Genomic DNA, 72,089 nt, shown 5'->3' with positions numbered 1-72,089 from the left:
TTTGTCACTTTCAGGCAAGTGTCCATTCCGGCGTTTGTCACATTCAGGCAAGTGTCCATTCCGGCGTTTGTCACATTCAGGCAAGTGTCCATTCCGGCGTTTGTCACATTCAGGCAAGTGTCCATTCCGGCGTTTGTCACATTCAGGCAAGTGTCCATTCCGGCGTTTGTCACATTCAGGCAAGTGTCCATTCCGGCGTTTGTCACATTCAGGCAAGTGTCCATTCCGGCGTTTGTCACATTCAGGCAAGTGTCCATTCCGGCGTTTGTCACATTCAGGCAAGTGTCCACTCCGGCGTTTGTCACATTCAGGCAAGTGTCCAATCCGGCGTTTGTCACATTCAGGCAAGTGTCCATTCCGGCGTTTGTCACATTCAGGCAAGTGTCCATTCCGGCGTTTGTCACATTCAGGCAAGTGTCCATTCCGGCGTTTGTCACATTCAGGCAAGTGTCCATTCCGGCGTTTGTCACATTCAGGCAAGTGTCCAATCCGGCGTTTGTCACATTCAGGCAAGTGTCCATTCCGGCGTTTGTCACATTCAGGCAAGTGTCCATTCCGGCGTTTGTCACATTCAGGCAAGTGTCCATTCCGGCGTTTGTCACATTCAGGCAACTGTCCATTCGGGAAAACGTAACGAACTTTGGGCAAACGGCATTCGGACAAGTGTCTTCGTGAATTAGTTGTAGACCCCTTTTTCTGAGTGCTAAAAGCTTCCTATTAAGCCATCTATTCTGCTACAATTGTCTGGCCTTACTCTATCTCTAAGCATAACCTACACCATCAGGGCCCCATCGACATAGAAAATAACTGCGACACTGTATTGCTCCTCTAATCACAAAAGAGTCTATATAATAGGGCTTGTAAGTCTACGGTCTCGAAATCTACTAGCTGGCAAGTACGTGAACGAGAAGTTGTGACCTACTTACAAGCCCTATCACCTATCCACACATAAAAACAACCCCGCTTCATTCTTTCAGCCTACATCACCCCAGCAAGCTCAGGAGAAGACAACACGAAATGGATTATCCTCGGGTGTGTTCTGGGCGGGGCCTTGCTCATCGCCGTCGTCATCATCATCGTCTGCTGTTGTTGCTGCGGCAACAGGTGCTGTAGGAAAGACGAGGACGAGAAAACGGCCAAGTTCCAAGATGCCAGGCTGGTCAAGGTCACGAAGCGGGTGAGTTCTTTAATTAATTAATTATCCTAAAAATCAATCGATACATTTACATGTATGCCTATTTTTTTTCTACAATTATATATGTAAAATTAATATGCTACTGCAAGAGTCCTTTATGGCATATCCCTTCTTATCTGGTGAAAGGGGGGGGGGGGGAGAGGAGGGAGTGGGGGAGGGGGGGGGGCACCACTATTGCCTCCTTTCACAACATCCATCCAAGTTATCTTCTGCCTACAATGAGTCTGTGGAGGGCAATCCGTCTTAAAATTTGTTATATAAAATAGAGATCTACGAGAATAGGTGTACAAATGCGCACCACTTAACTGCGCACCACGAATTAAAACGATTGGGGGAAAAAAACTCATCAAAATAACGAAAGGTTAAGATGGTTGTCTCTGTGTGATAGAAAGCCATCCTATCATCTTATACATTTTCAGTTCGTATACATTTAAAAGAAAAATCTAGTAATATTTCAGTGAATACATGTTTTCATGTGCCGTTGTTCATTATTTAATCGACGTCAGTTATGTAAGTGTGCATTGTGTTAAATATTCGTCTGCTGCAGTAGAAAATATAACCACGAACCGATGGAATAGTGATGGTCTGATCTGATAGACTTGTACTTCATAGAGCATTAGAATAGATCTAGTCCAGATATCTAACATTAAAAGCGGTGGACGAAAACAAAGCTTTTCTTACAATTTTCTTTCAAAATAAACCAAAGTAGATACGCGTTGACACAGTTTTAAAATTAAGCATCGAAGAAAAATTGGGATTTTAAACATCGAAACCATTATATTTATTGTTTTTGAAAATCCAATTTGTAGTAACGCAGTTACTTCCCATTTTTAAGAATAAAACAAAATAACCAAGGGAAATAACCTACAATTGTATTCCAAACTCATTATAAACAGAGATAAATTTTGTAGTGATGATATAAAACAACAAATCACTGCTCATTAGTTAAAAAAACATTGTTATTAAAAGTTTTGTACTGCTGGTTGTCTATTTTGTACACCTTTTAAATAATAGACAAAAGTTTAATTAGAAAACTTTTATTTATACTAAATACCCCATTTGTAGACGTATACATTTTTGATAGCTAGATAATTGTTTTTCTAAGCTGGTGTTATAGAGTTTTAATAATGAAAATTAACTTTATAAGAGTATTAAAAAAAAAAATAAATAAAAAAAAAAAAAAAAAAAGTAAGAGTATAACAAAGGCCTAGGGAACTTAAAAAGTAACAGAGCCAGAAAATGTCAGAACCAGATAACCCTTCAAGTGATGCAGTTGAAGAAGTGGAAGAGGAAGATCATGCTGAAGAAATTGGGGAAGGAGGTGATAGTCAGGCAATAGCAAATCAGTTGATGAAAAACCCTGGTGTCTTAGCAGCACTTCAAGATAAGCTGTGTTCTATTGTTGGTTCTCCGTCTGGTTATATTCAGAGTTTACCCAAGGAGGTCAAACGACGTATCAAGGCTCTTAAAAAGCTACAGAATGAGGTTATTAATGTTGAAGCTGAATTTTATAAAGAGGTCAATGCCTTGGAATTGAAATAGGCACCAAAGTACTCACAGTTGTTTGAAAAGAGAAAAGAAATCTTAACTGCTAGTAGAGAGCCCACTGATGAGGAATGTGATTGGCCCAGTGAGGAAGAAGAAGATGATGAAAAGGATGAGGAAGGAAAAATAACTCCCGCTTCTAAACAGGGAGAACTAAAAGATAAGCTTTGTATTGAGGGTGCCAAAGAAGCCGGAGGGGATAGTGAGGAGAAAAAACAAGAGGATGTTAAAGGTATTCCCAGTTTTTGGTTAACAATATTCAAGAATGTAGATATGCTTTCTGAAATGGTACAGGAACATGATGAACCAATTTTGACACATTTACAAGTCATCAAAGTTATTATACATGATAAAGACCCTGTAGGTTTCACATTAGAATTTCATTTTGAGCCCAATGAATACTTTACAGACCCAGTACTAATTAAACATTATGAAATGCGCTATGAACCAGACCCTCAAGATCCATTTTCTTATGAGGGTCCAGAAATTATTAAGTGCACTGGGTGCAATATTAACTGGATCAAAGGGAAGAATGTCACAGTGAAACAGATAAAAAAGAAACAAAAACATAAAGGAAGAGGTTTAACAAGAACTGTTACAAAACAAGTTCAAGCAGATTCTTTCTTTAATTTCTTTAACCCACCTGCAGTTCCTGAAGGTTCAGAGTCAGAGATGGATGAAGAAGTAGAGGCCTTTTTGGGTGCTGATTTTGAGATTGGCCATTTTATAAGAGAGAGTATAGTGCCTAGGGCAGTTCTTTTTTTCACTGGAGAGGCCATAGACAATGATGATTATGAGGATGATGAAAATGAGGAGGGTGAAGATTAAGAATATGATGAAGAAGCAGATGCAGATTTCAACCCTGATGCCCAAGGCAAACCTAATGAATGCAAACAGCAATAGAACTGTGAATGAATGGGGTACTAGTTTTAAAGAAAATTGTGATACTCAACCAAGACGAAACACAAACTTCACAATTACTTCAGACATAAAAGATGTCCAATGACTTGCTCCACTTTTTGTTTACTTCCAGATAAAATCTTTAAATTTACATAAAAAAAAAAAAAAAAAAAAAAAAAAAAAAAAAAAAAGAGAATAAAAAAAAAAGAAAAAAAAGAGAGAAAAAAGAAGAAAAACAAAAAAAAAGAAAATTAACTTTAGGATTCGACCACCTCCTCTTCACCCCCCCCCCCCCCCCCCCCCCCGATTATGTTCTTCGATCCAGCCGCTTCCGGCTTAAGAATTTTATTGTCTTGATCTTTGCCCCCAACTTCAACACTGCACTTGGCCTCATCAGCTACGCTGAGAGTTATCCGTGCGACCCCCTCTCTTCCAGGGGCACGCCTTTGTTGATACTCTCCCATAGTTGAATGTATGGCCTAAATAGATGCGACAGCTAGCATATACTACCTATATCCTCTATTAAACTTAAAACAAACAACTTCATAGTACCCCTTCCCGCAACCCCAATTTCTAACCTCGTCACTGAGTAATAGGGCCTTCTGATTGATCCATAACTACCCGTGATTTCGTCTGTTTCACTTATCAACCACGGCAAGTCGTAACAACCTGACCGAGCCTTTTTCCCTAATACCTGATTTAATGACCTGAATCAGCTGTTTGATTTCAATAGCTAGTTGCGCCATCTGCCGCTCGCGCAATCAATCACTCACACGGTAATGCTCGTTAGTTCTCACCTACAGTTGTAGCAATGTACATGATTGTGTTCTACAATATACGAGCGTTGTTGAGGGTTAAAACGACGAGTGCTATCTTATTCAAACTTTTATGGAAGGATTTTCTGAGATTAGCTCAAATATTGATCCGTTTTTTTTAAACTGAAAATTTATAGTTTACTTTTTAAATATTTTTTTGGACACAGTGATTCAGGATATTTTATGTGATGTTTAAGTATTTAACAACAGATTCGTTAGTGTGTGGTATAGTGTAAAATTGTTGACGTAAATATTTAGGTCTGAATAAGTTTAAATACAATGTCGTTGATCATTGTTGAGGTTATTAATTAGTTTCTACTATCGCCTAATATTTAATGTAATGTATTATTTTTGAATATTTGTTTCGTCAAATGATTGTTAAAAATTAGCGCAGCATTTAAGTTAAAACGATTAAAAATGTATTGTTTCTTAGCTCTATATTTCATTTAATGATTGTGGTTTGAAGGCTTGGGTCGGAACAGATTTATTTTAAAAACCACGTGATGTAGCCGACACTATTACTTCGGTTAAATTATGTTTAAATCATGAAAGAATGTAAATAAAACCATGTAATTTGAAATATACTCCATTGTTTAATAGAATAGGCGTCACTTTTTTAAAAAGCTAGATTGGCAGTAAAAGGTGTCGGAAATCGGCCTTAGGAGAAAGCATTATTAACACCTATTTGACTGCTCGAAAGTTATTATTAAGATGGATCAGATATCGGCCTTAAGAGAAAGCATAATCATGGCCTGTTAGAGTGCTCGTAAGTCTGTATAACGTTTTAGAAATCGGCCTTATAGAGCAGGCATTATTATTTAATATAGCCAACATGCAAGGTGTCTGCTATATGCCATCTGTAGGGGCTTTGGTTCAGTTCTCGCGTGGTAGAGAAACCGTTTAAAAAAGACGTGGTTTTAAATAATTTAAAAAAGTAATTGCCGAATCGGCGCCCAGCAATCGCACCTGTGAATCAAGGTGCGAAGCCCAATCGTCTTTTTAATCGATCACCCAAGAATCGATCAGCCAATGAACGATTTGACCGTATTGCTTTGGATTAACGGCGTTGTTGTTTCCCTTTTTATTTTCTTCACGAGAGCTGTGGTGTGTTGTTTTACGGTTGTGACTACCAAGTCGGTCAATCAGCTGTTGTTTTGGTGTGCTGTGCTGTGTCATAGTGTAGGCCTGAAGCGTTTCTCGTGTGTTCTGTGTAACACTGGTCAAACACACACAGAGTAAAGGATCTGTTACAGTGTGTACGGCGCCAGTCATAACTTGTCTACCTGCCCGTGTTTTGGATATCGATTAGCTCAAATATTGATCCGTTTTTTTTAAACTGAAAATTTATAGTTTACTTTTTAAATTTTTCGACACAGTGATTCAGGATATTTTATGTGATGTTTAAGTATTTAATAACAGATTCGTTAGTGCGTGGTATAGTGTAAAATTGTTGACGTAAATATTTAGATCTGAATACGTTGAATACAATGTCGTGTAGGGGAAATAAGAATATACAGGTAGAAACCTCGGCCGTTAAGCAGGTGAGCCGTACGGATAGTGCTAACACCGGGCAGTCTGGTGGCCCTGGGGTTGAGAACCAACAAGGCAGTTTGTCGCACGAGAGAAGGCTCTCGCAGAAATCGGCTGATGTTCTGACAGACGAAAATAAAGAAAATGTGAACTCGTCGCACACTGTGAAAACCGGAAGTCAGAAAGCGAAACCGGGAGGTCCTTGTAGCAGTGAAAAAAGTGTTTCTGTAAAAAATCAAGACCCGAAAATGGGAAATGAAAACAGCTCAAAAAATGCTAACATTGCTAATGATAAAGAGAAGCAGTCAACCGGGTTGTGCAGGGGAGGTAATAGTGTCAAAACCAAGCAGAGTATTGTCCCATCTAGCGACGGTGTAAACAATGAAGAGAATGTCGTTGTTAGCTCTGATAAAGTCGCAAGTGGGAAAGCGAAACAAGGAGGTCCTTGTAGTAGTGAAAAAAGTGTTTCAGTAAAGAATACAAATCAGATAGTGGGAAATGATCAGAGCACACAAAATGCAAAAAGCACGAATGATAACCCACCCACTGGGTTGTGTAAGGGAGATAAAAGTGTCAAAACTAAGCAGACTATTACCCCTGCTACCAACACTGAAAAGAATACAGAGAACGTAAACTCGGCGGAGACTGTTAAAACCGGAAATGAGAAATCGAAACAAGGAGGCACTTGTCGGGGAGATAAAAGTGTCGCCGTAAAAAATCCAGACCCAACGTTGGGTCCTAATGTCCCAAGCTTGAAAAGCGAGAGCACCGCTAATGGTAAAGATAAATCATCGACAGGGTTATGCAGGGGAGGTAACAGTGTTAAAACTAAACAGAGTATTGCCCCTGCTGACACAAGAGTTGACAATCACAGCAAGATTACCGAGGCCAGCACAAGTAAAGACACTAACTCTGTCAACGATAAAAACGAAACAAAATTGAAACCAGACCCGAAAATTAAAAATGGAAGAGGTGGAATCTGCTCAGGGTCAAGGTCGGTGGAGGTCAAGGACTCTGTCTCCAGCATCCCATTACAGCAACCAGAGGAAACCTTGAAAACTTCTGAAGAATCCGCACCGAAAAGCAGAAAGAAGAAAACCGTTAAAAAAGTTGATGAAGCATCCATCAGTGCTTCATTGGTCACCACTGAAACAGGTTTAATGAATTCTGATAAAATAACTGGCACCAGCAAAAGCAAACGTAAGAAGAGCTTGATAAGCTTTGAAGAAACCCAGAGTGAAAGCCTTCCAGTAATATATAATAGTGATGTTTCGGATGATGTCGATGGAAGCAAAGCTACCACAACTAAAGTTAAAAAGGCACGAAACAAAAGAAAAAAGCTGGTGAAACAAAGTGTGGAAATACAGAGAGTCAATGACATCTCAGAAAATGAGGAAAGCTACCTATCTGAAGAAGAATACTATCCAGTTTATTCTAGTCCAAAAACGTCACCACCAAAGTTAAGAAAAAAGAAACCTAAGAGAAATATTATAAAGGCAAGATATTATGATAATTTACTTCTTAAAAATTGATTTCTATTCAAGTTTTGTTATTGTAAAATGAATTTTTTTGACACCAGTTAATTAATTTTAATATTTAATTATGAAGAAATACCTAATGAGATTTGATAAAACGATAAGTTAAGGATTTAAAGAAAAAATATTTCTTATCCCCAGTATTTAAAGGTTGCAAGAAATGTGATGGCTTTAAACATCATCAAAAAAAAAAAATTTTTCCTTTTTAAAATAGGCTTTTTACAATTCTAAAATTTAAATTAAGGGAATGTTCAGAATGTTAAGTATAAGGTAGCCTTTACCTGTTATTTATTGCTTACTTAACATAAATCATTGACACATCAGCCCGATCTCCAGCCCTAATATTTCTCTAGTCCTAACCTAGTATTTGCAATTAATGTCAGACTGTGTCTTTCTTGTACTCTATACATTGTTAGATAATGTTACCCATTCTTAAAGTATGTAAGCTACATTTTTAATATTAGCCTTGCAATACATGAAAAACTAAACTTAGGTTGGGCACTCACAAATCGTTTTGGAATTTCTTCCTTTCTAAGCCTTCATTGGACCCTTGGCTGTCTGAGGATTAAAATACAGATTACCTTAATTCAGGAATGCTCTACAAAGCTATGCAAATCCCATTATTTTAATTGAAATTTAAACTAGGACTACGCGCCTAACAGCTTGACCACTTTTTCACACCATACTATGGCTTAAATTTATTTCATTTCTAACACAAAAAAAAATGATTTCCACCATTTTTTATCAAATTTCAACAGAACACTGACCATGACGAGTATGTGGACGATGACCCCAGTAAAAATGGCAAGATGAGCTTCACCTCTCGCAAGGCCAAGTACGCTGTGAGCCAGGACTCGGACATGGAGGATCCCCTGTATTCTGATGCCAGAAAGGAACCAACAAAAGTGCCGAGAAAAACTCGGTAAGGCTTAAACAAAATTGGAAGAATTGATGTACTCTTGTGATAACAGGAGCTTTCTAAGAACTTATACAAACATTTTTGGCTGTGTTAAGTGCAATATTTTTTGTGTGTCATTATCCTACATTTACTCTGACCCTAAAAGCAATGACAGCACTCACAGAAATAAGATATATTGTGTTAGAGCACTGAACCTTCTTCCTCAGCAAAATATTTCTGTTTAACATTCATTGTTAAGTTTTATTTTATATAATTAAAGCCTTTATTATTGCTTAATTATGAATAAATATGACTGTATTATAATTAGAAATGTTTGTTTGCTCCTCAAATTGTTAAAATTGTAGTATCTATCCTTAAAAAAACTTAATAGATTTATTAATGTTCATTTTGTAATAGTAGTAGTAATAATGAGATATAGGCTGGACAAAAGCTTTCCAGGCAACCCAATCCTTAGCTAGTTTCTGTAACTGCCCCCAGTGGTATCCCATCTGTATTGTGTCATCCTCTAGGGCATATTTTATAAAAGTTTGGTAACTGTTTATAAATACAGTCACATCATTCAACTTTAACCCCGCAGTCGCATGATTCAACTTTTTAAATAGTCGTACAATTCAACTTTTGCAATACAGGTCCAGTCTGCAGCCATCTGAGAGCCAGGAGATGAGGGTAGAGAATGAAAGGAAGGGGAGGGCAGATACCCCACAGAGAAGCAGAAGAAAGAAAAACAGGGATATGGAAACTGAGCATGGTTAGTGAATTTGAAAGTTAAAAGTTAATTGCTGTTGTCTTAATTTCTCAAATTATCTTTTTTTGTTTTTTAAATTTTCATTGTTTTATTTATTCATAGCCTAATAGTTTTTTTTGTTTAAATACATAACTACTAACAAAATGATTCATTTAAATTATTTCTCAAATTTTTTTTGTTAAAAATTTTGTTTCACTGTTTTAATTTCATAGATATTTCTTTGTTCAAGTAATTTACAAATAATTAATTATTTCAATTCTCAAACATTTGTTTGCATTATTTGATTACTCAGATATCAGATCCGTGTATGCCAGTCAAATGGCCAGCTTACAAACAGGGGACCCTACTATGTATTCTCAAGAGGAGTTCACTCTCAACTCTCACCCTACTGTTGAGGTAAATTGTTTCATCCCTATTTGCCTTCTTTTTAAATAACTTATATCATCTTACAGAATCTCTTAGGTCTTTAAGATGTGCTTAAATATTTAATCTGAATCAAGTTGAATATCCTATGTCTTTAAGACAACAATATATACTCAAATCAAATAGAATATTTGAGGTCTTTAAGATGTGCTTAAATACTTAATCAAGTAGAAAATCCTTTGTCTTTAAGATATCAGTACATCAAGTAGAATAGTCTTCAAGACAACAGTATATTCTTAAATCAAATAGAATATTTGAGATCTTTAAGATGCTTTTAAATACTTAAATAACCAACTGAAGCTTCATAGTCAATAATATTCCTTTTAGTATAATAGCACAGATTGATAGATTTATAAGTTGTTTGAGTACACAGCTGTATGCAATGGGTTCTATTTAAAGATAATGTGCAATATTAGTATGGTTAACAAGCAAGGGAGATAATGCTGAAAAAACTAATGTACCAACTTGATGGAAAATTTCCAGCTAAAAAATTTGTAGCATTAACCCTTTGAGCCCGGGCCTCCCTGACCTAATTTCTCCCATTTCCTGAGCTCCCAGGGCCAAACCAAATTTTCACTTATCTGCTTCTAACTTTGCCTATAACTTTTGAACCGTTTGAGATAATCAAGCCAAATTTAGTATCAAGACTCTGGATCAAACAACAATGAAGCAAGATTCTGAAATTCTTTATTTTTTTTTACTATGTTTGAACAGAACAATGTATATAAAACGAACACATAATTATTGGTTTGATAGAACATAGAAGAAACCAATTTACAATTAGTAATTGTTTAGTTATTATTGATACCTGGCCACACTAGTTCATCGCCAGAAGTCCACTTTTGTGTGATAACTTTCAAAACAGTTATCACTGCCGGACCCGATGCAAAGAAAAACTTCGCAAATTTTGCACCAGTAAACATTTTTTTCGTTTCGGCAAGTCTTTGTCCTTGACACCACGTGCATCAGAACGTACTTGAACAGTTTCATTGTCACTCTCAATTTCAATGTCACTGTGTTCAGTCTCAAATTCAACGTCACTATCATCACAATATAGACCAGAAATATTATCTTCTTCAACAGAATCAATAAGTAGTTGTATTGCCTGAGATGCAGTCATTCTACTTCTTTTGTTGATATTTCGGTCTTTTGCTTCATCTTTTGCACCAACTTTATGTGATGAAGTCAACGGCTGTGGCTCAGCTTTTCGTTTCGGCGGCATTGCTACAAAATGTAAACACATTCACTTTCACTTTTCCTAAAAATCAATTTTTAAAATCATAATCCCGCACTCAAAAGACATATGTGCAGTTTTAGTCAGTCTTCCGCTAATTATATTTAATTAGACGGTATACCGGCCGCAAGGAATATGACGCTAGATCATCGGGCCGGAAAACCGGCTTTTCGGACATATATGCCTAATGTTGAAGCCGGTTTACCGGCCTAGCGGGCTCAAAGGGTTAAGTACTACACTACAACACAATGGCAAAAATTACATTATTTATATGTTCATCTTTTCATTGAGAATTAACACTCAGAAATTGATAACTAAATTATAATTGTTTAGAAAACAAAGTTTATTTTAAATGACTAACTATAATCTATATATATATATATATATTAACAGGAGGAAGGCGATCTGCTGGAGAATGCAGAAGAGGAGAGAAGGAAGAACAAGCAAAGATTGAGAGCCAAAAAACTGAGGGAGAATGGGCTACCATCTGAGACTGATGATGCTACTCTGGCAGCTTATGAGAAGGCCCAGAAGGAACTGGACAAAGTCCTCGGACCTAGGTCAAAGGTCGATGAAGATACAGTTAAAAAGTAAGATTTATTGTTTTGTTTTTTTTGCAAGATGTCACAGCTGTCTTAATTGTCAGTAAAATTTAGCACTGTCCCAAAGTTTGACTTAGTCCCAAGAAGAAAAATTAAAAGGCATGTTATTTTGGGAAAATCGACTAATTTTGTCATTTAGGCATGTCATATACCACGTAACTAAATATAATTAAAACTGTGAAGCCGTTTCATTTTAATTTTTCACATACAGGTCAAGAAGACTAATGTTTAGATTACAACTGTACAACTTTGTAATGATTAAAAAATTAACCAATGGAAAAACTGTTAACATTAATACTTATAAGTAGGCTACTCTAAAAGTTATGTGTGAAATCATTATATTTTATTTTACATTCCAAAAGTAATAAATTACATTTGAGTTTGTGTTAAAAATGAATAAGTATGGATTACTTTATTTTCTCAGGCAAAAGGACAAGGGAAAGAAAAAGAAAGATGGGAAAAAAGGAGAGGATGTAAGTAAATTATTCTTAAATTTAAAATGTTATTACTGTTACAAATGCTAAAAATTTAATCTTAATTTAATTTAAACAAAAAAATAACTCTAAGGTAAAGTACAGGTTAAAAACAAAACAATATATATAATTATTTGTTACAAAATAATTTTTAAGATAGATTTTTATAAATGAACTATATTATTAATACCAAATAATATAGTTTTTATAACCAGTAATATTGAAATTAATATTTAACCAGAATGAAGGTTATGAAGAAAATGAGAAGCCAGAAGAAACATTAGAAGAGGCCAGACAGAGGATGCACAAGTTGCTGGATGATGCCTTCTCTTTGATTTCACATAGTAAATCCTCAATAGGGTGAGTGGTTTACATTAAAACAGATGGAAATGTAGAGGATAAAAAACAAAAATATTGATGCACAAATAATAAAATAATAGAAATCTATATTAGCAGGCAGTCAAACAAAAACATAGAGATTACAATTATTGAGGAAATAGTGTTCAAAAGTATAAAAACAAAATTACATTTTGTTTATTGTATGTCAGATTTATTTAAAATATATCTTTTTTTTACTTTTTCATATTTTTGTTGTGTAAACTTAAATGACACACTTATTTGTTGTTAAAAAATTAACAACTTCTGTTCATTTTTTATACTCACTTTTGAGGTTGTCATTTCATGCAATTTCATCATAGCAACATATTTGAAGTGCATCTCATTATTTTGTACAAATTTTAATAATTCTTTAATAATGCACAAATAACTAAATGACTCATCTAAATTTCAAAACATTTATTTGAATTAAGTGTTTTATAAAATATGTAACCTTTTTAACTTAACCATTCTTTAGCTCTTCAGTTTCATCTTTAAGGAAATATATAAGGTCATAAAAGTGATCTTTTTATTGTAAAAATTATACTTTTTGTTGTAGAAATGTGTAGCATTACTGTAAAAATGAGACATGTATTCATAACAAATTCATAAAGGACAACTAATCTTTAAAAATGAAGTATCAATTTATTTACATGTACTAACTCGCTACTGCTGTTATTTTATTTAATAGTAAATGGACACGTGTCTCATTGTAACAAAGTTGTTCACTTTCCAGTACTTTTTATTTATTGCTATGGACTTTAGCTTATTCAAGTATTAAACCATTGTTGACACAATTTACTAGTTTAATCAACCTATTGTTGTTTTGTAATATCTCAGTATCTAATTTATATAACTAGCATGTACTTACTGTCTCTTACTTAGATCTTTATCTGTAAGAACATCATATTGAAAATAATGCTATAATTAGCCATGGCAAATGATCTATATTTATTTTTTACCTCCAGTTGACAAAACTTTACTGGCAATCTACACACTAGATCACGGGTTCCCAACCTGGGGGTCGCGACCCCCAGGGGGGTCGCGAAGGGCTTTCTGGGGGGTCGCCAACTGGTATATAAACCTTAGTAATTTGAAACAAAACAAAAATATTTAGAAGAATTTTTTAAATTCGGCTTTACTAACATCACTGGAAAGGGAATAGAGAAGAAGCAAAGCGTACTGTACAACGTTTTTCTCAATCACGAGTTTATGAAATCTTCAAAACTAAAACGTCATTTGAGACGAGTCATTCGAAACACACCAAAAAAGATATGGAGTTCTTTCGTCGGTATGAAGCTAGTTGCAAACGTCAGAGACTTGATCGAACAGGAAGCTTTCACCAAGGAAACACAGCATTAGTGCAAGCATCACATGAAGTCACGACAGAAAATGCCAAGCAAAAAAAAAAACACAATAGGAGAAAATCTAATCAAACGCTGCATGTTGAAGATGGTGAAGTTAATTCTTACATGTCCGTAGATGTTAAATAACACATTTTTATTGAAATTAAGCTTTCACCGTGCTGGTCTTTGTCTATATTCATTCAGATGATAGCAAAGAAGAGTTGCTCTTTTGTGAAGATAGCATGGAGAAAATAAATACGTTTTTTTTTAATTGGATGATTAAAATGGGTTAAAACGGTTGTGAGGGTTTGTACGGATGTTGCGCCATCTATGTATAGGTCAAATCGGGCTTTCAGAAAACAGAAAACATTTAGCTCCCTAACCACTGCCCTCACCAATCGCCATCAAGACTCCATTGCTAGTATAAGTGGTAAATTATATAAAATCTAGAGCCTTCAAAGAACTGAGCAAAGACCAGAATAAAGATCACGAGGTTCTGCTCTTCTACACTACTGTGCGCTGGCTATCAAACGAATTGTTGTGAATCGTGTTTTTGAATTGAAATCTGAAATCAAATTGTTCTTGGAAATGCAAAGGAAACAAGACCTTTTGGTATACTTAAAACGACATAGAGTGGTTGGAGAGAGTAACATACCTAGCAGATGTGTTCGAACATCAATATAAGCATAACCTGAAGCTTCAGGGAAAATGAACGAATATTATCACTTTCCATGATTATCTCGGGGCATTTTTATCAAAGCTGCAAAATCGGCAAAGAAAATGAATCTTGGAAATATTGTAAATTTGAGAAACTCTGCAGTTTGGTAGATAAATCTAATTGTGAGATAATTAAAATTTTGAAAGAAGAAATTTCTGGGCATCTTTAATCAAGTGAAAACGAACTGCAGCGCTATTTCTCTGAGCTGAAAAAAAAAGAATCTGCATTGACGCATTACCCATTCTCTTCTTCCCTCGATGTTGCCAGCATTCACGATGAATTACAAGATGAATTCTTTGATTTGCAGAATGATTCCGAGTAAGATGAAAAACTGCAGATACAATTGTGGTGTAGTATTCACCATTCATACCCAAACGTAAAATTGATTGTATTTTCGAGAATAGATTTTCAACACTATTTTTCGATTAAAAACAAAATTAAGATAATTATAATGACATAGGTTGGAGTTAACAAACAAAAAATGCTTTAAAAAAATTACCCACGAATGTTTAGTGAATAGTATGCAATTTTACTCATGGTACTAAAACAGTTATCAAGAGTAGTTCATATTGAAAGTCTACTAGAAAATGTTATTTTAGTGCTTATTAATTTCCATACTAATTTCGGCTTTTTTAATTCTATGGGGGTCGCGGGTCACTTAATTTTTATAAAAGGGGGTCGCCACTCGAAAAAGGTTGGGAACCACTGCACTAGATGTTCCTGGACATTTTCATTTTCTTGAACATTTTCAATTAGTTTTTTTTTAAACAATAGATGTGTTTGAAAACTTAGATTATCCAAATCTCTTTCAAGTGTGCCATTATAACAAATGTTTTTACATCACATTTTTTCACTCTCATCTATCACTCTATAGTTAATAGCTGCTACATCATTAACTCACATCTTAGCATCTTTCACAAGAATTTATTTTATGCTTCTACAAACAATTTTTCAAGATATTTTTGTCTTTTCTTGAAATGCACACATAATTTGATACAATTCTTAAATTAATTTTAAAAGTTTATAATTTAAATCATGTAGTTTTAATTTGTAAGAGTGTTAAAAAAATGGTCTTTAATTATATATTCTATTTATTCATACAAATTAATTAAATAAATAGGCCTACACAACCAGAACAAATGCTGTGCTTAAAAGAAAACATACTTTTATATTACTTTTTTAAATTTTTTGAATACAGACAGTAGATTAGAAACTATTTATGTAACTTTTGTAGGCCCATGTTAAACACTCTTATTGCCTTAAATGTGTATAAAAACTGAGGTGGTATGAGTCATTAGAGTGCTTATGATTGTTTTATTTTATTGCAGCAATAAAGTGCAGCCTTCAAATGAAGATGAGAAAAACACATCTCAACCAATTATATCAAGGTATGTCACTATTTAATATTTTTTTCTAATTTTACTGTTGTGTGCTTTTAGAAAACAATAATTTTTTCTTCGCATATTCTGAAAATTGTTCTGTTACATTAAAATGGACCTTATATAATCTTTGTCAAAGCATTACTAAATATTGAAGGGTCAATATAAAAGATACAATCACAGTCTCATTCTGGCTCATTCCTTTTAGATGTCCTACTATAATATATAAATCATAATGGATTCTTCTTATCATGCTAGTCTTTAAAATATTTTTCTCCTTTTTAATGATTGATCATCTTTTAATGCAACATTTACAAACTGTGACGCTATGGGAGTCTGCCTAACTCTAAGAATATTTTACTTGAACATTAAAAAACTACAGTGTTTACATAATTCTCAAAACAATTAAAAAAAATGTTTGTAATGAAAATACAATTTTTCAACCTATTGAAGAGAAAATATTCAGCAAAAATATTTTATAAGAGAATCATTTTTAGGTTCATGTTATAGTTTTCTTTATTTTATCATGCAATGTTGCCTTTGAACTTTGAAATTTTACCTTTGAAATACAGCGATTGCTTAAAATATGCCACCTGTTTCCAGCATGTAAACAAATGTCCTGATATTTTAAAAGTTACCCTTTACTTCTCTGAATTTGCCTTAAGATTGATTTAAATATCAGATGTTTCTGTATAAATAAATTTATATGTTTCCACTTTCCTTACAGAGAAGATCATGGGGTGCAGGCCAGTTTTGATGCACATCCAAATGAAGGTAAATAACCAAACTTTCTTTTTGATCAAGTTTTTAATCTTCTTTACAACTAATTTAATAAACAATTTAATAAAACTCCAATAAAAAAAACTCTTTATTTTCTATTTTAAAATAAAAAAAACAACAACTGGCTAATTCACATCTTCATGTCCTTGTTAACATATTATTCAATCCAATAAATTTAGTTAAGATGTATGTAACATAAGCAAACAAAATAATAGCAAATGCTATATAGAGGAAATATTAGATGTTAAATCTATATCAAATTAAAAAAAAAAAAAAAATCAAATTTTTTTATCATCCTGTTTAAATGTATCCTTATGTGTAAAGTATATGATTATTGAAACACCCAGGCCTAAAACACATTGCTAGGTTATTTATAATTTTAAATAACAGAAATTTTATATCAATACAAATTTTTCAAAAAATTTCACCTTTCTTTTTTTTCTTCAAATTATTGCAATATATAAAGTTTTTATGGTTATTAAAAATATCCAGGCCCAAAACATACACCACTCCGTGTGATTAGGACACATGAGCCATATGATAGCAGTGGACTGGTGACATGGAGCCCATACAGAGCTTCAGATGAAATAGCTACAATATCACTACCACATACTCAGGTAAGCTATAAATACCATATGGCTAACACAAGCTCTTGTAGTTCATAGCTTCCACATCTGTTTAATGAATATTATTTTATTATTTTTGTTCAGATTCTTAACATAATATAATTACCATAATATTAATAATTTTAAACATTTTATTTTATTATTCATGTTATGATGTTTAATTTAATACAATTAATTCATAAATAAATACATGAAATATGTTTTGAAGAGAAAAACTTCCTTTTATTTTTTTTCAGACAAATCTTAACACTAGTCCACCCCAACAAGAAAAGCTACACACATCAACTTTTACTGAGTCCATGCCCAGCACAGCGCGCTCTAACTACTACGCCACTCAGCCTGGGGAGCCTATAGTCATCAGATCTAAAAACCTGGAAACCAGTCTACCCCCAAATGGAAGCCACCACAGGAAAAGCTCCAACTCCCAAAATCAAACAAAACACTCCGAAACCTTTCAAAACCCCATGTATGAAAACACCCTACCCTTGCGGTCAACAGACAGGTACTCTGATTCCTACAATGGACTTTCATCCTTGCAGGACCTCCCTGTCTCTCATTTGACTGAGCCTAATAGAAAATCTGGTGAAGCTGCGATAGACATTCGTGCTCACACAGCACCACAGAGAGGAGAAAAGAAAGACTACGACGAGATGGATGTCATCAAGGGTAGCATCCAGCCCGGGGCGTCGCCTCAGCCTCTGATTAACAGCCTGAGGGAAGAACTGCAAACTCTGTCCAACAAGAGAATGAGCACTGGCAGTAATGGAGGTCATACGAAGGGAAACACGGCAGAGTCTGTGCCTTTAAAAACAAATGGGACGACGTTAAAAGATATTGCGTCAAACAGGAAAACAAGTGGTTTATGATCCATGAAAGGTTCAGTGCATAAGTTTTTGTAAAAAAAAATTTAAAAACTGCAACAAAGTCTACTACATTTGATCTTGTTTATCAAATTGTACGATTTTGCTGACCACACTATCTTTTCATATCCCGAGGTCATAGAAGCAGGTGATCTCTACTTCGCTTGCCCCATGGACAGTCAGGTTAAAAAATGGAACTTCACAAATTAGTAAATAAATTTATCTTGTAAAATGTCAAGTTGGTGTGTTGGAGTTTAAAAAATGTTAAATACAGTTCTGTTAGAATTTTATTGCCTATGAAACATGAATCAAGTGCCTTGGTCACATGTTTAATGTCCATTTATTTGTTAATTCCATTTCTCGTTTTGGTCTTTAAAAAATGATAATGTAACCAGAACAAAGCCATGCCATTTGTGTTGTTAGTGTGATAGATAAGAAGCTGAGTGAAGTTATTCTTTAGTATAGCTATATGTTTGGGGAGGTAATCAAACCTCAACATTTTCATGGGTAATTCAGTAGCTTGATTTAGAGAGTGTATCATTTTTTTAGTGCAATCTTGTGAGTGTTTTCAATTTACAATTTTTAAATTTATTTTATCACTAGTGAAAAAATCAATTGCTTCATCAATTCTTTGTTACGGATTTATTATTATATTGCCTGTTAATACAAATTATTAAATTTTGTACTTAATTACGTCTGTTAAAATTTGTAACACATTTATGTGTATGTTTGCAATGAGTTTGTACATGAAAACTAGCAGAGCTTTAGGATTATCTGATATTTTTACTTCAGATTTTTTTTTATATTGGTCGATTGGTTTAAAAAGTGTTTGTAAAAAGTAGACTTTAAGTGATATCTTTTAAAGATTAAAGTTTGTACTATTAATTCAAAATAATTTACTTTAATACTTTGATATACAATCATTTTAAAAAAAAGTTTTCATCTTACTTCTAGTGATTACCTTGATAGAGTAGAATTCTAGAGTTATTATTATATACCACAATATTAAAACTTGAAATAGAAATTGTTAGTCCTTGAAATATAGCAATATCATGTGCATTGAAACATGTAATAATTGTTCATATGTTTCTTTTAAAATTATTGAATCATATCTGTAACCTATTGGTTTCTTACAACAGTGATTCAGAACATTCATTCTAAAGCCTTAAAAATGGTCTTTCTAATTAAAAAAAAAAAATTTTCAAAGAAATCCTTTATACTATATTTTACTTCCGTCCACAATTTCAGCTGTATTGTCATAGTATCAGCTGTATCTTGCCCATATTTTCTAATGTTTGTTGTATTCATCTTAAAACAAATGTTTTACAATTTTAATTATTTTTTAAAAAGTCTCCCGATGGCCCTGTTTTTTCTATTAGCTTTGCATTAGCTTCCCTCTCCTGCAAATAACAATGCTAACCTAAAACAAATTTTGAAAAGATTCTATGATTAAAATCTATTCACTACAGCAGAATCTAATCATTAAAATTTAATAATTTTTGTACCTTCAGGTTTGGAATGATTTCATAATAAATATTTAAACAAGTAACATTAGACACATGATTTAAACTTATTTTATTTGTGTATTAGAGAGGATTTAATTTCTTTGTAAAATATTACAAAAAAAATATTTGAAATAGTTATTTACTTCAGACACTTTTAATTATTGGTTTAAATTACAAAATTATATTTATTACTAAAAAATTGTCTGCAGGTTATTTTTAACGAGTATTAGAATGATTAAAAAATATATTTTGTTTTTCATTATATATTCTTAAAAAAATAATTTTATAAATTTTCAAATTGAATTGAGCTATATGTACATATTTTATTGTTCAGAAATTAATAACCATGTACGAATCATTGTGTTACAGCCATTGTGTGGTTAAAATTATGATCATACAATAAAACAATTATCAATACATTTGAAATAATCAGAAAATTTGTTTGTTACTCAACATTCCTATTTAAAGTGTTAGACTCTATAAAACCCAATCTAATTAAGTTCTTAATCTTGATATTATCACTTATATTGTTTTGTTCTGTGAAAAAAAGTTTCAAATTCATTTTGGTGATCTTAACCAATTCTGCATCTCATTTTAAAACTAAACATTTCATCACTTTATTACTGCTTTTTTTCTTTTATAAAAATTATTGTTAAATTCTTGTTAATATTTGCATTATTAAAATATCATTTACAGTCAAACTTTAACAAAGGGTGTTACTTTGTATTAAAATTGAAAATGTGTAAAAGTATTATATTTTACAGTGTCATCCATTAATTAAGCATCAGAATACATTATTTATAGTTTTGATTTAGGTTTTAGTGTGGATAAAAAAGTGGAAACAGAAGTTAAATCTATATTGTTATTTTTCCTGAATATTATTTGTTCAAAATATTCAAAATAAAAAATACATTGCCAGTGTAGATACAATACTTTAGACTTTATGTAAAACAGAATTCACTTTTTGTTAATTTACCAAAGTTGATCCTATCACTTATTAAAAATGCTTTTAGGGATTTTCACTGAAATGAATTTCATTCAAGAAAATGAGACTGCAAACTGATTTATAAGAATTTGATTCTATGCAATCTCAGTATTGAACATTGACATATTATATGTTGTAAATTAAATCATGTTAATATATTTAAAACTGTTGTAAAAGAATATATTTTAATGGATATACAATATTTGTACTTAATTCTTGTCACTTCTATATTAGGCAAGTGTCTTGTTATCACAGCAATAGCTTTTTAAAAAAGTATTTGATTATGACAGAATATATTTAAACACACTATTAATGGTCTGAAACAAAATTTTGTGGGTTACCAACATGTTCTACATAAATGATAATTCACTGACATTTTTTTCAAAATAATATTTGCTTTAAAAAAATCTATATTTTTAAAATTATTTATCTCTTATATAAATAAAGTGTAGAACATTACAAAATACAACATAAAAATGTTTAAATCAATGGCATTTAATTACCTCTCTTGTTTCCCATGCCTTACATGAGAGTAAACTGATTGTTGAGTTGACACTTAAATACACACTACACATTTTAGTCTCTCATTTGATGTATTGTTAATTTTATTTAAAAATATTTTATTATACAAATTAATGCAGGTTACTCTAAGGAGAATATCATAACATTCCATTTTGTATTCTATTGAATATGCCTTGTCTACATGAAAATGAGTGCATGCATATTAAAAAAAAATACCATGAAGTTCACAATAGCAAATGTGTAAGAATGTTATTCTTCAGAATTATCTATTACTGTGTACTGTATAAACAAAGTTTTATATTCATTTATTATTACTTTAATTATGTCTGGTACATTTAATTAAAACATATTATGGTTATGCTAGTCTTAACATTTTTATTTCAATAACAATTGTTACATATATTTATGTATGTATTCCTTGCCATTTATGCTGTATCTTCTTTATAAAACAAATATTACAATAGCTTAGAATTTTGTTTCATTATTACTGTATTCTTTGTCTACAAACCTTCTTTAGTTCTTATATCAATGGAATAGTGTGCTGTTGATTTGAATTAGAACTTGTGTAAGTCTACCAGAAAGTAATGAGACCTATACAGGACTAAAGGCAGTAGGTTGTAACCTCCCCCCCCACCCCATTAGGTGTAAAGCATCTGAGAGGAAGGTAAAATTTGGTGGAGTCAAACAAGTATAGCAACACACATCATGTGGTCAGCCTGGCTTCTGCTTGAGCTAGTTACCCCCCTTTGTGAGTTCTTGTGTTCAGAAGATAGTAAAAAGTTTGTGAAAAAAAATCTTGATAAGCAATTTTTACTAGCAAATTACTAAACTTAACTTAAAGCTTTTATAATTTTTATCACCCATGAAGCACTTCTTATAAGATAAGTTTCTAGGATAAATAATATTGGTTTAAATCGGCAACTATTGAGAAGTAACAGTGTTTCTTTCTTGTTAACGTTTAAGGTTTGTGTCGGAGACCTAAATGGACAGTGTGATCGAGTGATAGAGCTGCTAACCCAAAAGTCATGAGTTTGTATCTCAGTCAAAACTTGGAGTCTTCAGGGTGTCTGAGTCCATCTTTGTCTGATGAGTACCTGATTCACATTAGGAAAAGTAAAAACAGTTAAGCATAACTCTGATCACACCATTTCTTTAAGCCAAGGTCAAGAAACGTGAACTCTACTTCCCCTGCCTTTCAGAACATTAGGTCTGAAACGTAACTTTTTTTTACTGGATATAACACCTTATTTTTAGCAGTATAGGTAGTAACTTATATCAGGTATCACAAAACATGTGATGAAGTGTTTGCAATATATGCAGATAAAAAAAAGTTGTGTGGTTACCCAAAGAATGAAGGAAAAAACCCAGAAATTTTTCTATTGTTTATTTACGTTCCACTCATCTTGCACACATCTGGACAGAAGTCCAATCATGCATCTTCAGAACAGTTAAACAATAAAACAAATTTATCACATCCTTTGCTATGGTAAATTTAAGTCATTGCTACAACTACACAAAAAATAAATACCAATAGGAACTACTGTGCTACAACCAAACTTGAGCTTCACCTTACTTATTCATCTGACGATTACGTCTTGTTGTTTATTTGTTTAATCCACAAGATAAAACAACATAATCGTCTTAAGCCTAGCTTTAGTCAACCCTTTTTGATAAACTAGTAGTAAATTAAATAATAAAAAATATAAAAAACTAAACACTCATAATGAAAGAAATTGTTAAGGGGAAAAATTCTACAAATCTATCTTTAAAAAAGAAACTAAATTAAATAATTATGTATACTTCAATTAGTTTGCATTTGAGTGTTTTCATTTTTTAAATATTTATATTAAAAATTATTTTGAAATTTCTACTGAATGATATTTTTAAATCGTTAAAAGAGATTTGTTAATAAAATTTGTAGAAGGTAAGAAGTTTTTGATAGATCAGATATTAATCTGTTAAAAGAGGTTTGTTAATCAATAAAATTTGTAGAAGGTAAGAAGTTTTTTGATAAATCAGATATTAATCTGTTAAAAGAGGTTTGTTAATCAATAAAATTTGTAGAAGGTAAGAAGTTTTTTGATAGACCAGATATTAATCTGTTAAAAGAGGTTTGTTAATCAATAAAATTTGTAGAAGGTAAGAAGTTTTTTGATAGATCAGATATTAATCTGTTAAAAGAGGTTTGTTAATCAATAAAATTTGTAGAAGGTAAGAAGTTTTTTTGATAGATCAGATATTAATCTCTGGTCCCATTCATCTTTACAGATATTTAAGTGGAAATTTGTTAAAGATAAATTTAAAATTTCTTTCCTGTAAAAATTAACTCTTCCAGTTTTATTCCCAGTTTATTATCTAATTGTAAGTTTAACATGTTTTTAAATGGTTCTTTTTTGTTAAAAGAAAAGGTAGGCTAAACAAGCATGCTTTGAAAAAATCTAGTAAAAAATATGATGCACAAACAGTTTAAATAATACTTTAAGGTCCATTATATCACAACATATTATTTACAAATGAAGTAAATTCTCAGATTAACTAACTAATATTTTAAAATGATTTTATTTTAAAAATCCACAACTTTTTGGTTTTACAAAAAATTTAAAAAGAATTTAGATTGTAAAACTTTTTATTATTTTTCTTTAAAGAAAAAAGTTTATTTTCTTAACACCATTATTATTTATAATGGGCTCAAAAATGATAATGCAATAAAAAAAATTTAGAACTATTGACCTTGAATTGAAACCAAATTTTTAGACAAAAATACATTAAAATCATGAATTTTTATACAAAATAAACAATATAGGTTCAAGTATTTTAAAAGTATTATAATATAAATGTGACAGTATTTTAAAAAATTTACATTAGGGTGTGCAGTTTAGAAAAACTTCACAACACTGAATAAAAACTGATGTGTTTATTAACATTGTATTTTCTACAAAAAATATTTTTTACTTGAAATGACAAAATCTGAAGATTTTATCAGCAAAACAAAATGTAAAGCAAGACGTAGTTTTTGTGTTGGAAATTGAAGAACCATAACTGCTAACCCGGAAGTAGGGGATTGAGCCCTTCCAGCTCTAATGGGTAACCAACCCCATAGTTTAGAAAAAGAAAAGGTGGCTTTGCAAAGAACACTATCCCTTTAGATATACAGGTCATTGAAACAGAAAAACTCTACTTAGGAGTGTCATATCCAATAAGGTTTTATTATTTTTACTATTTGTTACAAAAAACTAAATAGAATACATTTATCTTCAAAGAATAGGCTTACCTTGCATTTTTTCACTAAAGCAAAATAATGATGAGCAAACCTGGCAAGCTTAAAATTGTGTTTAGTGTATCAGAAATGTGTTTACATTTTTGTTTATTTATGAAGAAAAAATAATGGCACAAATGAAATGTCTTGTACTTGTACATAATTTGTGCTTATCATAATAGAAAGAAAATAACATACATGGGATTCATTTATAGTAGTGGTTGGTAACAAAAATAATGGATGAGAAAAGGTTCGGGGATATGTGTCATATGTAATAGCATAAATGTTTGACAAAACTTTTAGTAACAAAAAATAATGGATGAGAAAAAATTCAGGGATTTCTGTTCTAAGTAGTCTTCTAGAATAAATGTTTGACAAAATTATTTTTCATATTTTAAAAAAAGAGTAAATTATATTATTTCAATTTATAGTAGTAAGGCACAACTATATAAAGCATATTACTTTATGTAATATATATGAAAGAATAACTGTATATTTACAAAACTTTACACTGTTCATACATAAAGTATTGTAAATATATAAACATTTGACTAGACACCTAAAATCAGTTTAAAAATGTAAATTTTTTAGTCTATTTTTAAAAACAATTTCTGTATCTAAATCTAAGCATTTTGTAATTGCAATGTAAAATGAAATACACAATTTTTGAGATCTTAAAAATGACATCTTAAAGGTGTTTATATTTACATACAAACTATTTAAAATAGTTTTTTTTACAAATACCATTCAGCTTAGTAGCTTTAGTAAAGTTAAAAATTGAGTTTTCATTGAGAATTTATAAAAATATTCAACTACAAACACAGCTGTTTTTAGATACAGTTTTTCATTATTTAGAAATTTGTTAACCCTCATTATTTAATAACAAAATTTTTACTACAAAGTAATCATAGGTAAAGTTCTACATTTTAAAAATAAACATAGTAAACAACAAGAATAGCTGACAAGCTATGTACAAAACTACCACATAGAAACAGTTTTACATAAAGGTGTGTCAAATCAAAGTAAAAACAACCAGAGCTATTGAGTAACTAGGAAGTGTTACTTTAACTTTACATCATTCGGATATAAAACACACACATCTTTCAAATATAAAAGGTTACACACAGCATTCTGAAAATATTCAAGTATAAAATTTGAAACAAATCATTCACATATTAAATTTTACAAACATTAAAGAAACAAAAAAACCCCATCATTTATAATGTTAAAAAATCCATCAAATCTGAAAGACTGAAAATAGACATAATTTTGAAAAATGATTTTGTTCTTTAATTGCAGCTAATGCTTCACACTTAAAAATTTTTGAATCCAAACTTTTGCAAATTTAAATGAAAATTTTATTGCTTCAATCAAGGCACAACTCAAAAAAAAATTTAAATAAAAAGCATGATGAGCATGCTAACAAAAAAAGTGAAAAACTTTTAAAATTCACCTGTTGGTATACAAAATTCATGCAAATTTCACATCAAAATTATTAAATAATATTATGGAACCCATTTCGACAAACTGGTTCAATTGGAACTTTGTGCGTACAAGTCATATTCTGACCTGACTGGATGAGTTGTACCAACAGTCTAGACAATAGTAGAGGCTTTCATGTGGGACATGTATGTTGTGTCATGTGATTATCAGTCACATGACATGGTGTCATGTGATTGTCAGTCACGTGACATGGTGTGATGTTCAGGAATATTCTTAAGAAGGCGCTTATTTGACATCCATACATCTGAAAAAGATAAGGGTTTAAGATTTCTATCATTAAAACATAGAAAAGGATAATCTATTCAATGAAAATAACAGTTGGCTGATTAGGTTTTTATTTCCAATGATAGATATGTGAATGTAAAATAAAATGTTACATGTATTGCTGTTTTAAAGCATCATGGAAACTTTAGACCTAAAACCATGGTTTGAAATGAAGTTGGGCATTGTATTAGTGTAGCAAGAAAAATATGTCCGTTTCTAATACCAGACTAGGATATAAATATAAGGAAAAACATTTTGTAACACTGAGCACACATGAACTCAAAATATTTTTTACTAGTCAAGATAAAATAACCAACTTGCTTCTTAATTCTTTTTCCTTAAACAGCTGTATTATGTATAAAACTAATTATTTTCTTACATTTGAATGGTTGGTCCATTTTGATTAAGACAGTGACACACCCATTCTCCTCAATGCCAGCATAGCATTTATTGCTTTCTGTTGAAAACAGAAGAATTATATTAATTAAGTAATGAAGTAAAAACACATATATTTTTAAACATAGCCTATACACTTACAATACAAGATTTTTTAAAAAAAGTTTGAATTTCTTTCAAAACAGGTGAAAAATAGTTAAAGCTCATAAGAACAAATCTTATTTTTTAAAACAGAAAATTGAGATCTCTAAAGTCTCCAAACAGCTGATTTTAACCAATTGTTAATGTATTTCTCAGTACTTTTCTTTAATAGGGTAACAAGGCAGCTAATGTTCATCATTATGATCCCCATCCTTACTATCACCCTACTGCAAACACACTAGCTTAAGCTATAACTCCCTAACAGTACCTTAGCACTAACTATACTGTACACCTAAACACTTAAAAAACAAGAATATCTCTGTAAACTGCAGGCCCTATACCAGTTCTGAAAAATAGCTGCAGGACAACATTGCCTGTATCAAAATCTTGTGTGTAACGTATATTTCATGTGAGCAGTGCTCTGAAACAACTCACTCAAGATTATTTGTATTTTACAAAATGACTGTGCTGTAGGTTTACAACTATGGCATATCTAGGCCACTGCACAGTTTAGAAGGAACATTTGTGCCTGGTACTCTATACCAGTTGAGTAAAGCTAGTTAACAAAAATGTGACATGAACAGTAAACCTCCTCCCACACACTCACCTGCTCACACACACTCACCTCCTCCCACACACACACACACCTGCACTCCCACACACCTCCTCCCACACACTCACCTGCCACTTTCGTCTGTATACAAACTTTCTGAGCCTTTTCTTGGACAAAGATCTTTCCAGTAGATTACCTTCTCTTTTCACAGATCTCTGTAGATTGTAGGTAAATTGCTCTTAGCACTAAAATAATGGGCATGATTTAGTATATAAATTTTTTTTTTACCACTTTTCTCAGTAATTATATTGTCCGACTTATACTAAGGCTGTTCTAAATTATTTCTAACTCAACCCTCATTATTTAAAAGTGTATAGAATAGTATAGATCTATAAGATGCACTATTGCAGGCCTATACAAAAAAACACAAGGGTGTTGGGGAATTGCAAGACACAAAATGGCTAGGCGGTAAACTGCAAGAAGGGCGAACAAACATAAAAAAAAAAATCGCCATTTCGCGTTGCACAATTTCAAAGCTTTGTTTAACTAATTAGATCTAATTATGATTAAGTTGACTTACTCTCAACCACTGATGATCCAGACACTCTGATGCCTTCAAGCGTTTTCTGGGAGAATAATGAGATCCATTGTCAAAATTTACAATGGTATGGGTACATCTATGTATGTCTAACCTACATATTGGAACACCTGGTGGTATCATATCTGCCCTCACCTACCTCAGACCTCATATTAACATTTATTCTACTTTGGATTTTTAATACATCTTTGGCTCTCTATCTGTACAGTATAGTATGCAGATCTCTATTAAATATTCTATAGTTAGTAAAAAAAAAGTAAAGATTCCTCTTCAGACCTAGCGGTCCAATTGGCTTATGAAGAAGAGTAGATGTTTCTTGACCTCTACATATGAAGGGATAATGTGGTCAGCACTATACCCAGCCGCTTTTACTAACGTGAGTAAGGTCTCCATAAGAGATGGGTTGACTCAGGGACGTTTATGATTATTAGAAAATTTTAGTTTTAGGCCTGTTTTTTAGCATTTAACACAGACAACATCCTGGCCACTAAAAATAAAAAGCTTGCCCATCGGTCATCGCATCAGACTTCGAGATCTTTAGAATAGAATGAATAGATCTAGAATCTAGATCTATCTATTTACTAGATCTAGTATTCGTCGTAGAGTCTAGTTAGTAGTTAAGCCCACAGCATTTATTTTCTTTGAAACAAACAGTTAAATAGGCTCACCTCGGATCTTTAACAAGAAGTTTGGTAATGAAATCTTTTGCCTCACTGGAAATGTTTTCAAACTCTTCAGCATTGAAGTCCCATCTCGCCATGGTGACGTTTGATAAGGTTTCTGTTTCTGACTCGCCCATGAACGGGGAAAGGCCAGATAATCTGTGAAGGAAAGGTCAGTTTTAGTTTTAGACCGCCCGAGCTACAAATAGTAACGGCTAATCTGAATCTAGTGTGTTTTTTGAGTGTGTCGTGCAGTAGGGTACCTCATCATCCAAATGGTCAAACAGTTCTTATAAATCCCACTCCCAATCAGAAGTATCAAGTGTCCCCCTCCCCTCCCGGCCCCCACCTCCGATCAAAATGTCTGGGTAAAAACTGTTTTTAATCATCTAGTATAGTACTACTGAACTACAGATTTTTACTATATTTATCAAGACCTAAAGGGGTCATCCATAAATGACGTCACGTTTTTTGCCAGAACTCTGTCAACATAGAGTTTTTTTTTAATCAATTCCTTTTACAATTTATTAAAACCGTTTTCTAAAACGCAAAATAACGGCTAAAACTCGTTTTCTAACGTTGCTTTTTTATAATGCAAAAGTGTGACGTCACACCATCTGAACCCCTTACCACACACCGTCACAAAATCACGCCCCCCCCCTCCCCCCTACGAGTGTGACGTCATTTATGGACGACCCTAAAGGACAAATAACCAGTTCAGCTCCTGAGGAAAGGAATGTAGTATTGAATGTTGTGATAATGCGACCTTGATATCTGGAAGCAAAAGGTTTCCTATTATTATGTCCGTCACTAAAATTAAGGAATCCCTCAGAGTTTCTTCCAGGCATCCCCCCCCCCCCGAACAAAGTCTACCCCGCCTCCCAGAACGAAATGGAATTTATATAGAAAATATACACTTTTAACAGTGTCCGCCCCCCCCCCCCCCCCGGAAATTTGGAAATTTTAGTCCGCCCCCCCCCCCCTCCCCCGGAGAAAAACGTCTGGAAGAAACACTGCCTTCAAATGGCAATCCCCACTTACAACACATAGCAGATGACGCCAACACTCCACATGTCTGTCGCTGGGCAGATCGGGTCAAAGTTCACGACCTCTGGGGCCACGAACTCTGGGGTCCCAAACAGTACCCTAAGATCGTCTTTTGGACTGTACTTCCGGGCCAGGCCGAAGTCGATTATTTTTATCCTGTTCCCTTCTCGTGTCAGACAGAGTATATTTTCAGGCTGTGGAGTGGACAAAAAATTATGACATAAGCTTGGGACGGCTTGAACTAGCGGTAGAGAGCTAGACTACTAACACGAAAGTCTCGAGTTCGAATCCGGGTTAAAGTCGAATGTAACTGAGTCTACCCAGCTTTGATGGGTACCTAACTCACGTTAGGGAAACAAAGGCGGCTGGGCATAGAGATGACCGAACTATCCCTTCATATGCCGAGGTCTCTGAAGCAGATGAACTCTACTTCATGTCCCATGTGTCTTGGGCACGAACGGGAAAAGTTGGTGATGACATAAACATGTCCATAAACTCATAAACTTTCACAGAAAACTTTTCAAGTCCGGGAACTGGTTCTTGATATATCCTATTGTGTTGCATGATAACCAATCTCCACATACATGAAGCAATTTATAATGGCAGCATCATACAAATACTCCTTACCCAAGTATTTGTATGAAAATGCTGTTTTTAATACCCCAAAAAAAAAAACCCCAAAAAGTCTCGAGTTCGAATCCGGGTCCAAGTCAGTACAACGTCTCTGAGTCCACCCAGCTCTGATGGGTACCTAACTCAAGTTACGGAAAATAAAGGCGGCTCGACAAAGTTCTGACCACACCTTCCCATTATATGCCAAATAATTATGAACTGTACATCATCATCACAATGGATCGCTAGGTCTAAAGAGAATTTTCTTTTTAAAATTTTACTCCTTCCCCTACGACCCCTTCCCAACAAATAGACGTGCAATACACATTCAATTCGCATCTTGTTTGAAAATACATTATTTAAAAAGCAAATATGTTAGGGTTTAAACTACGCGTTAGCCTAAACCTAAATGTAAAGTAAGACTTCTAGATCAAGAATGATTATGTAGTTTCTTTAAAAAAAAATATATTCTTGGCCAATGCCTTCAATCGTACTAACTAAAGAACCTATGCTCTTTGCTGTTGCGAATATATTTCCATTGTTTGTCTGGGGGCGGGTTACATTGTAAGGTTCTAGAGATCAAACATACTCCTGGCTTCTATCGCAGAGTTGCATTTTTTTTGTACATCTTGCACATATTTCTTTTAACAATCTAGGATGGGGGGGGGGGGGGGGGGGGGGGGGGGGGGGGAAGGGGGGGGGGAGTGGAGAACGTTCCCTTTGCAACATTCTCCGAACGCCAATGCCAACAATCGAGTTTAACATTGAGCTCTATCATTGAAATGTCATTCTTTCTTTTTTTATTTCTTTTGGTCTCAAAAAACAAAAAGAGAAAAAAGAGAGCAAGGAGTAATTAGAACCGACTCACCGAACTGATCTATTGTCATGCGCAGTTCGCGAGAAACATAGCTCACCACATGGGGGAGTCAAAATCGTGCAAATTCGGTTGCCCGAATTCAATCTAGCATCTCTACACTAAGAACATAATGCGCAGATCGAAAATTTCCATGAAGGATTGTCCACAAGCTCAGGGAAGTAATTGATTATTGATAGAGCAGCATTTATCGGCCTTTGATAGTGCTGATAGGTTCTCAGACTTTTCTTTTGTTGTCAAATGAAAACTTACCGTATAATAAATAAATATAACCCGTCGAAGGAAATTATAAATGCTAATATTTTTACAATACAGTCTACAGTCTTAGTTTTCTTTTAAGTTAATGAGAAATTTTTGAATTTGTTTGCGATTTTTATTGTATGTATTGAAACGATTAGTTTTATCAGGCGCTAATATATATATATATATATATATATATATATATATATATATATATATATATATATATATATATATATATATATATATTTATATAAGCTATACATCAATAGCAGAAAAAATAATTTGAGACAGTTCGTTGAGAACTAACAGCTCTAGCAGGGGTTTTAATGGCACCAAGCCACAATACCTTCAAGCTAGTCAGTAAAAGAGACTGGGATAGAGTGAACAGATCAGCTACTTCTAAGATTCCTTTCAGTGGACAATATAGATGTGGCAGCATTATATGTACATAACACTCATTATGGTCTGTATGTTTAAATGTGCATGCATCTAAAGCCCCCCCCCCCTCACTTCCAAAAGGGACTTTCTGTGTAAGCCTCTATATGAAATATATACGAAACACACATGTTATATATATATATATATATATATATATATATATATATATATATATATATATATATATATATATATATATATATATATATATATATATATATATATATATATATATATATATATATATATATGTAAATGTAGTTTCATCTATAACTCCACCACCCACACCAAATTTTATCCCCGGGCACAGCAAGATGTATCAGCGCCGTCCAATCCTCCTCTAAGAGAAAATAGAATATATATGTAAAAAAGGAATAACTGTCTTCTTCACTTAGCTAGACCTAAGACATTTCGCAGTCTTCTGCCTAACCTTTATGCCGCTTACATCTGCGTTATTTTGAAGGTTTTACCGTATCTACATAAACACGGACTTGCCGGTAACGTTTCTTTTAGCGACGGAGATAGGGGGCAGGTAGTGACGTTGCGCACTGAGATAAGGGCCAGATAATAACGTTTACATCAGATACGCATGGATTGTCCTGTTGGTATCTATCTTCACATTTCTATCACCTACGTGATACCGGGGGTATCAGAACGCTGGCCACGACGTAATAATTATCTCGCGACTGTTTACAAACAAACTCTCGAGGTTAAGGCGCTCAACTCACGTTGTACGTTGCTCAAAGCACGCACAAGTACGGGCGTAATTGTACGATTTCTATGCCCGGGGCGGACTTAAGATACTAATTACACCATATACTTACATATATATATATATATATATATATATATATATATATATATATATATATATATATATATATATATATATGTATTTGTATATATATATATATATATATATATATATATATATATATATATATATATATATATATATATATATATATATATATATATATATATTTGTATTTGTATATATTTACTGCTCTAACCTTTTGCTGACCCCTCCACCCCACTCGCCCATATAACACCCCTTATCTACGCACTGTGTATATATAAGCTTACACATACATATATTTATTTATATAGTTAAGCTGAACATTCCCCAAAGTGCGCAAGTACATACATACAAATAAACCTTCCTAAGCAAAGACACAAACATATTACTCATAGCTGTTTCGTTTCTTTTTTCCCCCACCTCTTACAAGAAGCATTTTGTAACCCCACCAACAAACAAACAAAAAAAAAACCCTGCGCAAATGAAGAAATTTTGAACTTGGAATCATTTCTATGAGTGATGAGTCGACAAGGTAACCCGCCCCCCCCCCCCCCTTCCAGGTAACCACCCCCCTCCCCCATACGACTAGAAACCACTTGACGTGACTGATTCCTTTATAAGAAAAAAACTCGATACTGCCTTTAGAAACTGCGTTTGTGGGATAAAATAGCATAAAACATTCGATCGGTTATATCCGAAACATGAAAAGGGTAAATGTTATTTCTTTTTACGTCATAAACTTTTATTTACATCATTCAGCTTAAAACGGCAAGTTAAATAACGCCCATATTGAACAACATGTATTTTTTTAAATGTTATGTTTAATGAATGGACGTCCTCAATATTTTCGTCATCCGCATTGATTAGTGTAATTAATAAATAGTGAACTGTTGTATATCTACTGATTCGTTAACCTTCCGTTAATAGTAAACCTACACTGGGATAAGCAAAAGGCCTCTTTAACTTAACAAAACCTGGTCATAACTTTAAGCCTGTACCTAAACATAGTCCGAGCTTAACCTTTATCTAATAATAGCTACCTACAACATAAAGTAAAGTTAAGTTCCCCTCCCGAACCTGTCGGTCCAACAGCTCGACTTATGAAGGGATAGTGTGGTCAGCGCTATGCCCAGCCACCTTTATTTTCCCTAACCCATCAGGGCTGACTTGAACCCAGATTCAATTTCGAAACTTCCGGGTTAGCGGTCTAGCGCTCTATCGCTAGACCACGCCGTCCCCTACCTACAACATAACAGTAACAAAAAATCGTACACCTAACAGTGCAAATTTTCGATGCTCTTGGCGGGGAGTCGTAAAAATCGAGCACCTGTTACGGTGAAATGCGATCGTGACATGTAATTTCAGTGTTGAAGTGTTCAATTTTGACAGTTCCAAAACCGTTTCGCTAATCAAGTAAAATGGTGTAATTGATTTCTAGCACCCTTAAATTTTTAAAATTATCTTTTTTTTAAACTTCCTTAATAAATTCAATGTATAATTGCCACGTGATATCATTTAATTGAAATAAGGCTATCCTTTAGTATTATTTTAAAAACCCAGAAAAATTGCAATATTTCTTGTTGTAAATGTCAAAAATACTTCCTTCAAGATCGTTTAGAAGGGAATTGTTTTTGTTTTTTAGTTTTATTTTCTTAAGAAAGAGGAAGGCGTGGTCGAGTGTTAGGTCGTACGACTGCTAACCCAAAAGTCTCGATTACGTAGGAGGTCCGTGAGTCCACTCAGCTCTAATGAGTACCTAACTCAAGTTAGGGAAAGTAAAAGGCAGCTTGGCATAGTTCTGACCACACTATCCCTTCATATGCCGAGCTTACTTAAACAGGTGAACTCTACTTCACCTGCCAAATGAATGATCAGATTCGAATGTTTACATTATTTTAATTTTTTTTTTAAAATGTCAACGAAACTGCTTAACCAAGCGAATGAAAAAGAAATATCCATAGACGTAACAGTGGTTTTGGGTGTACCGAACCCTACCAGTTTCCATTGTGCATTGACCGAACCCTTCTTAGAAGTACAAAGTTATATTGTTCGCACTGACAAAATCCGATCGTGATTCATATGAGTCGGGTGTGTGTCTTGACCTTCGCCGAACCCCTGAGACTGACTCACCGAACATATTGGGGTTCGATCGAACCCTTACTCAACGAACCCCTGGGATTCAATTGAACCCATACTCAACGAACCTCTGGGGTTCGATCGAACCCTTACACAACGAACCCCTGGGCTTCGATCGAACCCTTACTCACCGAACCCCTGGGCTTCGATCAAACCCTTACTCAACCGAACCCCTTGGGGTAACCGAACCCCTGGGTTTCGATCGAACCCTTACTCACCGAACCCCTTGGGGTGACCGAACCTCTGGGGTTCTATCGAACCCAAGTTAAGAACCACTGAGCTAACATTAGACCCAAAAAAACGTAACATAAAGTACGTCTCTGTTATCTCATCGCTCGCGATCCCCTTCTCGGGAATTCTTCTGGAACCAGGTCAAAGTTCACGACTCAACTCAAACGATTGGAGCCACTTGTCAACAGGCCCCAGGGTGAGTCCCGCACACTTCGATGTACCTTTAGGTAAACCTGTTTGGCGTGAGTAAGAACACCCCCCCCCCCACCCCAGCCACTACTTCCCCTCACTCCCATGATGACTGAATTGTTATGTAACTTAAGGGAATGTGGTTGAACGGTGAAGTAATTTCTAACTCAAGTAGTTACATCTAGAGGTAGTTTTTTATTATGGAAATGTTAATCTAGCTAAGATACACTACATTTATTTTTATGGCGAAAAGATTTGTGTAAGATCCGGAGACAGGATTGTGGGACTGAAAAGTTAATCAGAATCAATACAATTCAACATATGATTTATTATGCACACACACACACGCACACACACACACACACACACATATATATATATATATATATATATATATATATATATATATATATATATATATATATATATATATATATATATATATATATATATATATATATATATATATGTATATATATATATATATATATGTATATATATATATATATATATATATATATATATATATATATATATATATATATATATGTATATATATATATAATAATATATATATATATAATATATATATATATATATATATATATATATATATATATATATATATATATATATATATATATATATATGGTGAAAGGACAAATGATCTCAGGACAAATGATCTCAGACAAAATATCTCACGGACAAATGATATCAGGACAAATGATCTCACGGACAAAAGATACCAGGACAAAATATATAAGGACAAATGATATCATGGACAAATGATCTCAGACAAAATATCTCATACAAAATTAGATCATTTGTCCGTGAGATATCTATATTTATAATATTGTAGGTTATCTTTTGATTTCTATGAAAACTCTGTGATACTGCAAATGTTACTGCAAATGTAATATTTATGCAGTAGTGTGAGAGAGAAAGAGAGTTATAATGCGGATAGATCAACATTCTATTCTTTCCAATCTTTCGGCCAAAAATATTGGAAATTCCATCTTTTTTTTTTTGGAAACACTTAAAATAAACTTCTTTCTTTTACCGAATTAATTAAAATGTGTTCAAATTATTGCGCCCACTCTCTTTAGAACTTTATTATTTAAACTCTGAACGGATAATGAGCAAACTATTACCAGCCCCCCCCCCCCCCCCCCTCTTCCCCATCAAAAGAAATTGGCTCAACTCAAAGGTAGCACATTGCCCCAATTGAAATGCCGTTAATTTTTTAGCACCAATAAACCCAGTCGCCTACCACGGCGTTGTCTGTACCCCCCTCCCCCCCTCCATTATCAATAATTAATTCCATGTCGTAAACAAAGCTCTGACGTAAATGGGGGCTGTGACGTAAACAAACGGGTTTTACCGTCCACCCACAGTTGGGTTGTCTAAAAACTAAAACAAGGCCGATTGATCGAGTGTCTGTTTCTAATACCATTCTCATTTTTATACTTTTGTTTTCATTTTACGATTACTTTTTGCTTGCACGTAGCCTTTCATGTGGGTTTCAGCTGTTGCGGTGGCCTATGCTTTCATGTGGGTTCCATCTGGTATGGTGGCCTATGCTATCGTCTAGGTTTCATCTGTTGTGATGGCCTATGAAATTAACCCACGTCAGCTGGTAAAATTGTTTACGCAGACAATTACGTGGAATTTTAGCGTTGATCTTTCTGTACTGAGCCAGCTTCGACTCGAACCGCCATTTACATGTGTTGTAAATCTTGGATAAACTGCTCTTTAATCCTTTAATTCGTCGTAGTAATGTAGATGGTTCTAATTACTGGAAACCAACACAAAAATCATTAATTATTTTTAAAAATGTCTTGTTTTTTTTTATAGATAATTTGTACTGAGGAATTATTTTCCTGATATATTTTGCCTTTTATATTTTTTTCCCGTGATGTATCTTGTCCTGAGATATTCTGTGCAGAGTTTCTCCCCCCTCCCCCCCCCCCCCCCCCCCCCCCACCGAACGAAATGGAACTTATATAGAAAATATATACTTTTAAGTGTCCGCCCCTCCCGGAAATTTTTTGGTGCCCCCCATCCCCGGAGAAAAAAGGCTGGAGGAAGCACTGATATATATATATATATATATATATATATATATATATATATATATATATATATATATATATATATATATATATATATATATATATATATATATATATATATATATATATATATATATATATAATCAGATGTACAATATCTAGACCTAAATATGAAAAGGTGTCTCTAAATGACGAAACTTAAAGTTCACGAACTCCACCACCGTGGTAGACAGTCCATCTGTTTCCTATAACATCCACCATTATTTTTCCTCTATTTTTTCCCCGTCCTCCCCGCCTCTCTGACACGCAACAGATTGCCCGTCCCCGGGCCTTAGAAGCCGATATTTCCAGCACACCTGCACAGGTTCGCTCGTGGCTCCAGTCATAATGTGAGAAATGACCCCTGACCTTCTCGGGTTCCGGGGCCCCAGCCACGTCACCGTCTCCTGTTACTGTATTGCCTTTATCATTTGATTTTTTTTTTCCGAACATCGCACGCGCCTGCTCGTGAAGAACCCCATGTCAAAGATGGCTGCCTTTTTGTTTTCTTTTTTTTTTATTTAAAGTCTCATTTTGTCCTGCAGATTCAACCTTTCTTTATATCTTGGCGTGTTTCAAACAAATTATTTTTAGCCCCGTTTTACATACGAATTCCGAGTGTCCGGAATGTGGGCCCGTAGCTCGTCTAAATTTTGCATGGCGGTCCATACCTTTTTTGTTCCTAACTTCAAGATGGTTGAAAGGTGGCGATTGATTTTATCTATTGAATTTACGACTAATTAATGGATGTTTACAAAGGACTAATTAGTTAAAGGAAAACGATCGACTTTTGTTTTAAAGACAGGAAAAACAATAAAAGTTCCTTTTTAGACCTAACGATCTATTAGACAGAAGAAGTAGAATTCATTTTATTTTAAAACTCGGCAAATGAAGGGATGGTGTGTTGTGAGCACTATGCCCAGTCGCCTTCACTTTCCTTAACGCAAGTCAGGTACCCATCATAGCTAGGTGGACTCGGGAACGTGATACAGTCTTGTAAAGAAGCTAACCACTCTAAACTAGACAGACTACATTGTAATGTTAAATCGACCATATATTGTGCCCATGTTAACAGAAGCTAACGTATATGCTTAAGTAGGCATGATGGCCTACCATCTTAATCTATAGGAAGGAAACCTACCCCTTCAAGATAGATCACAAGTTACTTGCCACTAATGTACATGTTTAACGTAAGCCTACCATTTCAGTCGTAGTGTATAGGAAACCTACCCCCCCCCATCAAGACGAATCAGATGTACCCAGCAGATAATGTACATGTTGCAAGTAGATATGATAGCCTAGCACCTTAGTGTATAGGAAACCTACACCCCTTCAAGATAGATTACATATAACCAGCATATGATGTACATGTTTGAAGTAGACATAACAGCCTACCATCTTAGTGTACAGGAAACCAACCCCTTCAAGATAGATCACAAGTTACTAGCCACTAATGTACATGTTTAACGTAAGCCTACCATTTTAGTCGTAGTGTATAGGAAACCTTCCCCTATCAAGACAGTTCAGATGTAACCAGCTGATAATGTACATGCTTGAATTAGGCACGACAGCCTACCATCTTAGTGTATAGGAAACCTACTCCCATCAAGACAGATCTGATGTAATCAGCAGATAATGTTCATGCTAGAAGTAGACAGAGTTTCTTCCAGGCATCTCTTCGGGGGGGGGGGGGGGGGGGGGCAAAGCGCCCCCCCCCCCCCCCGAAAAATTTTTACCGCCCTCCCCCCCCCCCCCGAACGAAATGAAAATTATATAATTTATATAGAAAATATATACTTTTAACAGTGTCCGCCCCCCGAAGAAAGTTTACCGCCCCCCCAAAGATTTCAAGTGCCCCCCCCGGAGAATAAAGTCTGGAAGAAACACTGGAAGTAGACATGACAGCCTACCACCAGTGTTTCTTCCAGACTTTTTTCTCCGGGGGGAGGGGGATGCCTGAAAGAAACTCTGCCTACCACCTTAGTGTACCAGAAACCAACCCCCATCAAGACAGACCACAACGTAATGTTGTATCGACCATGTTAGCAGCTGCTAATGTCCAGGCACTTCCTTCCTCCACAGGTGCAACGTACACTGACGTACACACCAGACTAGTTCATGGATGGGGGAGGAAGGGCAGCTATACCAACTCAAAACCTGGTAACGAACTTGGATTTTTTAAAGGATTTTTTTAGGCTTTAGCGCAAGATCACACTGCCCTGGTGTTTAAATGAAAGAGTTCCAAACTTTTTTACTTGATTTTTTATTTTTTTTTACGCACGGCTGAGTTTCTTTGGCAAGCAAAATACATATGGCAATCGCTCAAAAGTTGATAGGAAACTACACATTAGATATAATACTAATGAAATGTCTTCACTATAACTGAAACGGTATTTAAGTTCTCGTGAATACCGACACACACAGATATAGCGACGCGTGGTTGAATAGTAGAGCGTTCGACTGCTAACCTGAAAGTCGTGAGTTTATGTCCCGGGCTAGAGTCCGTTAGATGTTCTTGATTCCACCCAGCTCTGATGGGTACCCGACTCACGTTGGGGAAAGTAAATGGCGGCTGGGTATACTCTATCCCTACTTATGCTGATGTCACTGAAACATGTGAATTCTACTTCACCTGCCAATTGACGGGTTTACGCAGACATACAGACAAAATAGGAAAAAAAAAGTTTTTTTTCGGGAGTTGTAAAACGTCTAGATTTTTCTTATAGGAACGAAATTTCTATTGAAGCAACTATTTCATGTGCTTGCTTAACCCTGCAGACTTACTGTAGACTTACTGTAGGCCCGGATATGGAAGATAATATGGAACACTCTGAGTAGAGGAAGGTGGTGTAGTAGGCCAACACTCATCCATTGGCTATAGAGTAGGGGTTCGGTTGATGAACGAAGGACACCCTAATGCCATATTTGTGAGGACAGTCTGCGTTAGTGTGAGAAGCCTGTCCTGGTATTCAAACGAATATAGTTGGTTTGGAAGTTATTTACTGTAAACCAACAAGGGTCACTTTGTATCAGTAGGAGGAGTTAATCCTTTACTGGCATGAGTGCATGTTTTTAGCGCAATTTCCATACTGACAATTGCGATTATTAACTCGTCAAGGATGGATGTGTGCCCGATGTGTGTCCGATGTGTGTCCGCAGCTTTAAGTCGTAACTCCTCCTCAACGAAGCAATATCGAGGACTAGTTCCTAAAGCAAATATGTTAAGAAAGTTCCGAGGATGATTGTGGGCCAAAAAAATTCCCGGAATTCCTTCCTGGATTTCCCGGAAAAGCAAAAAAAAAACTCGAAAAAATGCAGTTGTTGGCCCATATCTCGGCAACCAGACCTCTTAGCGACTTGAAACATGTACCAATCGATTCCTGCCATAATTTAGAACAATATTGCCGAAGAAAGTTTTCAAAAATTTCTTTTTGTTCGGTCACAAAAAATTAATTAAGGAAATTGCGCTTAAATTGTCACTAGACTTTTTATTAACTTGTTTTAGGTTTCAGTGGGAGGACTTATTGTTTTTCGGCAAATACGTGCATGTTATTTAGGTTTGATTGAAAGGAGTTAGTGTTTTTCTGTCTTTAAGTGCATGTTGTTTGTGTGGGAGGAGTTAATCTTTTCCTGCCAATTATTGCATGAGTGGGAGGAGTTAATCCTCTACTGCGGCCAATTTATGCCCAAACGAGTGCCCGTAGTCTGAAGTGAACAGAATTTTTCCTGACAACAGGAAGTCGTGAATGGGTGCATCGAGAACTGGGCAAGGTCGTTCTAATTACCGGCACTTACCAAAAATTGACGTGATCTCTCACAGCCGCACCCGGCTCCTTGAGATTTTAAATAATCACGCCTTGAGCAATTTGTCTTAATTTAATTGCCGTCTTTAAGAGTGCGCCGTTTTGTTGTAGTTATTTTTAGACATTTTCTCAATTTCTTAGTAAACAGCTAATCAACTCCTAATCATTACTAGCATAAAATAATTAAATCCAAAGCGAGAAATAGTTTGTTTTGTGTTCATTTGCGAATGGTTTTTCAGGTTATAACAATACAGTTCATTCTTTGTTTTTTTTTAATGCCCGTACGTAAAAAAAAACCCAGCGCATTACAATTTTCCAACGGCTTGATGAAGGTTGTGCTAAGCAGTGAAATTGGCCACACAAAATACAATTTGATTTTTTTTAGACGCGCTTAGAAAAGAGGTCGGCTCTACTTCACCTTCACTAACTACGCCTCCACCCGATACTGTATATTTTTACCAAACACTTTTAGCCTCCAATGTACTTTTTCAGTAATCATTTATTTACCAAGTTCTCTAAAGGACTACACCCATGACATATATTTTTACTTTTACCTCTAAGGGCCACTTCCATCTCCTTATATTTCTAAGTAAGTAAAGTTTCCCTTTTCGAACCTGACTGTCTGTGGGTCAAGTGAAGTAGAGTTCACCTGTTTATGTGACCTCGAAATATGAAGGGATAGTGTGAACAGCCGCCTTTACTTTCCCCGACGTGAGTTAAATACATCGGAGCTGGGTGAACTCAAGGACGTTCTTCTGACTTCTACCGGATTCGAACTCGACACTATCGGGTTAGCGTTCTATCGCTCTACCGCTATGCCACGCTGTCCTAACCTTATATTTTTACCAAGTATTATTTCCATCAAATGCAATCCTCCCGCGGTCATGTGTTTACCTTATACTTTCAACTTTTAATGTACTCACCTTCATGTCCAGATGAAGGATGCTCTGAGAATGCATGAAGGAAACCCCGTCGCAGATCTGTCTCATGAACATGACGCACGCGCGCTCCGTGAGTATAAAATCGTCGTTGATTACTCGCTCGAACAGCTCACCCCCATTGACCCTGTTGACAAACACAAAGTCTTTTTATCTACACTTTGATAGCAGGGTTTTTATTTGCAACTCCTGTTTTGATAATAAATTTAAAAAAAACAACATAAAGTCCTTTTATGTACACATTGATAGCAGGATTTTTTTTATTTGCAACTCCTGTTTTAATAATAAATAAAAAATACATAAAGTCCTTTTATGTACACTTTGAAAGCAGGACTTTTTAAATTTGCAACTCCTATTTTAATAATAAATAAAAAAGAACACAAAGTCTTTCTATGTACACTTTGATAGAAAGGTTTTTAAAAAAATTGTTTAGACGTCCTATTTTGTTTGTGAAATCTTATGCTAAGGGTAAAAAAACGACCGAAGACTTAAACTAATAACTAACGCAATGTATGGTCGAACAGAAAATTAAGCATTTATTTTTTTAAAGCCATCTACAAATGATTTGATTTGGAAAGAAAAAACAAATTGAATAATAGTATTATTTAACCTAGAAAAACATTCAGTGAGTTAAATTATCAGATTGCTTGAAGATTTTGTACATTAAAACATTAATAAGATAAAAAATGTTTTAGGTAAAATTAATTGAAATCCAGCAAAAACTCTTTTTTTTACAAATAATTTATAGCAGTCTGTTTTAAGACTTGACGGTTATTATGAAAGATGCAGTTGAATTCATCTATTTCTGGTAAATCTGCTCAAAATGTGATAGAGTGCTTAGCACTTTACCCAGCTGTCTAAAATGATGATTGGAAACAAAACATAAAACTAAAGAAAATAAATGTCACTTAAGACTTACAGTTCTATGACCAGACAAAAGCTCTGCTTAAAAGAGTTTATTGTCAGATATTCAGTATTTATAAGGAAACAAAACAAAAGGAAATGTAATCAGACACTTACAGTTATATGACCAAAAAAAAACAACAAATGTCACTAAAGACTTACAGTTCTATGACGAGATAAAAGAAATGTAATCAGACACTTACAGTTCTATGACCAGACAAAACAAATGTAACCAGACACTTAAAGTTCTATGACCAAACAAAACAAACGTCACTTAAGACTTACAGTTCTATGACGAGACAAAAGAAATGTAACCAGACACTTAAAGTTCTATGACGAGACAAAACACATGTAACCAGACACTTACAGTTCTATGACCAAACAAAACAAATGTAACTAGACACTTACAGTTCTATGACGAGACAAAACACATGTAACCAGCCACTCACAGTTCTATGACGAGACAAAACACATGTAACCAGCCACTCACAGTTCTATGACGAGACAAAACACATGTAACCAGCCACTCACAGTTCTATGACGAGACAAAACACATGTAACCAGCCACTCACAGTTCTATGACGAGACAAAACACATGTAACCAGCCACTTACAGTTCTATGACGAGACAAAACACATGTAACCAGCCACTCACAGTTCTATGACGAGACAAAACACATGTAACCAGCCACTCACAGTTCTATGACGAGACAAAACACATGTAACCAGCCACTCACAGTTCTATGACGAGACAAAACACATGTAACCAGCCACTCACAGTTCTATGACGAGACAAAACACATGTAACCAGCCACTTACAGTTCTATGACGAGACAAAAGCTCTGTTTGTTCTCAAAGGCGTCGTACAGCTGCAACAGTCGGGGGTGCTGCAAACTTTTCATGATCTCCACCTCGTTCATGATGTCCATCCGGTCCTGGGGCCCGTTGACCTCTATAAACTTGGCCGCGAGTTGTCTCCCTGTTCGCCTCTCTTTACAGCGTTTGACCTCCCCGAATTTTCCTCTGTTGACGGAAGTTATCTTAGTATTACTACTATCGTATTATTGGCGTTGAAATATCACTTTCTGTTTATATTGCTCGTAGTATTACGGGAAGTTACCTTAGCGTTACGGGAAGTTACCATAGCGTTACAGGAGTTACCATAGTTACTTTTGTGTTACGGAAGTTACCATAGTGTTAGGGGAAGTTACCATAGTGTTAGGGGGAGTTATCATAGTGTTACGTAAAGTTACCAAAGAGTTAAAGGAAGTGACTATAGTGCATAGGGAAGTTACCATAACGTTATTATCGATTGTACTACTTCGTATCCGTATATTTTCTAGGATAGAACTTGTCTTAAGGTAAAACTACCATTGTCGTATTATCATATTTTCTATGTGGGTAAGACTTTTAAGCAAGTATCAAAATATCTGAGTTTAAATATTTAAAACATTTTTATAACTAAACAAAAGACGACTAAGGTTTAGCTTTAATTCCCCTTACAACACACATTTGAAATACCTTTTACAGGTCTATTCCTCTACCATCTATACTTTGTAACTTTAAGATCTATTTCTCTACACATCTGTAATGTGTAACTTTATAGGTATATTTTACAGGTCTATTTCTCCACACATCTATACTGTATAAGATTTTCTGTCTATTTCTCTACACATCCCAACTGTGTAACTTTTACATTTCTACTTCTCCACACATCGTAAGTTTTACAGGTTTCCACATATCGTTGCCGTGTACGTTACTCGATGTTTTCCCATGCAGCCCGTATGTTTTCCTACGGCATGTCAGCCCCGTCTTATCTATCTACATCAATAGAACACTTCCGCTGGTTAATTATCTCTATTTTGGTGGGAAATTTTCTCTGTTCTATCTCAAAGCTATCTGACAACATGTGGACTTAGATTATAGCCCACACCTTCTTTGCTGCATCCATGTTAACTTATCAGTTTATACATATGGTGGGATTATTCAGGGGCGTAGTTAATGTGTGTGGGGCAGGGGTGTGTCCCGGGCGTTTTAGATTGTAGCCCACACATTCTTTACTGCATCAATGTTAACTTATCAGTTTATACATCTGGTGGCTTTATTCAGTAGCGTAGTTAATGTGTGTGGGGGTGAGAAGCAAAGGTGTGTCCCGGGCGTTATTTTGACATGTAGATGAAAGGAGTGACTGAAAATACCTAAAGGTCAGTTGTAAAAATGTGCTCACATGGGGCGTCAAAAGGATTTTATTGCTAGGGACGGCGTTGGGGTGGGGGAGGGGGAGTATTGGAATTAATCTTAAACAATTCCCACAGATTAACTTTTGTTATTTATTAGACAAATTTTTTTCATATTGATATAAAAACAACTACAGGACAGAACATCATCGCCTTAAGGTTTTCATTTTTACTTACGTCGCTGTTATGATCAGCGTTGGGATTGAGATTAGGACTCGGGTCAAGTTCAAGGGCAAGATTTATTTTTCCACGACTGCTATATTAGTTAAGGATTGGGATTGAGGTAAGCAATCAAGTCAAGTTCAAGAGTCGGATTTATTTTTAAAAGAACACATAAGGGTCAGTTATAGTTAATTTCTGCGGTTGACTAAATATATGGATAGGTTAGTATAACGATGCTTAAGATATACAGTCTGAAATACACCTTATCAACATTTGAATAATCCAAAAAGAAAAGCAGGCAGAAATCGGAGTCAATGGCCTCAATGGCACATAATCATAAATACTTAATTGTGTTGGAGAGGTACCCTTCCAACACTAAAATTAAGAACGCAGAAGAAGAAAGAACATTTGAATAAGTATATATTTTATATATAACTTTATAAGTTAAGATATATCAAGACAATACTTACTTTCCCAGCAAAGAATCCACATTGTAGAAGTCTGTAACCCATTTGTCTTTTTTCACTAACACATCGCGTCTTTCAAACGGCGCTTCCTCATCTGTTTTTCATGCAAAAAAATAAAATAAATACTATAAGTATAGCAGAAGTGAAGAAACGTGTTTCAAAATGCAGGACATGACGTCATACCGTGGCGCCATCTTTCGGGAGGTTAAAAATGACAGCGGTGGTGAGAAATAACGAAACAAAGAACGCTTTTGATAGATTTAGAGAAATCTAAATGAGATCACCGCTCGGGAGGTAGAAGAAATATTGTCTTAAGATTGTAGCAGACGACAGCAAATAAACTGTTCAGACCCGGTGACTCACGCTTTAAATAAATTATAGGGTGTTGTTTATCCGTTTCCGTTTTGTAAACAAACGCGGTAAGAAAAAAAAAAAAACAGGAAACGTAACAGTTTTTTTAAAGGGGTGTGTGGGTAAGACATTCTCGTTTCTGTAGTTTCCGTTGTTTGGACTGTACGTTTCTACCCTGGTTCTATCTGTACTTCCGGGTGTCTGTCTGCTGTCTAAGTGTGAGGCGGTGTACTGTAACTCGACAGTTAAAGTTTAACTGAAACGAAGGCGTGTCAATGTCTAGAATTAAAACAAAGCGGTTTTTTTTAAGGTCTGGAAAGTTAATGAGGTGTGGGTGGATTATTTGTCAATCAGCCACGCCCTTTTTAAATGTATTTGCTAGCACTGATGTCTAAATGCTTTTTTTATACTGTATTTATTATGTCAAACTGACGTAGACCTATCTAACATGATATTAAACTTAGTATAAGCTAAAAAAATTCACCCCCCCCCCAAAAAAAAAAAAAAACAGTATTTTTTCTTTTGCTGTTATCGTTACTCCAACATTAACCTCCGTTCTAACTTCTAACCCTAGCCCAAATCTTATACCTAACCTAACCCATGTATTTTTGGGCTGGTATCGATACTCCGCCTATAACCTCGGTCCTAACCCTAGCCCAAATCCTAACCCAACCCATTTATTTTTTGCTCCGCCTCTAACTTCGGTTCTAACTTTAACCTTAATCCTAAAACTAACATTGAAAGAAGTCAAAAATACCGATACTCAAATCAAAGACCTCTAGCTTTTGTACATTATGTAATGTCGCTGAAGTGTGTGGGGGGGGGGGGTGGCTTTCACCCTGAATTACTTCACGGGGTGTAACACGGCCTAGTGTCGCCAATAGAAAAAGGTACCAAGTCTCACAACGCCATCACTTCTCTAGCTACCCACAGGTTTAACTTGTTCCTTTACCATTGAGATTCGAGTCCATAGCGTTAAGGAAGGCGAGTCGAAGATGTACTTCTACATGTTATTTTCTAAATCGTTTATAACCCATGGAAAAATTATTTTTTTGCGCTCACTGTAAAAAAAAAACCCAAAAAAAAACAACTCGTCTTTAAATCGTGTTTACGTTCCCTTTTTACCCCTCCCCCCCCCCCCACACACACAGACACACCCCACGCCTTTAGCAGATACACGCTGATCATCCCAGAGTTAGATACAGAACGATATCGCAAGCTTCCGAAAACATTCGTCACGCTTGATCGAGCACGGGGCTAAACTAACTCCCACTACCTGATTGGTTCTGACGCTTACGCGTGGGTACAGGAGGGGGGGGGGGTCGAAGAGGTAAATATTTGGGTATGTTTGCACTGTTTTAGCCATCATTTCCCCATCTTTCAATCTGTAATAGGGGGGGGGGGGTGGGAGGAGGAAAGTCGTCTTTATAGTTTGTAGTTAGTGTTTTAGTACTTAATCCTTTAACCATCATTCCCCCACATATTTCAATCTGTAATGGGGGGTGGGGAGTTGCCTGGTATGTAGTTAGTGTTTTAGTACTTATTCGACGAAGGCGCGGCAAAAAAAAAATGAATCAACACCCCCACACCCCTTGCCTACTTCCCACACCCGCGTACTACGATTCTAAAGTGTATAGTAAATCTTGCACTTTCTTACTAAAAGAGTGTTGTTGTTGTTTTTTTTTTTTTTACTGTAAATATTGACGGTGTCGGTTTCAGTGGAGGCTCAGCCGGTAAAACATATGGCACTGCCAAAACCTGTCAATAACAGACTGCGTGAGTGCCTGGCATAAGCGAGACTCCTTTAGCGTGAGTAAACAGATCTAAAATTAGAAGCCGCCCCTGCCCTGATTGTAAGGTTCCATTACAGGGTTTAAACGACGATGTTGAGGTTTAATTCAATACAGATGTAAGGGGTTTACTTCATTACAGATGAAAGGGATTTAATTTATAACGGATGGAAGGGGTTTAATTCATAAAAGATGAAAGGGGTTTAATGCATAACAGATGATTGGGGTTTAATTCATAACAGATATATGAACAATCTACTTTTTAACATATAAGGTAAATCTACTTCACAACATATAATGGTAATTTACTTCATAACATATAAGGGGGATTTACTTCATAATAGTTAATTAAAGGATATTGTAATATACAAAATAGAGACAATAATCTACAAGGGGAGAATCTAGCTGAATTTTCGAAAATGTTTTGAAAATCATTTAGAAACAATTGAAATCAATTTTAAAAAATAGAAATTACAAAATAAATTCAGGCTAATCAATATCTAATTATATGTAGTGCATAGAATTAAAGATTTATTGCTAAACGTAACAGCTCTAACGACAGTGTTTGAAAATATGGCTGTGACTGTGACTGTTAGTGTTAGTAAATACAAAGCGTGTTTCATGTCTTCTGTTGTAAATTATACAAGTATAATATTAATAGAAACGTAGTTCTGTTCCTCCATTCCTCCACCACTTAATTAAAATAATTCTCCTATTAGTTTTTACTTTTATAAACATCGAATAGTGCCAGTATTTTTTCAGAATTGTGGGCGAATTTTAAGCACTCCATTCCTGCTAATTTTACCTTTGAGTACAAATACCAACACACAATTGCCTCCCCCCCCCACCCCACCCGAACCCCAACGAGAGTACGAAATCAATCCTTTGTTTACCGCGTTTCGCGCGAATTGTGTTAATGCTCAAAGTGTCATGGCGCTCGAAATCCGCAGCTCGGGGCGAATGAACTTCGTGAACTTCCGTAAGAAATCGTGTTTATCTTGTGGAGATTCTTGTATGCTGATCTCTTTTGGGGTGGAGAGTAATTTTATTGGCGGCACATAGAGACACGCGCAATAACATATTTTTTATTCTATTTTTAAAAACAATATTATTGGAGAATATAATGTTTTTGTAGATTTTTAGTCGTTCACCCCTTAATTTTAAGTTTTGTTTAGACATATTTTTAATTTCTCGTATACGAAGTATAGAGGAAGTATTGTAATCATGCAAAAAAAAAAAAAAATCAAGATTTTACCCCACCCGGAGTCGGAAAAATATAATTGCAATTTTGTCCGTATGTCTGTGTGTGTATGTGTGTATGTATGTGTGTGTTAGTGTGTCTGTGAACACGATAACTTGAGGATCGTTACAGCTAGGCTGATGAAATTTAGTATATAAGTATTATATCGAATTTGTAGCTATGTTTAAACTGTTCAGCGATTTCCGGTAACCCGGAAGAATATAACTTGAGTACTATTTCAGATAGATAAAATGAAATTTCACTTGTAAGTAAAAGATCTAATTCTCTGCCTTCTGTCAAATTTTGAGTAATTTCCGTTGACCGGTTGGGCATTGCTCTGGTACAATAAACAGCATGTGGGCGTGAACTCTTGATATAATTGAAATCTGCTTCACATGAACTTTGCAGCGATGGGTCTGGGAGTTTTTTTTTAATTTTTTTAAAAAACTTTCTTAAAACAGCCTTTGTGAAGAAATGTTGTGTTTTGTCTTGAAATGCTAGCATACCTCAGCGAAGGCTATTTCTGTGAGGAAAGAGAATTTGGGCAGGGCAAGGCTTGGGGTTAGGTTTTTCGTTTCGGCTCACGTTAGGGAAGATAGCGGTTCACTGATGAATGAGTTCTTGTCCTGATGGAGTATAGGTGTGTGTGTGTGTTTGTGTACCTGTGTGTGTTTATGTGTGTGCGCGTGTGTTTGTTTATGTGTGTGTGTGTGTGTGATCGTGCATGCGTTTGTATGAAGGCCTGTATATGTGTGCGTGCGTGTGTTTGTGTTTGTATGTGTGTGTGTATGTGTATGTTTATGTTTATGTGTGTGTGTATGTGTGTGTGTGACCGTGCATTCGTTTGTACGAAGGCCTGTATATGTGTGCGTGCGTGCATGTACACACACGTGCATGCTTATGCGCGCGTGTGTTTATGTACTAAACCGAGGCAAGTATATTGATCCAGCAGGAAGGTTCTGGCCTGCTCATCTAAGAAAAAAAAAAAAAAAACTCCCCTCCCCCCCCCTTCAGGATCAAACTCCAGAACTTTCAACACGGCAGGTCATTTGTAGCCATGACGGTAAACCTTTGATAAACCCGAGTGTTCGGTGCACGCCAGGTAAGACTGTTTTAAGTCTCGGCGGTTCTCAAAATAAATCGGAAAGTTTTTTTCTCCCCCCCCCCCCCCCCACACCCTCGCCATAACACTGAAGTTACTAGACAATGTTATGTCCCTTTCCTCCCACAAGATTTCAATAGGGCTGCTGGTAAGTAGGTTACCAACAAGTTATATGGCTCATGTAGGTTTTATTGAGCCGTAGAACTGGTTGGTGACCTACTTACCAGCCCTATTACTAGACTATATAAGGGTCTAGGACATTACCCACCCCCTCTCTCTGTCAATCACCCCTGGAGTCATTACTGACCTGTCAATTACCTCCCTCCCTCCCCCCGCATGCTGAAAAACCCTGACGCGAGCCCCATAACACAACCACATATCTAGAGCTACCCCCAACCCCTACATTAACCCTCACCAACCTTAAACCTACATCTAACCCAAACCCTGACCTTAACACTATCTCTAACCATAACCATTACCCTAACTCTAGCTGTAACCCTAACCCTTACCCTTACCCTAGCACTAACTTTAACGTATCCATAACTGGGCAGGGGTGAGGGATAGTGGAAGGGGGGGAGGGGGCTAATTTCCTGATCCCACTATATAAAAAAACCCTCATCTCCAGCAAACCTGGAATAGCTGCCTAATGCCATACTGAGAAAATTAAGCACATTGTTGGCACATTTGAAAAGCAGCTTTGTCGTTAATTTTTTTGTTTGGCCATTTAATTAATTAAGTCTCCCATATTTTTAAATTACAAAATTTGTTTTAACCAATTAGGCCGACCTTTTATGATGTAGAAAAATTTTTTTCAGTGAGTGGAAACAGAAAGTAGGGCTATTTTGCATGCCGAATTATTTACGATTGGTGTGAATATTTCTTAAACGGGACTTGGTGTAGTTTGAGAAGCCTCTGAGGTAGAAGCTGTCTGGTTGCACAAATGAGGAGAGGCGTTTCATGATCCCTTTTCTGTCTTTTTATTGACTGTGTTTGGTGGGTTATAAAGGGGTGTAGGACAAAAGGCCGACATCCAAAAGGCTTAAGGTTTTCCGTGGGTGAACGTAAGGTTTATGTGAGACGGGAAGCCACGAGAGAGAATTTCAAACTGCCGAGTTTTGTTTACGTCTAGAGTTCTAAAGTTGAACAAAAAGGTTGTTTTTTTATCAATGATGATAAAAATAGAAAAGATTTAGCACCATCATGCCAGAGAGGCATCTTCAAGTGGAAGAAGAAAAACAATTCTTTATAGAAGTTAAGACTCTGCCATCTTATGTTGAAAGTAATGAAGTGTTTCCCTATTGAAGCTAACTGATGAATACAGGAGATACAGTGGGGTTATAAATCTGTGTCGACTTTTCCTTTCCCACGTATAGGGTCATTAACGGCTGAATCATTGCTCAATTGTCGGGTGACCGGAACAAGAAAAATCGGGCTAAACCAGGGGTTTGCAACCTGCGGCTCGCGAGCCGCATGCGGCTCTTTTGATATCAAGATGCGGCTCTCCAGCTCCTTGAACAAACAATAATAATCTTAATAAAAAAAATAAAATATTTGAAATAAAAAAAATGTTAGTGGCTCTTTAAAATCAGGGAAATTTTGAAAATTGTAATTTTTGGCTCTTCCGCTTAAAAAGGTTGCCGACCCCTCAGCTAAACTAGTAGAGCTGAAGGAGTGGCTATGTTTTTACTCTTCCGCATATAGTGAATAAAATATTAAATAAACGCACACGTTTATGTTTGCATTTAAGTTGTGTTTATGTTATGCGTTTGCGTTTTCGTTATTTTTGCGTTTGTATTTGTGTTTACATTGTGTTTGTGTTTTTTTTTCTTTTGTGCTTGCGTGTTGCGTTTGTGTTTTCGTTTATGTTTTGCGTTTGCATTGTGTTTGTATTTCTTTTGTGTTTGTGTTGTGTTTAGTTTTGTTTTGTTCCCAAGCTGGTACATTTAAAAAAAGATTCACCGTGGCTGAGCACGGGTATGCAGCTAGTATATATATATATATATATATATATATATATATATATATATATATATATATATATATATATATATATATATATATATATATATATATATATATATATATATATATAGTTTTTTTTAAATTTTTTTATTAACTTAAATTCATACATATATAAGTATGTATAAATATATAGATAGAGATATATAGATATATATAGTTATGTATATGTATATACATATATAATATAATATATAAATATATATATATATATATATATATATATATATATATATATATATATATATATATATATATATATATATATATATATATATATATATATATATATATATATATATATATATATATATATATATATAAGTATATATATAATATATGTATATATATGTATATATATATATGTATATATATATATATATATATATATATATATATATATATATATATATATATATATATATATATATATATATATATATATATAATATATATACATATATATATAATATACATATATATATAATATACATATATATATATATATATATATATATATATATATATATATATATATATATATATATATATATATATATATATATATATATATATATATATATATATACACATACATAAATATATATGTATGCGTGTGTGTGTTTGTGTGTGTTTTAGCTACTCATATTATTTCGTAAACTCACTATTGCACGCATGATGAAATACCGCTATAAATAGTCCGCCTTTCCCCACGATGTGACATAGGAGCGACTTAAAACTTTCAAATGTATGTCTGTCTGCCTGCCCCCACAAATCCACCTACGAGCAACATAAGTGCTCCTAAAAGACGCAATAGCAACTTTTTTTTTTTACCTTATCTAACCTTCTCTGTGAAGTCGGGAGCCAATTTAGATAGAGAGATGATAAAAAAAATAAGATGTTCGTGTAGCTGTAGGTAGCTGGGAGTGTAAGGGTCTGTAATTGCTCCAATTACACCGTCTGCTGAGGCAGTGGGCGAATCGTTTAAGAACCTTAAGAAAGGTGACCTCACACTTGAGTGATGTCTATTGCGTATAATGTGACCGTCTGAGTAGGTTTTTTTTAGTTAATTCTCGGCGATAGTCTATGAATTCCGGGTTCGTGTCCGGCGTAGAATGTCCCTGAGTCCACCTATCTCGGATGGGTTCCTGACAGGTGTAAGGGAAAGTAAAGAAGGCTGGGCATGGTACTATGCCGAGGTTACCGAAACTCGTGAACTCTACTTCACCTGCCCAAAATGGACCGTCAGGTTTGACAGGGTACTCTACATAGGCTATAGGCCATATGAATATTCGAGTCTACGAGGAATATATAACAATATGGATAAAGACGTTGATATAAGAGAAACAGATAAATGGGGATAAATACGTTCACGCATGGTTTGTTGCATACATTTTTCAACCCGGGGGTGGACTGGGGGAAAATAAACTTCCCGGGGGCGGTTCTTCCCCCCCCCCCCCCCCCCTTCCAGACCCACCGCAAAGAATTGCATAAAAGAAAACTGCGTAGATGAAAGGGAACTACGTAGACAAAAATCAGCGTGCACAGAGGCGTAGTGAAGGGGCGGGGCGGGGGGGGGGGTGGGTGGGTACATATGTCCCCGGGCGCCAACCCTAGGGGCGCGTTAATGGGTTGGAAAAAAATTAAATGCTCATTTTAGCTGCAGTTTTGAATTATAAACATTAAAAAATATGGGGAATGGGGCGCCAAATTGAAAGTTTGTCCCCGGGCGCCGGGAGGGGTGCGCTACGCCTCTGTAAACGAGCATGACTTACGATAGACAAACACCAACATGCACAAAACGAACATGACTTACGATAGCTGGGCTCGCTCTCGTCGACTCGAACCTTTTCCCTTCCGCTCGTCATGTCGTCGTCTGTTTTCAGCAAACACCTGGGAGGGTAGAGAAGATAAAGTTTAACATAGTTAGGACATGTGGGGGTAGGGTGGGTGGGTTGGAGGGAGGGGGTCGAAACACAAAATGAACAGAACGTGAGATAGGTCTTTATTTATAACCTGTAGTGGAAGTTCAAAGTTATTATAGAACATGTGTGGTGTGGTATGTCTTCATTTTTAACTGGGGGAGGGGGGTGCGAAGTTAACAAAATGCATGGAGTATGTCCTCATTTACGACTAACTCGTAGGGAAAATATAATAATAGAATATTTGAGAGGTCCACATTTATAACTGGGTGAACATGTAAGGTTTAGAAAGAGGCGTCGAAAAACATGGTAACATTTTTAAAGTAGCGAAACAATATTACAACTTTTAAAACAGAATAAAATAATTCTAAAACGCTTTGACACTTAAAACATAAAACACTTTCTGAAAGAATGTATACCTTTTAAAACAGAATAAAATAGTTCTAAAACACGGGTATTGCTTTTAAAACAGCAACATTTAAAAACATTATGACACTTCTAAAGCAAGCAACTTATCAACCCATCTAAAGTACTTTAAAACTTTTAAAACACCTGAACACTTATAAAACATCTAGATCTATAACACATTAAAAAAAAAAATAAAACAAAAATCCACTGAGTTTGGATTAAAAGAGCTTCGAAGATCGGACAATTTTCGATGAACTCTAACGTCCTACAGTGACACAACTCCACAATAATCAACAAACCATTTTACAGTGCACAAGTTCAATGTTCACATTTGTGTTTAGGTTAGTAATTTACTACCTATAACAACGGAGCCAAGCGTCAAGCTAATCAAGACATTCCGGTAGGATTTTTTGTTCTGTTTCTTTAATACATAAGTACCAAATAAAACGATTAAAATGCGTGCTATAAAATAATGGAAGTAAGTACAGTCGTCCCTCAGTTATCGCGGTTAATAGGTGACTAGAACCGACCAGAAGTGAAAAACCGCGAAGTAGTGTTGCTCTCTCATTTCCAACATACGTACATTTTTTTTTGTGAATGAATAATACCTATAAGTCATAAGTGTATATGAAACCACATAATGGCAATTATTGTCATCTATATATATAATTCTCTTCTGGGAGACGCTAGAAAACAAGCTGTAAGCGCGCCTTGCAGTCCCCTCTCTTCTTCTCTAGGCATAAATCAACCTCCCCCACCCCCACATGGTCTGGTGAGCTGTGGTTCACGCTAAATGTTTACAAACATAGAGCTGGGTTTAGTGACTCCTATTAGGGGCAGATATTTAAGTTTGAAACTATTTTAAAGTCAGGGGAGGTATTAAGAGGAGGCTGCTTTCACGGCGGGGGGGGGGGGGGGGGGGGGAGGGTTGGGGGATGGTGTAGGTTAGGGGTTGGGGGAAATGAGGGTGGGGGGGGGTATCGTCCTTAACGACCAACTGATAGTATTTTAAAGCAAATATTTTCAGTGGCAGAATTGGTACTGTCGAATTCACAAATTATGGATTACTGAAAAGTAGAAAATAAAACAACTAAATAGCGGCGTTTGATACGCCGCGGGTCGGCTCGTTAGTAAATAAAATAATAGTTTCAAGCATGTAAATAGAATATTAATAGTATAAATAACATAATTAATATAAATAATATAGACCTAAATAATATCATAATATAAATATGATCCGTGCGTTTAACATACGTAGATGTAACTAAAGTGTATTTTTGCTGGTATGCGGGCCACTTTCACACCATAACTCCTCAATACACTTCTAAACTACGAAGCGTTGTATTTTAATTACACTTGTTTTAATTATCTCAAAAAAAAACTAGTGACGAAGATATTCATAAACAGCAGTCTAATAACAAACTAACTGACCTCACTAAGAATACGTACACACGAACATTAACTTTTTGTGCGCAGTAGTCTTGCAGTTTAAAAACAACGCCTTAAAGCGGGTTTAAACTATTAAGGAAAAAAACTTCCCTAATAAGTTAATTAGTGCAATATTTTAGTAATTAGACAAGCCATAGGCGTAACAAAGAGGTTTTAAATAACGTAAATTACTTCCCTCAATCTGGCTTGGTTAAACATTGTAATTTAGATAAAGTAACGCACTTGTTATGAATGTTTCTTAACAATGTGTATAGTGATAGTATTCATCATCATACATTTTCTTAACAATGAGTATAGTAATAGTATTCATTCATTATACATTTTCTTAACAATGAGTATAGTAATAGTATTCATCATTATCCATAGTCTTAACAATGAGTATAGTAATAGTAGTCATCATTATACATTTTCTTAACAACAAGTACAGTGATAGTATTCATCATATTGTGTGAGTATTTAGGAATGATCAGACAGAGTAAGTATAGAAAAGAATCCTCATTAGACCTAGTGACCCATTGGGCAGATGAAGTAGAGTTCATATGTTTCTTGACTTCGACATATGAATAGACAGTGTGGTCAGCACTTTGTCCACCCGCCTTTACTTTCTAGGTACCCATCAGAGCTGGGTGGACTCAAGTCTACTGACTTGAACCCGGATTCGACAGAATAATATATTGAAATATGGAGGCAGACGGATGAAATAATTACCAACGATCAAAGCACGTAAGTACAAACACTCTTCCATGAATAAAGTCAGAATTTCGTCTTTGTATAATTAAAACATTACCGCATGTTTAACTCATGTCGCGTATATCCAAGTTTATCCGTGACGTTGTGGATATATATATTATATATATATATATATATATATATATATATATATATATATATATATATATATACTGCAGGATTTAGACATTTGTATTACTTTTTACTATTGGGTAAAGCGGGAAGGGGTAAGATAATCCTGTTATAATCAACGTGCAGGTACCCATGAATCTAGGTAAAGGTTAGCATTAATTTACAATCAAGGGCGGGGAGGCAATGTGGAGGATCTGGCAATTGCCATCAGGGTGGGTGAGGAAATTAGATCAGTGGTCGAAAAGTATGTGTAAATGGTGCCTCGGGCGGGGCACTTTGAACTGTAAATGGTGCCTCGGATGGGGCAATTCGAACTGTAAATGGTGCCACGGGCGGGGCATATCGAGCTGTAGATAGTGCCTCGGATGGGGCACTTTATAACTTTTTGCTACACCGTTGTTGCTCCTGCTTTTACCTTAAATTATAAAATACACACTTAATATATATATATATTATATATATATATATATATATATATATATATATATATATATATATATATATATATATATATATATATATATATATTGTAGGGAGCATAGTAATGGTGAAATATGTACGTAGGGTGTACATTACACAAAACGGCAAAACGGATGTTGTAAATTATTTTCCAAAGACTGAATACAATATTTTGTGATTTAGAAATAAAGGATAATTTACTATGACAAAAGGAAAAGCTTTATAAGTGTTAGACTTAGAAACCAAATATTGGGATCGTGTTTGGGGAGGGGGGGGGGGCTATAATACCCTATACTCAGATACAGTGTTCTGTAATAATTTTCTCTTGAGTATTATCTTTTTTTTGTTTTCATTTGATTATTCAGCCAGACAAAAGGGAGGTAATGTAGTAAATCAGAGTAACATTTACGTCCCCTTAGAGCGACCTTTTCGCTCACAATCTTATTGGGTCATGACGTCAAAAGTGAGCAGATAGTGTTGGAGCTTCCCTAGGTTTTTGTCACGTGTGCATGTTGCATTTTTGGTTAACTATGTCACACTCTCTAGTTACTTAAACTATCTTAAACTATTATATAAAATCGTGAATGTTGTTAAAGCTCATAGGAAAATATTTACATCACTATAGCGCTGCAATTAGGCGGATATAAGTTCAATGAAAATTGTAATTGTCTACAGCACATTTTAGACACTTTTCAGACTTTCTTTGAGAAAATAATACTCCAATATCCTTTAATCACTAAAAACTATTCGTCTAACTCAGTGCTTCTTAACCTTTTTGAAGGTAGCAAGCCCGAACCCCACCAGTTTCAATGCGCGATTCACCGAACCCTTCTTAATAGTTATATCGTCCGCACTGACAAAATCCGATGGTGAATCATTTGAGTCGGGTGTGTGTTGACCCAGAGGCGTAGCGACCCTTCCCGGCGACCGGGGACAACTTTTCGATTTCCAACCCCCCCCCCCCCCTCAAACTTTCAATTTGCACCCCCCTTCGAGATTTTGATTTGCACCCCCCCCCTCAAACTTTCAATTTGCACCCCCCCTCAAACCTTTCACTTTATTTTTCCAACCCATTTTGGCGCCCCCTCAGCTCGGCGCCCGGGGACATATGTCCCCCCCCGCCCCCCCCCCCCTCGCTACGCTACTGTGTTGACCTCCGTCGAATCTCTGAGACTGACTCCCCGAATCCTTGGGGTTCAAATAATGGAGTCAAGGTTAAGAACTACTGGGACTAACTATTCTCACCCTTAAATATGTCCCGAATAGTTAATAATTCTTCAGTTGAAATAAAATTTTGTAGTTAACATACAATTATCTTGTGTATGTAATATATATATATATATATATATATATATATATATATATATATATATATATATATATATACATATATATATACATATATGTATATTATATGTAAGTATTTAATGGCTACACAATTAACAGCCATTAATGTGCTCGAGGTACATGGCTTTTACAAATGTAAACGAAACAAGGGAGACAAACTCTATATATGAACCCAAACTGTTGTTAACATGAAAAGAAATTCATTAGTGACCAAAGAAAATCGAGATCGGTATTTAAAATTTAACGAAATACAAGTATAAAAAACAAACTAAAGTGACAATTGTTCTATTTCAATTTTGTTTAATTTTAGACTCTAATTAAAATAGAAAACCTTTAACAGAAGTAAGTACGTAATTTGTATATAAGCAAAACCTCAATTTTTTTTACGACGTTTTGTTTTTGTTGATTTCTTTGAGAATATTCTCTTTAATTTCAAAAAAAAAAAAAGGAAAAAAAAAAAAAAAATTCTTCTTAATAATAGTTTCGCCCCCCCCCCCCTCCACCACGCCTGTGGAAAAAAATATCTTTCAAACCATCATTTAATTACACATTTGAATCTTCGGGTTGTTTCCTTTTTTATTTCTTTTTATATTTAGACGTTTTGTAATAGATCTATGTATAAGTAAACCATCTTAAATGAATGAAAGTAGGCTACATGTAAGAAATAAGTATTACTATTGTAAATCTGTATCAGTCCTCACAAGCCGATGATGAAAACTGCAATACTACGCGAACATGCAAGGCAAACTGACGCGAAAAAACGATGACCCAATGGCAATTGGAACAGGGCATTACCCCCCCCCCCCGGTCAATTACCCCCGGACATTCCCCCTCCCCCCGACACTACCCCCGGAGTAATTACCCCCCTATCAATTACCCCCTGTCAATTACCTCCCGCCCAGTAGGACATTACCCCCCCCCCCCCCTCAAACGGACATAGCTTACGTTACAGCTAGGGTGAGGCTTAGGGCTAGTTAGGGTTAGGACTAGGTTACGGTTAGGGCAAGGGTAAGGGCTTGGGTTAGGGCTTGATATAGGGTAAGGATTAGAGTTGTTGTTATAGTCAGGGTGATGGTTAGGATTAGGGCTAGAATTAGGGTTAGTGTTAGGTTAAAACCACTGTCTAGAGTTGGTTTTGGTTTTGTGTTAAGTTTTAGGCTGAGGTGAATGCTTAGGTAATACTAAATCGAACATGCAAGGCAAACTGACGCTGTAAATTACATGTCTGAGGCGGAAAAAAACAACTAATTAATACCCATTAGAAAAACTAAAACAAAATTATATACATTTTTAGTCAAAACAGCACCATATTAAATGCACATACTGATTAGTGACGCCTTTATTGTTGTTTTCTTTCAGTAGCAGTGGCGTAGGCAATGGGGAGGGTGGGGGGGGTTACAACCTGCCCCATGGACTCACCCCTATATATATATATTATTATTATATTATTATTATATATATATATTATTATATATTATTATATATTATTATTATGCCCCCCCCCAATCGCAACGCCTCTCCTATAAAACCCCTAGCTTGTCCGCAAACCGACAGAATAATAATTAGAAAACAGTATAAATAATAGGCAGTATTTAAAATATCCGTGTTTTACCTACAATATTTCACTTTATCCATTCACGCATTTTTTTTCCAGTACTTTAAATTTTAAAAATTTACAATTGAGTTTCATAACTAAAACCATTGCGCACCTAATGAACGTGATGACGCGCCTATAATAGTGCTGAATAGTTGATTAAAAATTATAAGTAATAAACAGTAGGGCCTACATTCAGTGAATAAAATAAATAAAAGATTGCCTTTTATCAATCCATGCTAATTATAATTTTCTGACAATAATTTCCTCTTACACATCCGAATAATTTGCATTCACATTTTGCTAATTATATTATTGCAACACTAATTCCTTCTATGACGAACGTATATTTGCATTCACATTTTTTATTAGCGTGAGTTTAATGTATTTTAAAATTACCTCCTTTGTCAAAATTAGAAAAGAGTTAAATTAATTTGATTTTTCTTCCCTACTGTTATTATGTTATTAAAATGTATCCACTTTTTCTGGGAGCCTAAACGAAAATGATATTTGACATTAATCTTTTTAATACGTTTTAGCAGTTTGCGTGTATTTAATATTTTCTTGACGTTATGCGAAAGAGTAAAAACCGTGGCAATTTTAAAATAGCTCTATGCCGCTATATAAACAAACCCTACTCTATTACTTATAATAAGACACTGCGGTGCACTGAAAAGCACAGCATGGTGCGAATGTCTACTTTTATAGTCCCAAAATCTATAGCGATGACGGAAGGAAGGAAGGAAGGAAGGACTGACACACTACTTGCCCGCTTATATTATATATATATATATATATATATATATATATATATATATATATATATATATATATATATATATATATATATATATATTATATATATGTATATATATATATGTATATATATATGTATATATATATGTATATATATATATGTAATTCCTGGCAACGCCACTGTTCCGTAGTTAAAACATAATGCACGTGACGTCATTGTTTTTGCGTTACTTGTATCCTCTCTAGAACGTTCTTGTCACAACCATAAACACGTTTCCGGTTGCATAATTAAAAATGAGTTTCTATACTCTTTATAATATAATCAATGTGCTTTCAATATTTATAATAGTATTCTTCTTTTATCCCAAATTCAATTCAGTTCTAGTTATTAGCCATACCAACTCAACCCCCTCCCTTGTATAGAATTTAAAAATTTCCTTTTCCTTTTTTTTACATTTTTCTTCTTTCCACTGAACATTGAATCACTATTTAACTACACATTTACACACATTTACATTTTCAGGTTTAAAAATAAAGTAGAAATTAGATTTTTTTTTAAATTAATTACACATAATATAAACCGTCTTTAATGAATGAAAGGACATGCCGTAACATTATTACTACTGTAATAGAAATATGCAAGATGCCTAAATGATGTAGCTATCAACTTAGTGCTACAAACTGTCTAATCTAATTATCTCGTATGGAACTTTCCATCTAATAACGTCTAAACTTATGTAAGCTGTCTAAAGAATTCTAGCGTTCAACTTACTTTGTCTTGTAAAAACATACACCAGCGAAAGCAAGTAACGAATGTCCCATTTTGCTGTTGTCTGCGTTGGTACTGCTGTTTTGACTATTTTCACTGCTGTCGTTGTGCGGTTGGCTGTTGCTGTTGTTGAGAGTTTCGATATCACTCTCTGTAAGATCTTTACTCTTACTGTCGTTAAGATCTTTACTCTGACCGTCGTTTGTATCCTTGGTATTGCTGTCAAGATCTTTGATCTGGCTTTCGTTAAGATCTTTGCTTGTGCTATCGATGTGGTCAGGGATTTCGCTGATTTTAAGATCCTTACACTGGCTATCAATAAGATCTTTACACAGTTTACCTTTAAGATCTTTACAGTGGCTCTCGGTACTATCTTTACATTGGCTATCTTTACATTGACTATTAATAAGATCTTTACATTCACTATGAGCTTTAATATATTTTTTGTTAAATCCTTTACTTTGGCTAACTTTTAAATCTTTGCTTTTGTAGTCAGTTAAATTATGAATTTTTTTGTTAAGATCTTTACACAGTCTATCTTGAAGATCTTTACTCTGGCTATCGTAAAGACCTTTACTGTGGCTATCACTAAGATTGTTACTGTGGCTACCGTTAAGATCTTTACACTGCCTATCGTTGAGATCTTTGCCTTGTGTATCGTTAAGATCTTTACCTAGTGTGTCGTTAAGATCTTTACTGTGGCTAACGTTGAGATCTTTACACTGCCTATCGTTAAGGTCTTTCCCTAGTGCATCGTTAAGATCTTTACCTAGTGCATCGTTAAGATCTTTACCTAGTGTATCGTTAGGATCTTTACTCTGCGCACCATTACAATCTTTATTGAGACTAACGATAAGGTCTTTACGCTGGCTGTTATTTACATCCTTGCCCTTCCTTTTGTCATACTCCCTCCTCTGACTCGCGTGAAAATCTCGATTGTATCCTTCGTGCAGGTACTTCTTCTTGCGGTGGTTGACTAGATACTTGCTCTTCCCGGCGCTGTGATCTTTGCTCTTGCCGGCGCTGTGATCTTTGCTGTGATCTTTGCTCTTGCCGGTGTTGTGATCCGGGGTGGGACTAACGTTGTTGTTCTCCTCACGGATCTCGCACGTCTCTAACCGTTTGACCAGCTCCCCCACGAAGCTGAAGTTGGCGCTTGCCAACGTGCCATACATGAACATCACCGAACAGGTCAGAGGTCAAGGTCGACCGTGGAATTTTTTTTTCCCCGCGATGGGAGGAGGTCAGGTTGTAAGGAATCCAGGGCTGGCCGGACGGGCGTTAAGGGTTGGGTGGGGTTGGGTGTAGGGTTGGCTGTTGATGGCATAAGGGTGATGAATCCAACTTTGAAGGTTGTATCTAGGAGATGGTGAGGGATATCCTTGAGTTCGATGTTGTCATGGGTGATCATTAAGACAATGCAAGTAGCGGGAGACTTGTTGTCTTTTAAGTAAAATCGCAGGAAGATTGTTTCAGCTTAGATTCAGATTCTACTTTTTTTTAAATTTAAAGTTTTTTTTTTAAATTACCACAACATTTAAATTTTTCCTTTTATTTTTTTAGAAAACAAATGCACGAATTATTTATTTATCAACTAGAAAATAAGCACATTAATATAATACGTTTGAAATCGGACATTTTCTTGAAAATCTAATTAATTGTGGTTTTGAAAATTGATTAAAATAATTGTTTATAAATTAAACAAAATTACTATTATAAACATTTTAGTACGTCTTTTTATCGGCATCAAAATTATCATAGAAAATAACAACTTTAAACTAGTACGTTGAAAATAAACAGCTTTTATGAAATCATTTCTTTAAGTTTAAAATGTTGTTTTAAAATGACTATTTTTCCCTCAAAATTAATCTACTTAAAATTAAAATTATTAATTTTTTAACTGATCACTATCTGTGCCTAAATTCTTCTATATTTTTAGTTGTAATTTATTTCACAAAATCATAAAGTCACAATAGTTACACATTTAAATTCTAAATTTTAATTTTCTATACATAAAAAACGGAAAAAAAGATTAGCTAAGAATAAATTTATTTACCGACTTATGAAATATAAATATATAAACAAACGATGGTATTCTAACACTGAATTCACACGATAATTCACGAGACAACTCCACAGGCACGAATCACTGAAAAATCCACCAAGTATCCAGAGCCTTAACTTTATCCAACTTGTGCTCTAAGCTTGCCTCTGGACACATTTATACTACACCTCAGCTAAAAAAAAAATTCGCCTTTAACAACCTCCCCACTCACACATAACATCCTCACAGCCCCCACACCTATTTTACAGGTAAGTCCTCCCCCACCTCCCACCCCCTTTTTTACAGGTAAGCAGCAGCTAATATATTTTTTTTCTCGATATTTTTTTTTCTTCTCTTATTCTTATATATTCTAAAATGGCCCCCAACCCATGGTCTATTCCCAGCAAGATTCCAATAACTTCCCTTACATATGCTAAACACACGTAAACCTCACCATCCAATCAGAACAGCTCATCTACGTACTACGGTCCAGCTAACCACCGAAAAAAAAAACAAAAAAAAAAAAAAACGCCAAAACATTCCATAGAGTTGAGTTTTTAATATAGATATTTTTCCCCCATTTTTTCTTTTTTTTTTAAGAGAAGAAGAAGAAAAAAGGTAGACCCATATTTTTATTCGTGCTTGCGCGAGCTATGCACGTGCGATTCTGTCGTGCTTATCTCTTGACATTTACTGCACGAGCTACGAGGCTCGCGAGCGCGCGTGCGTCCCATATCCTGAGGGGTATTTCTTTTTTACTCACGTTAAGATAGAAGAAAAAAAAATCGCTAAAATTTATGCTGTAAATTCCGGATAAATTATTACACAACCTGATAGTATTTTAGGACTCGTTGATGTTTACAACTAATTAGTGCATAGACGACAAGGACGAGGGGAATGTGTAAAGGACATTGGTTTAGTAGGCATAGGAGTGTGTGTGTGTGTGTGCTTATGTGCGTATGTGTGTGTACGTAAGTGTGTGTATGTGTGTGTACGTAAGTGTGTGTGTGCGTACGTAAGTGTGTGTATGTGTGTGTACTTACGTGTGTGTATATGTGTGTACGTAAGTGTGTGATTGTGTTTGTGTGTACGTACGTGTGTGATGTATGTGTACGTAAGTGTGTGTGTACATTTGTGTATGTGTGTATGTTGGTATAGTGGATGAAGGTATTTTAAATGTATGTAAATGTGCCGAGTTCAACCATACGGTCCACATAAGTTTAACGCGTATACATTCGATAAGTGTGACATATATTGTTGAATGATTCTGTGTGACAGATATTGTTGAATGAGTATGTGTGACAGATATTGTTCTAAACTTGATCGAGAACTACAGTTGTAAGTTAGCGTAAAAACTATTGCTTAACGTATGTGTTAAAACTTTTTAATATTTAACATCTATAGTTGAATATTAATTTGTCTAAGTCTAAGCAGCGTTTAAAATTTAAACCTACCAAGGGAGACAAACTCAATATTCCCAAAAGTCGTTAAAATATAGAAACAATCTTTATAGATAAAACAATTTTGCATCGCATAGTTAGCTATTATGCTAAATATATACATTGATAATAACTTAAGTGACTGGTTCTTCAATTATTACACTTCTTAATATCTATTACTATTATTATTAGACAATAGTTCTAATAGAAAACCCTTATCTGAATTAAATACATAATGTTTAGTATTTGGAAAGCCCCCGCCCAATAAATTACACACGAGTCACGTCTGTCTTGCGACTTTACAACTTAAGTGGAGGTTTTAAATATAAAGCTGTCATTTTACATGTTATAGGCTCATAACATGTATTGTCTTTACTTTCTTATAATTCTTTATATAGTTGGGTATTTTAGTTGCACATTTTTTACTTATTTATATGTTGTGGGAACAGGTCTACAGAACCCATATATTGCTGGCTTTAGTTAACATAACAAGATGTGCGTAGTAATTGAAATAAAGTATTTTTGAAAGCCCAAAAAAAAAAAAAAAAAAAAAAAAAAAAAAAAAAAAAAAAAGTGGAGGTTTTAAATAAAAATTAACTAAAACTGATTTTCACAATTTAAAAAAAAAAAAAAAATGGAGGTTTTAAATGTGTCTCACTGTAATAACATAACTTTTCCGATTGCTTAAAATTTGTATAATTTTAATTCTCGGTAATCCCAATTTTTTTCTCAGCTCTACTGCCTGTGCAGTTTTCTGCGAAACCTTGTAATGTAAATCGTGGACCATATATTTTATCACAAAAAAAAAAACAACTGTCGCCGATAGTTTATTGCCATCGTAGGTTATGTTTTGGATTTGGTTGTCTAAACTTGATATAACTATAACCCACCGATTACTATTATATTTCTTTATAAAAATTATTTGCCTATACTGGCCATGCCTTGTAATAGTCAGGCTATTAATACTCTGTATTTTATTATGTTAGGCATCTAAACCTAATAAAACACCAACCATTTATTGATCATTTTCCTTTATATTAAAGTATAAGTTTTAGAGACTGTATATTTTCCTAATATCAGCAAATGAATGAGTTAAAGATTGTATTTGAACATGAAAAAACTATGGTATATATATTTACCCTACATCACCAGATATGAGTATATGTACAATCGTTGTTTTTTTTCATGGTATGTACATTGTTTAGAATGTACATTGTTTAGAAAATTGTTATTGTTTACTTCTAATATACAATTAGTTTTAATTATAATTACTTAAATTAACAATGTATGAAGTACTCACATCATGTTAGTAATATCATAATCCTCATTGACTTCCTCAATTGATGCCGATAAACACGGGCATGTGGTTGTATTCTCAGAAGTGAGTAGCATTGTGTTGGCGGTTGTACTCACGGGGAGGCGGTGGTTGTTGTTGTTTACGGTACGCGTTACGTCACCTTGGTTAGATGAGCTACCGAGTAACGAATTTTTAGTTATCTGAAGAATTTACTAGTGTAGGTGGTCCTTGTAGTTTCTAAATAAAACGTTTTCTATCGTGTAACTATAGTAACTGATCTATCGAGTTTTTTTAAAAATTGAAAGTGATATTTCGAATAATCTACTATTTGGCTAGCGTAGGTGACGTATCGAGTTTACTAACGTAGGTTATGTATCGAGTTAACTACCGTAGGTGATGTATCGAGTTAACTACCGTAGGTGATGTATCGAGTTGACAAGTGTAGGTGATGTATCGACAATATACTAACGTAGGTTATGTATCGAGTTGACTAGTGTAGATGATATATCAATTTAACTACCGTAGGTTATGTTTCAAGTTAACTAGTGTAGATTATGAATCGCGTTAACTACCGTAGGTGATGAATCGAGTTTACTAACGTAGGTGATGTATCGAGTTAACTGGTGTAAATTATGTATCGAGTTAACTACCTATGTGATGTATCGAGTTAACAAGAGTAGTAGCTGTGGCACAGAGCTAGAGGCGATGCTGTAACGAGACGGCGTAAGACCAGTCCCACCCCGTGTGAAGAATACCTCAAGTAGTTGGTGACGTTAGAGGAAGTCAAACACTCGGTGGTAGAGGAAGTTTCTGTACAGCGGCGTAGCCACGATTCACACACATCTTTATATATATATATATATATATATATATATATATATATATATATATATATATATATATATATATATATATATATATATATATATGCGTGTGTGTGTGAGAGAGAGGAGAGAGAGAGAGTGGGGAGGTTGTTAAGGCGAATTTTTTTTTAGCTGAGGTGTATTAAAAATGTGTCCAGAGGCACAAGCATTAAAGATTAAAGTCGACTACAAGATGCGTCAGAAAATGTGTGGGTGTGTAGGTGGTGGGTGGAGCGTACACCAAGTAAAAAGGTAATTTTATTTCTTTAGAATGTATATATATTTATAGTGTGTATACATGTATGTAAATAAACATACAGCTATTGGGAGGCTCACCATTAACCTGACCGGGTGTCGCTCAGCGTTTGCTTTACATGGTGACCTATTCGATGAGCGATCAAAATTATTTTGTCAAAACATAGACCATTACAATAAATCTGAAAATTCATTTTTTTAAGGAATCATTTAAAAATCTTCACTCACATACGAACCCAAGGAGATTAATTACAGACGTAATTAAACGTTAAGATTGTGTACGACTCGCTGAAACTCTCTGAGAAATTATTGTAACACACTTGTGAATCGTAGATGCTTTAAAAACTTTGTAAGGGTTTTGATTTAGAGATTAAGTTTATCTTATTTGTCCAAGTCTCTGCACACGGCATCGCCATGGTAACGGTCATGAAAACATACAAATAAATTAGTTTGTGTGATATTTTTAAAAATTTAGCTTGTGAGCGGAAGACATAGAGAATTGGAGGCGGGGGGGGGGGGTACAGAGGCCTAGCGACCCATTCCGTTGCCCGGGGCTAACGATAATTTGTGCCCCCCTCTAACCCATGTATATAAATAGTTATTCATGCTACTGAAAAAGCCCCCCCCCCCTTCCCCCCCCCCCCCCCCGTTGAAAAAGTTGTCGTTATTTTTACCAGTCACTATCCCGTAAAGGTTTTTTATTGTGGTGACACCCAATTGATGTAGAAAACAGTTCAATCAGTGAGTAAAGCCTTGTAATGTAAACGTCTACGTTCTCAAATTTGACTGTGATATTTCAATACCCCAGCATAAAGTATTTTATTGTACATAACCCTATTGACGCCCCACCCGCCCTCCCCTAGCTACGCTACTGGGGAGGTATTGTTCAAGATAACATAATTACGCTGTTTAAAAGAGGGGAGAGTTATAGTTTATTGTATAGAGCTTTATAAGCCTTGTTAATATTATATCTTTATGTAACATTTAAATAAAATTAAATGTTTACTTAAAAGTGTGTGGGAAAAGTAAGAGATGCTTAGTAAAGTTTTTATTTTAAAGCTGTTTTGTTGTAAATAAAAACTCCCGGAGAAGACGCCCATGATACAAACAGTAAAAGAATACATTAAAAAATATATTTGTACTTCAGTAAGAAATGGGAGAAATGGTTCTACACTCTATATTTTAAACTATTTTCATGTAAGAGGATTCTATCAGAGAACACACCTATGGTACAAGCATAAAAAAAATTTCACTGTTTTTACTTTACACAGTCTAAACTCAATGAAAACGTATGTTGATATAATCTCGACGATGACCATATAAGGCGTTGGGTATGATCAATATTTGATCAGGTAACGCAGGTAAACCTTGAGTCAACATGACCCACATCAGAACACCTTACAGTTAAACGGGGTCGGAGTTGGGAAATTGATGAGACCACACAGCCCGGCCAGATGTTTGGGGCTTGTAATTATCAGGTGGTTTTTTTTTCTTTCTTTCTCATGTCTAGGCTACATTTGTTTCTTGTTAGCGAAACTTTATCATTTCTTTACTCGGTTGATTCGGGGACCGGACGAAATGGAAGGGCATGGTTGAGGTCCTAGGTTTCACAAGGAGAAATAAGGATTAAGTCTAGTCAGTCAGCTGATTAACAGTCAGTCTTAAACTGGCCGTCTCCATCTTTGTATATATATATATATATATATATATATATATATATATATATATATATATATATATATATATATATATATATATATATATATATATATATATATATATGTATATATATATATATATATATATATATATATATGTATATAGTATATATAGATATGTATATATATATGTATATATATATGTATATATATATGTATATATATATATGTATATATATATGTATATATATATATATATATGTATATATAGGGCCTATATGAATATATATATATATATATATATATATATATATATATATATATATATATATATATACACTATAGAAAGAGAGAGAGACATTTTCATGTGTGTATGTGTGCATATGCGTTTATATGCTCATGCTCCTTTTAACCAAACCCCACACTTATATGAAGCCAATGACCTAACTTATATAAACTGATATATTTGACTGACTATGACGTTCATAATATGTTTTTTTTTTCACACACCATTAAAAAGCTGTAGCGTTTTTTCACATTTTTTTTAATTACCCCCCCCAAAGAAAAACCTCATTTAAACTTAAACATGAGCTATACATTAACTAAGCCACACACTTTAAAAACTAACCCAGATTTTAAACCTCATAAAGCACGGCAAAAAAAAATTGTTCCAGACATGCAACGGTCAGGATAGAAATATCTGCACTCTCTGTGCCCTCATCAGGTGGCTCGAGAGCTCTCGGCTTGAGCTAAATCTCAGCAGTAAGTCTGGCACGGTGCCAAGACTCGTGAGATGGGGGAGAGGGTGTGTATTGTAATAGCCGAGCCGCCATCTTTGTATTGTGATTAGAGCGAAAAGGTGCGGTAGGTTTGAGATTTGATAGTTGTAGTTGTTAACACCCGCTGTCTACAGTATGTTGCGTATATTTTTTATGTGAACTGTAAAATATAAATTTAAGATCCATATGCCCTATGCCCAATCTAACTTTAAGAACCATATAAACTATTAGCCCTATGCCCAGTCTAAAAACCATATAAACTATTAGCCATATGCCCAGTTTAAATGTAGGAACCATCTTAATACTACTAAAAGTCAAGTTTGTTTACATGTTTGAATATTTATTTGTTTGTTTTTTTGTTTGTCCGATCGAAAATTGTAATATGTTCGACTCTATCTGGAGAGCTGTAAAATAGTATGTAGGTAGAGAATAATTTTTTAATGCAGACAGACTGTTAATCACAAATTTATTTAAAGACGTTAATTAATTTATTGATTTATTCATACGTAGAGTAACCCATTTTTTTTAAAAGATTTGAAAAGCCACTAGACTCGACGGAAACAGTGACGTCACATGATGTGTTTATTTTTTTACATCGATAATGGCGGCCTATCGAAGAAGATTGTGTTCCCATTCCAATGTTTAACGCGTTCTAAAGCTAATTTTCTGTCGGCTTTAACTTTAACAATACGTCCGTTTGCTGTATTTATTACGTTCCAACACTTTTATCAATTTTCAACTGTCTTTTTCATTTAGTTTTACAATAAATTTCTCTAGATCTAAAGATCAGCTGTCGAAGGAAAGTTATTTATAGATCTAGATCTAGAATCTAGAATCCAGGTCAAATCAATGATTTATTAGTTATAAATACAATCCAAAAAAAAAAACGAGACTTTAGCAAACCAGTCGTAGATCTAGAATATAGATAATTCTATCTAGATTTAGATAATAATGAGTTTCTATATACTAAACTATTTTAGACCTTTATTATTTTATATAAATCTTTGTATAGCTATAAAATATGCTAATTAGGAAATGCTGGATGCTGGGCCTATTTGCATAACTTAAGATTCATACGCGGCTTCTATACCGCTAAGTGTGCAAAATTATAGACGTAAACTCTAGATATAGCTCAGTCGTAGATCTAAAATATAGATAATTTTCTATCTAGATTTAGATAATAATGATTTTCTATATACTAAACTATTTTAGACCTTTATTATTTTATATAAATCTTTGTTTGGAATATGGTAATTTTGAAATGCTCGCTCCGGGCCTATAAGCGTAGCTAATGATTAGATCTAGATTCTAGGTCTAGCAAGAAAAACTAAACATAAGAAGACTTAAGCAAAAGAGTCGTAGATCTAGATAATTTCAGACCTTCTTTATTTTATATAAATCTTTGTTTGGCTAATTTAAGATAAAATTTAATTTGAAAGTTACTACTACTACAGTACTAGAATTAGATCTAGATCTATGCGCGTAAGGAGACTCAAGGTATAGTATAAAACTTCACTTGTAATGTCACGAGTAAATAGCTAACTTGGTAGTGAGGTCGGCTCTCATGCGGGTGGCACAGGTTCTAGACCAATTCGTCAATGATTTTTTTTTTTTAATTTTTTTTTTTTAGATGTGAATAATAAAGTTGCCTATCTGAACTTGGCAGGATACAGGGCTGGTGAAGTAGAGTTTGTCTGTTTCTTTGTCCTAAGCATAGGATAGTGTGGTCAGAGACATGCTCGGCTGGAATCGTTTTTTAAACGATAAAAACATGTTGTCTGAGACTTGGCGGGACACTGGGCAGGTGAAGTAGAGTTGAGTAGGTCACCTATGAAGTCAGTATATGAAAGGATAGTCCGAAATCGGTGTTTTCGGTGTTTTTAAAAGATAAAAAACAAATTTTTGAAAGTGGGGTCTGTTTTTTTGTGACGATAAGTGACACTGCAGTAGCGTAGCGAGGAGGGGGGGGGCGGGAGGGGGAGGGGGGCGGGGGGGGGACATATGTTGGGGCGCCAAAATGGTTTGGAAAAATAAATTGAAAGGTTGAGGGGGGTTCAAATGGAAAGTTTGAGTGGGGGGGGGGGGGGTGCACATCAAAAGTTTGAGGGGGGTG

The 72,089-nt window shown here is 34.8% G+C and overlaps 1 protein-coding gene and 1 pseudogene across 2 annotated transcripts; one reads left to right on the top strand and one right to left on the bottom strand.

Moving 5' to 3' along the window:
• Positions 1-2,378: 2,378 nt before the first annotated feature.
• LOC131944044 (nucleosome assembly protein 1-like 1) lies at positions 2,379-3,797 on the top strand (annotated as a pseudogene).
• A 21,798-nt stretch (positions 3,798-25,595) lies between these two features.
• Positions 25,596-63,137, bottom strand: LOC131944042 (myosin light chain kinase 2, skeletal/cardiac muscle-like). Of its 2 annotated transcripts, XR_009386988.1 has the most exons (12): positions 61,645-63,137; positions 53,893-53,969; positions 45,578-45,668; positions 43,528-43,731; positions 41,792-41,933; positions 29,427-29,626; positions 28,392-28,544; positions 27,706-27,751; positions 27,254-27,340; positions 26,415-26,492; positions 25,947-26,015; positions 25,596-25,916 (listed from the first exon to the last, which is right to left on the bottom strand). XR_009386988.1 is itself a non-coding variant. In XM_059304501.1 (11 exons), the coding sequence occupies exons 1-10, from the start codon at positions 62,820-62,822 to the stop codon at positions 26,439-26,441; spliced, it is 2,232 nt and encodes a 743-aa protein (XP_059160484.1). In that variant the 5' UTR covers positions 62,823-63,137; the 3' UTR covers positions 25,596-26,015; positions 26,415-26,438. The 2 variants fall into 2 exon arrangements, 1 of the variants encoding a protein (XP_059160484.1); XM_059304501.1 differs by having other exon boundaries at positions 25,596-26,015.
• Between the last annotated feature and the right edge of the window lie 8,952 nt (positions 63,138-72,089).

The sequence above is a fragment of the Physella acuta genome, unplaced genomic scaffold (genome assembly GCF_028476545.2).
Source record: "Physella acuta isolate Inbredline_101_S28 unplaced genomic scaffold, ASM2847654v3 ptg000477l, whole genome shotgun sequence".
Classification (NCBI taxonomy): Eukaryota; Metazoa; Mollusca; class Gastropoda; family Physidae; genus Physella; species Physella acuta.
This window is presented reverse-complemented; position numbering and strand designations above follow the sequence as displayed.

Bases quoted from the DNA above. Each gene is read 5' to 3' on its own strand.
- LOC131944042 (XM_059304501.1), bottom strand. From the start codon at position 62,822: ATGTTCATGTATGGCACGTTGGCAAGCGCCAACTTCAGCTTCGTGGGG. The intron at 43,732-45,577 runs GTAAGTATTGTC...TTCCGTCAACAG, and splicing joins GTGGATTCTTTGCTGGGAAA to AGGAAAATTCGGGGAGGTCA. The intron at 41,934-43,527 runs GTAAGTGGCTGG...GTTTGTCAACAG, and splicing joins TTTTGTCTCGTCATAGAACT to GGTCAATGGGGGTGAGCTGT.